The following is a 72,089-nucleotide window of genomic DNA, read 5'->3' as shown; positions in this document are numbered from 1 at the left end:
TGTCTATTGGCCATCTGTATGTCCTCTTTGGAGAAGTGTCTCTTCAGGTCCTTTGCCCATTGTTTAATTGGATTGTTGTTTTTTTGGTGCTGAGTTTTTAAGTACTTTATAAATTTTGGATATTAACCCCTTATCAGATGTATCAGTGAATATGTTCTTCCATTCTGTGGGTTGTCCTTTTATTTTACTGATGATTTCCTTTGCTGTGCAAAAACTTTTTAGTTTGATGAAGTCCCATTTGTTTACCTTTTCTTTTGTTTCCCTTGCCTGGGGAGATATATCTGTAATATATTGATATAAACAATGTCCAAGATTTTATTGCCTATGCTTTTTTCTAGGATTTTTTTTTGGCTTCAGGTCTAACATTTAGGTCTTTGACCCATTTTTAATTTATTCTTGTGTGTGGTGTAAGAAGATGGTCTAGTTTCATTTTTCTGCATGTATCTGCCCAATACCCCCAACACCATTTATTGAATAAACTATCTTTAACCCATTGTATATACTTGTACTTGCTGCTCCTATCAAATATTAATTGACTATAAAGGTTTGGGTTTATTTCTGGGCTCTCTATTCTGTTCCATTGATCTATGTGTCTGTTTTTATGATAGTACCATGATGTTTTGATTACTATGGCCTTATAGTATGTTTTGACATTAGGTAGCGTGATTCCTCCAACTTTGTTCTTTTTCCTCAGGATTGCTATTGCTGTGTGGGGCCTTTTGTGGCTCCATACAAATTTCTGAATTATTTGTTCTAGTTTTGTTAAATATGTCACTGGAATATTCATATTAATTGTGTTGAATCTACATATTGCTTTGAGTAGTATGGACATTTTGATGATGTTAATACTTCCAATACATTAACATGGTATGTGCTTCCACTTGTGTCTTCTTCAATTTCTTTTTTCAGTGTCTTATAATTTTCCAGATATAGGCCTTTTACATCCTTGCTTAGGTTTATTCCTAGGTATTTTATTATTTTTGGAACAATTGTGAATAGGATTTTTTTTTATTTTTCCCTTTTTGTTAGTTCATTATTGGCATATAAAAATGCAACTGATTTCTGAATATTAATTTTGTATCCTGCTACTTTGGGGATTTTATTTATCAGTTCTAGCAGTTTCTTGGTGGAATCTTTGGGGTTCTCTATCTGTTGTATCATGTTATCTCCAAATAAAGACAATTTTACTGCTTCCTTTCCTATTTGGATGCCTTTTATTTCTTCTTCTTGTCTCATTGCTGTGGCTAGGACTTCCAGTACAATGCTGAATAACAGAAATGAAAGAGGACATCCCAGAGATGAAAGGAGATGAAAGCATTCCCCTTAAGATCCCTGTCTTTTTCCCATTCTTAAGGGGAACACTTGTAGTTTTTGCCCATTGAGTATGATGCTGACAGTGGGATTATCATATAAAGGCCTTATTATGTTTAGGTATGTTACCTCTGCTCCCATTTAGCTCCGAGTTTTTATTGTAAGTGGGTGCTGGATTTTATCAAAAGCTTTTTCTGCATCTATTGATATGATCATGTGGTTTTCATCCTTTATTTTGTTTACACAGTGAATCACATCTATTGATTTATGAATGTTGTACCAACCTTGCATTCCTGGAATAAGTCCCACTCGATAATGGTGTATAATGTTTTTGATGGATTTCTGTATTTGGTTTGCTAACATTTTGTTGAAGATTTTAGTATCAACATTCATCAGTGATATTGACCTATAATTTCCTTTCTTTGTAGTGTCTTTATCTCGTTTTGGAATTAGGATAATGCTGGCCTCGTAAAATGAGTTGGGGGGCCTTCCCTCCTCTGAATTTTATGAAATAGTTCAAGAAGGAGAGGTGTTAGCTCTTAGAATGTTTGGTAAAATTCTCCTGTGAAGCCACCTGGTCCAAGGCTTTGTTGGGAGTTTTTTTTTTTTTTTTTTTTTTTTACTGCTTCAGTTTCACTAGGTGCAATCTGTCTATTCAGATTCTCTGATTCTTCCTGATTTATTTTGGGAAAGTTGTATATTTCTAGGAATTTATCTATTTCATTTGGGTTGTGCAGTTCATTGGCGTATAATTGTTCATGATATTTTCTTACAATCTTTCTTATTTCTTGGTGTCAGTTGTTATTTCTCCTCGTTCATTTCTGATTTTATTCACTTGGGTCCTTTGTCTTTTTCTTGATGGGTCAGGTTAAAGGTTTGTCAATCTCATTTATTTTTTCAAAAGAACCAGATCTTGGATTCATTGATCTTTTATATCACCTTTTTTAGATTCTATTTCATTTATTTCTGATCTGATCTTGATTATTTTCTTTGTTCTACTCACTTTGGGCTTTGTTTGTTGTTCTTTTTCAAGTTCTTTTAAATGTAAAGTTAGATTTTTTATTTGAGCTTTGTCTTGTTTGTTTGTTTACTTGAGATAGTCCTGTAATGCTATGATTTTCCGTCTTAGGATTGCTTTCCCAGTGTTCCCACAGATTTTGGATTGTTGTGTCCTCATTTTCATTTCTTTCAAGGTATCTTTTGATTTGTTCCTTGATCTCATTGTTGACCCATTCATCATTTAATAACATGTTATTTAGGTTCCAAGTCTTTGCATGTTTTTCAGTGTTCTTGTGATTGATTTCTAGTTTCATAGCATTGTGGTCAGAGAAGATGCTTGATATGATTTTAACCTTCTTAAATTTTTTGAGACCTGTTTTGTGACCTAGCATGTGATTTATCTTAGAAAACATTCCATGTGCACTTGAAAAGTATGTATACACTGCTGCTTTGGGGTGAAATGCTCTGAAGAAATCAATTAAATCCATTTGATCTAGTGTGTGGTTTAAAGCTGCTCTCTCCTTGTTGATTTTCTGCCTGGAAGATGTATTCATTGAAGTCAAATGGGGTGTTAAAATCCCCCACTGTGACTGTATTTCTGTGGATCTCCTTTTGTGTCCATCAAGATTTGCTTTCCATATTTATGAGCTCCTATGTTGGGTGTGTAAATGTTTACTAGCGTCATATTCTCTTGTTGGATTGTTCCCTTTATTGTTATGTAGTATCCTTTGTCTCTTACTATAGCCTTGGATTTAAAGTCTATTTTGTTGGATATAAGTACTGCAACCTGAGCTTTTCCCCCTCATTTGCACAAAATACCATTTTCCAACCCTTTATTTTTAGTCTGTGTGTATCTTTTAATCTGAGATGGGTCCCTTGGAGGCAGCATATATATATATGGGTCTTGTTTTCTTATCCATTCCACTACCCTGTACCTTTTGGTTGGAGCATTTAAGCCCTTTACATTTAAGGTGATTATTGATAGATATGTATGAAGTGCCATTTATTGCTAAGACTGTTTTCCTCTTCCTTCTCCTTCCCTCTCCTCCTCCTCTTTCTTCTTTCTCCTTCTTCTAGCAAGCCCTCTAACAGCTGTTGCAGTACTGTTTTGGTGTTAACACACTTGTTTAGCTTTTTCTTGTCTGGGAAGCTCCTTATGTTTTCTTTGATTTTAAATGACAGACTTGCTAGGTAAAGTAGCCTTGGTTATAGGTCCTTGCTTTTCATCATCTTGAATATTTCATGCCATTCCCTTCTGGCCTGAAATGTTTCTGATGAGTAATCAGATGATAGTCTAATTGGTACCCCCTTGTAGGTCACTACCTGTTTGTTTCTTGGGGCTTTTAGGAGTCTCTCCTTATCTTTAAACCTTGTCACTTTAATTATGATGTGCCTTGAAGTATAGACCTCTTTGGATCCAACTTGTTTAGGACTCTGAGCTTCCTGTGCTTGTGTGAAATTTTTCATTCACCAGATTAGGGAAGTTTTTGATTATTATTTCTTCAAATATGTTCTCAATCCCTTGCTCACTCTCTTTTCCTTTTGGTATTCCCATGATGTGGATATTGTTACACTTCATGTTGTCCAAGATGTTTCTTAAGCTCTCCTCATTTTTTTAAATTCTGTTTTCTTTTTGCTGTTCTGCCTGATTTTTTTCCTACCTTGTCTTTCTACCAGTGTTTGTCCAAAACACTGATTTGATTCTCAGTCCTTCTAACCTACTGTTTATTCCTTCCAGTGTATTATTTATCTCAGATATTGCATCCTTTATTTCTGACTGATCCTTTTTTAGGGTTTTTATGTCTTTCTTCATGTTGTTGAGTATCCTTATAATCATTACTATAAACTATCTGATAAAACTGCTTACTTCTTTTTCATCTAGTTCATCTGGAAAATTGTCTTATTCTTTCTTTTGGGCTATTTCTTTGTCTTCCCATTTTGGCTCCTTCTTTGTATTTTCTGCCTTAGATGTTAAACTAGTCAGCTGCTAAACCAAGCAGTTGTTAATCTAATCAATTTGTAATTGGCAATCAGGCTTAAGCACTACAGTGTGGGGCAGAGTAATTCTTGCGAGCAAGGCTATTGCTTCCCCTCAGGCTGATGCCATTCAGAGAGGAGTGCTCTGCCTGAGAGAATGGCTCCTGCAGTATGGGAAATGACTCAGCACATGGGGCCTGACAGTTGTTCCCTCAGTTCTCTGCCCAGAGCCACCAACAAGCGTATCTAGTCCATTCTGTTCTTCCTTTGCCAGCACTCAGGGTAAATGGCTACAAATGATATTTTGTGCTTCCACCCTTAAGTAGTTCTCTGCATCTCCAGCCATCTCTCCCTTGTCCACAGAACCCCTGCTGCTTTTCACAGCTGGGTGTTATCTGGGTTCCTTTCTGGCTCTAGTGCTGTAGGCTGGGGGACCCAACTTGGGATTTAGACCACGCACTTCTCAGGGGTAACCCCATGGCCACTGAAGTATCCCTCCAGCACTTCAGCTGCCACCCACGGAAGCCCAGCCAGCCCTCTTGCATCTCCTCTGCACTCCGTACTAGTCGCATTGTGGTGAAGTGGTTTCTTCTGTCTGTCCTTGGTTATAAGGCTTCTCTCCAGCTAGTGTTCAGTTGGTTATTCAGGATGATTTCTCTACAATTTAGTTGTAATTCCAGATTGGTCCTGGGAGGTTATTGTAGCTTCTTCTTACTCCTCATCCACCTTGATTTTTTTTTTTTTAAATAACTCTTTAGGACATACATTCTTACCTTTTGGGGGAATCAGAAATTCCTCTGAGAATCTGAAGGTGGCTATGGACCCACTGCCCAGAAAAATGTACATACATGCAAACTTTTGCTTAAAATGTCAGTGGTATCATTGGGATAACATCATGAATTGTGAAGATGATCCCTGAAACCTCTTGCTTCAGAGTTTGGGGAAATTTTAAGCTGGAGACTAATGGTCTGTAAATTATTATTCACCCTTTCAGAACTTCCTGAGCTCCTGTCTCATGGCAGGCACTGTGGTGAAAGCTGGGGCTACATTATATATATATTATATATATATATATATATATATATATACACACACACACACACACACACACACATATATCATGTAGCCATATATATATATATGTATATATCATGTAGATATATATATATATATGGCACAAGAATCAGTCTTGTGGAGCTCAGTGTAACAAGAGACAAACAATCCATAATAATGATGCATAATAAGTTAAGTGGGATGCTAGGACTATAAGCACAGAAGCCTACAAGAGACCTGAATAGAAGGTAATAAATTCAACACGTATTTAATAAACATGGTGTCCCAGGCAATTAGGTATAAACTAATGCACAAACATGGTCCTTGCCTTATGGAGCTTGAAGTCTGTAATGCTTTAAACCTGAAGTTGAGGGAGGGCCCTACAAAAACATGACATCTACCTAAGGTGAATCCTGACTGAAAAGTGCAAATTTATCCAGGTGAAGGGGTTATTTCAAGCAGCATGAATGTAGGCCAGTGATGAGGGCAAGGTGAGCTGGGCAACTGCAGGTAGTTCATCAGGGTTCGCCAGACAGGTTGAATGGCAAGAGGAAGGAGTGGGAGGTTTGCTGGGGTCAGTCCCTAAAGTCCTGTGCTTCATCATGGAGTGCAGGTTTTATATTGTGTCAGATGGTGACTCAGGATTTTTTAAAAGTATGTGAGTGAGGGTATCAAACAGGAGATTACATTAGAAAGAACACTCTGCCTTCTGTGGAGAAAATAGATTGGGCAGGAGGAATGAGGGCTATTGGGTGAAATTTTGGAGGCCAAAAGGGAGAAAGCTGTTGTGTTAATCTGGATAAGAAATGATGAGGTTTTAATAGTGGCAGTGGAAATGGAGTGAACAGATTTGAAAAACAGGATGAGTCCTCTGGATAGTTCATCACAAGCACTTTCTCTCATGCCCTAGAACGACTTTCTCCTGAGGCAATACTCTCTGCTAGAGGTAGGGATGGGTTCAAGCTCATAAAATAATCCTGCTACTGATATGGCATCACCTAGAATCATGACTGTAGAATTACTGTGATTTAATAATCAGATGTTGGGAATTCTACATTCAGTTGCTTAATGATGACAATGACAAAATGATTATAGCCACTGTTAAATTTTATTGGTGCCAGTTCACTTACTTGGTGCCAGTTACCCAAGCATTCTGCATGTGTTAACCCACTTATTCTTCACACAACCTAATGGTTTAAGTTCTATTCTTATTCCTATTTAATAAATGAGGATATAGAGTCAGCAAAGAGAGAGTGAATACCTTGTCCAAGGTGACACAGCTGAGAAGATCAGGAATTTGAGCGTTGGAAGTCTGTCTCCAGGACCCATTCTCCTATCAACTCTATTTATAATAACAGAAACATGTTCCTTCTCCATAAAGTTCACTATAAGCATTAAAATGGACTTTTTCAATTGGTTCTGAACATTCTGAACACTCACTGAACAAAGTTTCTATGCCTCTCATGTTTCCAGAAATGTATTAGGAGAGGTACATGAAGCAAAATGCTAGGTGTGAATATTTTTGCAAATTCAGGTTCCAAAGAATAGAAAAGCAGAAAAAACAAACAATGGTGTTTTTAAACAATGAATGTGGTTTTCCTTTAGCCATGTGGGTATTTTGAAACTTGACAAATCCATTCAGCTTTCAAAGCATTCCACATTCCCCACCCACAAGCAAATGCCAGAAGGTGACCGTTTGTGCCAACTCAAAGCTCAGGAATGATTTTCTAAATACAGGATTAAATTTCTTAAATGTCCACACTCCAAAGATGGAATCTTCTCACAGTTCTAATTGGTCTGATGAAAACTGCTTAGCAATTTACCAAGCTATTAATTTAAAAAGACTGTTTCAGCAAGAGATGAGATAGTGAGGTACAAATGCAGAAACAGAAAATAATAGGGTATTATTACTTAGAAAAGACTGAAAATCACTGCCTTAAAAATCTTCGAAATTTTAGAGCTAGGTCATACATAAGCTCAATTTTAATAAAGGATTTCCTGGGAGAAAGAAGTTCCTGATTACATAAAGAAAGCAATTTCCCTTAATTTTCAGGAACTGACTCTTTTTGGAGAGAATAAAGAAAATAATGCTAGTATACTCACTATATGTATCCAACTTTTGCCTTGTGCCTGGCACCATGCTAGGCACTGAGACACAAAAATTAAAAGGACGTGGATGTTATACTGAAGCCTAGTGGTGGAGATGGAGGCAGAGAAGCAAAGGCATAGTGTCATAGATGCAACAAAAGAACGTACTAGGAAGTGAGAGTGAGAAAGTGAAAAGTGAGGTTAAGGGATGAACAGAAACTGTGTTGCAAGGATTTCAGATTTAATTTTGTAAATGATACAGTGCCATTAAACAGAAAGGATCATAACATTTAATTTTACAAGGATCATGCTGCTATCCATGTGAAGAATGGGCTGTAAGGGGCAGACATCAAAGGCAGGATGAGTTCCACTCTTAAAAGTAACCCCATAGGAGGTTCTGGCCCAGAGGGAGGCATAGGTAGAAACCCTGAGCTTCCTTACACAACCAAAAGGAAGGTAACATTCGATCTAAAAACAACAACCAGAAGTGCCAGAAAATCAAACTGCATGGAACTCCAGCAACCAAGGAATTAAAGAAATAGTAAACCAGACCAACCAGACCAGTAGGAGGGAGATGGGAGGATGGAGAGAACCCACAGCAAGGCAGTGGACTGTGTGGGTGGGGCTGGCTAAAAGGACCTACGGTGAGGTGGGGGCTAGCCAAGAGAACTGTCCGCAAGGCAGTGGACCTCGAGGCTGGCTCTGCACAAACAGGAAACTGAGACTCGGAGCTGACTGTGGACTACGAGGGTGGGGGGGTTGCCACGGTGGGAGAGACTCCCAGTCTCACAAGAGAGTTTGTTGGAAAGTGGGGCTAGAGCTGAGCAGGCAAGCTGCATTGTTCCCTCTGTGGCCCTTCCCTTCCAAGCAGTGCCACAGCGCAGTGCAGTAAGAGGGTTGCCCTGTCCTGGTGAATACCTAAGGCCCTGCCTGCTTACAACTTATTAGCTGTACCGATACAAAGAAATACAGCCCAAATGAAAGAACCGAGCAAAACTCCAGAGAGCTAAGTGATGAGGAGACAGCCAACCTATCTGATGGAGAGTTTAAAGCCCTGGTAATCAAAATGTTCACAGAACTGATTGAGGTTGGTCAAAAAATGAAAAAACAAAGGAAAGATATCCAAAGTGAAATAAAGCAAAATATTCGGGGAACCAACAGGGACAGGAAGAAAACCAGGACTCTAACCAACAATTTGGAAGAAAAGGAAGAAATAAACATCTAACCAGAAGAGAGTAAGAAACAAGAATTCAAAAAAATGAAGCTTAGGAACCCCTGGGACAACTAAATGTTTCCATATCTGAATTATAGGGGTGTCAGAAGGAGAAGAACAAGAGCAAGAAACTGAAAACTTATTTGATCAAATAATGAAGAAGAACTTCCCCAATCTGGTGAAGGAAATAGACTTCCAGGAAGTCCAGGAAGTCCAGGAAGCCGAGTCCCAAAGAAGTTGGACCCAAAGAGGAACACACCAAGGCACATCATCGTTAAGCTACCCAGGATTAAAGGTTAAAAATCTCAAAAGCAGCAAGAGGAAAGGAGAGAGTTGCCTACAAAGGAGTGCCTATAAAACTATCAGCTGATTTCTCAACAGAGACCTTACAGGCAAGAAAGGGCTGGAAAGAAGTATTCCAAGTCATGAAAGGCAAGGACTTACATCCAAGATTGCTCTATCTAGCAAAGCTATCATTTAGAATGGAAGGGCAGATAAAGAGCTTCCCAGGTAAGATCAAGTTAAAGAAGTTCATAATCACCCAGCCCTTATTATGTGAAATATTAAAAGGACTTATCTAAGAAATTGAAGATCAAAAACTATGAACAGTAAAATGACAACAAACTCACAACTATGAACAAATGAACCTAAAAAAAGAAAAACAACAAATACAAAAACTAAACAAATGACTAGAACAGGAACAGAATCAGAGAAATGGACATCACATGGAGGGTTTTCAGTGGGGATGGGGAGGGGAAGAATAGCGGGGGAAAGGTACAGGGAATAAGAAGCATAATTGATAGGCATAAAATAGATGATGAGAGGTTAAGTATGGTATAGGAAACAGAGAAGTCAAAGAATCTATATGTACAACCCATGAACGTGAACTAAGGGGATGGAATCTGGAGGGTTGGGGGTGCAGGGCAGAGGGGGGATAAAAAGAGGAAAATTGGGAAAATTGTAATAGCATAATCAATAAAATATACTTTTAAAAAATCATTCCATAGTACTGATTTCTTTTTTGATTTCCAAGACATTCCTCTTATTGCTCAACACACAATTTAGAAATTAGTTCATCTTTTAAAAGTGCTAGTTTCCAACTATTTTAGGTTTCCTTAGATATGTTACTCATTTCTAATTTAATTCCATGTGATCAGAGGCTGTGTTCCAGAGACTATACTTCACATAACTTGGTTTATTGAGACTTGTTTTATGGCTCAGAATATGATCTTAGACCATGTTCCTTGTGCTCTTGAAAAGAATGTGTAATCTATTATAGTTAGGTACTGCTGTTCTACAAATATCACATCAAGTTGATTGACAGTCTTGTTCAAGTACTTTATATCCCTATTTTGTGTTTTCTTGTTCTACACTGATGGAGTGATATTCAAATTTCTAAATATTAATTGTAGATTTGTCTATTTCTCCTTACAGTTCTATCAGTTTTTGCTGCATGTATTATTGAAAATGATGTTAGGTAAATAAACACTTAGGACTGTTATGGCTTCTTGCTGAACATCAGCAAGATGGTTGGCATTATAAAATTATCTTTATCCATGGTAATAGTCTTTGCTCTGAAATCTACTTTGTCTGATATTAACAAGATAGCCAGTTTGGCTTTCTTTTGATTAGTGTTAGAATGGTGTACCTTTTCCCATCCTTTTACTTTTAATGTTTGTTCTGTATTTTTATGAGTTTCTTGTTCATAGAATATAACTGGATATATTTTTAATCCAATCTGATAAACTGAGTTTTCATTGGGATGTTTAGAATATTTAAACACCTTTAAAATATAACTGTTTAAGCAAAAATATGAATAAAGTGTGGAGCTAATAACATGTAGAAGAAAAATGTGAAGTCACAAGGCATAGGGATAAGAAGGGAGAAATGTTACCTTAAGTATATCATAAGGTTCTTACACTATGTTTCTTATATAAGACAAATGGTATATCACTTGCTATAACCCTAAAGCAATCACTAAAATAACAGAGTTACAGCTAATGAGCCAGCATTCATATTTATGAATTTTTTTCCTGGTGTAAAAAATGTCAAATTTTATTTGTTTTCCAGATTTCTGGAAGGAATAACTTTGGTTTAGGTTATATTAATATCATTATAGGAATTTTAAATAAGTATTTACCCAACAATTATCTTGTACTTGAAATAATTAATATATAGATTTAAAAATCAAAATGCAATCCTGGAAATTAAGCAGAAAGACTTTTTGTAAAAAAAAAAAAAAAAAAAAGAAAACCTTTCCTTCTACCTTCTAAGTTCTTCTGGCTGGACTAATAACCAAATTAGATTAGGGTTTCTGAGACAGATTAGGGTTCCATAAAAAACAAGAGACAGATTAGGGTTCTATAAAAAACAAGATCCCAGAATATAGGCAGTTGAGGCTTATATGCTATCTTGAGCTAAGGAGAAAGTGGGTAGGGTGGTGGCTTGGGACTTCAAACAAAGAGCAGGAAAACAATTCACATGAAGATGGGAAAGCAAATGTTTGTAAATGTCTGCTGGGCCATCTTTAACTATGGGATACAGACATGGATCAAAAGGGCCTTGCTAGGTTCCTCCTGGCTTACCACACTCAGTTAATATGAAACTGAGGTTTCATTACGATGATATTTCCCTCACTGGTGCAGGTTCTCTTAATTTTGGGGGGCAGTTAGGAGGATGGTCTAAGGTTCTTTATGAGTCTTTTGTTTTTTAAAAATATTCAGCCTAAAATAATCAAGATCCCAAAAGGCCTGTTTTGGGGTGGCAAACTCTGTTTCCCATTACCAGCATTAAATACAATTTTACACGTATTTTCCTAAAAAAAAAAATAAAAAGGTTAGATTCAATATGACTGTCATGAACGCGAAACCAGTCTTTCATTATCACAGCACTGTTTTTCTAAACAAGTAACTATAAGAGACAAAATTTCAAAGATATTTTATTTAAAATTCTCCTTCTAGGAGAAAATATATGTAGCAATGTTTGCACATGCTTTAATAACTTATTTCACTATACAACTTGCATTCTGTATAACAACACAATAAACCAGCAAAAAAGAAAAAAAATACATCCATACTTAAATAATCTATCATTAAAAAAAAAAAAACACTGAGTACAGGGTACAAAGAGGTGGTATGTGTATATCTTTTCATGCCTGAGCTACAGAGCGTCAGTCACCTAGTTCCATGTGGGTGAAAATCAAGATGTCTACATCTTTCTTATTAGAGATGTGAAAGGCTATTAGGACTTTTTAGAACAGAACATATTCTTGGGTAACTTTGAGTCAGGGCAGAGGGGCTCTATCACTTTTATCCCTTATAAGTATTTTTCCCTTTTGAGTTACTTCCACAGTCTTAGACTAAAAAACCCCATTATGTTCACATATACTACTACTATGTCAACACTGTTCTAGCACACAATTATGTTAATCAGTTATTTTATAGCCAGCAAAATGGTCCAAGCATATTAAGAAAACTTTGGCAGTTCTGCCAAAGTAACACCTAGTAAATAATATGTCAGTAAAGTTTCTCCTGCTATTCCTCATATGTTGCAGGCAAAGACACACAGCAACAACTATAAAAATATGTGCAGAAATATAAAAAGGTATTATTCTCTATTCCTGAAAAAAGATAATTAGTATATTCTCTATTTAATAATCTCATAGTTACAATGATTGCCAAGTGAAGGTAAGACTCTACGAGAAGAAAATGACAGTGACTGACTAGTGAAATCCAAACTTCTTCCAAGTAACTGTATTTTTCCAAGAGAACAAAAGACACAAGAGGTACACTTTTCCATTTGTCTAAAAAATAATGAAAATTAAGTTATATAGTTGTCAAGAACTACTAAAACAAATCCAATTTCCTATATATTTTTTTGACAGAGCTTAACAAACAAAAGCTATCCCAACTGAGGTTCATCACAATCTGGACTAAACACACTGACATTTCTACACAGACTGAATCTGAATGACTAAGTCTACAAAGTAGGCTCTAATTACTAATTTTAACTAAACGTCTGCCTGAACAGTATTTTCTTTCTAAAACTTACCCTAGATTCGAGTTAACTTCCTGTATATGGAACTGAAATGAGTTAGATGTTATAGTTTCCAGCTGATTGCAACCAATTACAGTTACTTCATATTCCGAGAAACACCAAAAACGGAAAGTCAACTAGTATTATGTCTGTGGAAGCTAACAAAAATTTCACTTTGATATGTGTAAACCATGAAGCCTAAGTTTCAAAAAACAGTAGTTGTGGTCAAGATTCTATCCTATTATTACATTTTTTTAAAGATAGCAATATTTATTATAATTGTAAACATAAGTCTGTATCCCAAGTGAGCACAAGTAGGAAAAGATCCATTCATTGTTAACAATGCACCTGACATCCCTTGCAGACTTCTTGTGACAACTGTAGTGTAACTAAGTGTAACTGCCACTGCTGAACAGAACTCTAGGGAACGATCCCAGGGATTGATGTGTGCCATCCCACTGAGCTACTTTAGCAGCAATCATGATTGTGACAAATATATTTAGTAAGTTACACATTTAAAAAGTCATCAAAACATCTCGTTCTTGTACACTAGTATAGAAAGGTCTTCCAAAGACGAAGGAGTGTAGGCCTGGTTTAATTTTCTCAGCCAGAGCCATTATTATGTTAAGATCGCCCTCTGCTGTTAAATCAAGGTCTATCTTCAGGTTCCGAAGAGATTTAAACGGCTTTTTCCCTTTTTGCCTACAAATAAAAAATATGTACATGTAATATAGAAAATGTCCAAAGGGAAGAAAACAAAACAAAATAATGCACAAAGGTTTGTCTTCCATATAGTTTTACTTACGTATCATCTTCTATATATTTTACTAGTGTCAAGGCTTTTCTGTGAAGGACAAGTAGAAACTGTGCAAGGAAAGTACTCCTGAGAGATAAACCAGGTTTCAAATGAAAAACCTACAGAAAAATGAAATATTTAAAAAGATATTTTGCTCTCATTCTACTTATACCGCATGTTTTAATCACAGCATTAACAGCACCTGGCAGGTAACACACATTAGAGGAGTTCCCCTCAATCATTTCTATTGGTGTCTCCTAACGGGCTGGAGTATGACAGAAGTATTAAGCCTGGAAAGAGACTGACAGTTCTATTTTATATTTAAAAGTTGGCATTTTGCATTCTTCCTAAGAATATATGCATATCTATTTAATTAAAAATCACAATTACAAGTTACTTCCAGTTGTGTTACTCAACTTTTTTGCCCACATCTTCAAATGAAATTCCCAGAAGCAGAGCCATGCTTAGCTAATGATTTTGAGATATCCATATCCCTCTAGTGCTCTTGTTCTGGAAGGGAGCGGGATGATGTGGGGAGAGGGTGCAGGCCTAGCGGTAGAAGGGTTTTATTTCAGATTGAGAAGCACAGAATTACATGACTACCTACTATTCTTAAACTTTGAAATATTACAGGCCACACAGCCCTGGATGTTGACTATGTGCTAACCACTGTGTCAATAAAAAGTCTCTGTGTACTTTATTCACTTATCATGTTATACATACAAGATTTTTGAAAGGGGCAAATTTCTGTTTGTGAAAAACTTTGGACACCTAAAAGCTGCTGAGCTGGACAGAGCCCAAATCCAGGCTGGAGTCCCTTGTTCACCAAAACACATACCACAGGCTGTGTTCACATATTTTAATGTCCTTACTCACTATAAATATTATTTAGAAGCCATCCCTCAAAAAAAAATTCTAGTTAACCTAAGGAACTCATTATTCAGAGCCACATGTATGACAATGTTTCCTGATCTCAGCCTCAGAATACTAAGGCAAAGCTCTATTAGATTAAGAAATAGGTCCCATATAATCTATAATTTTCTTCAAATGTATAATTAAGCAGATTTTTTTTCAAAAGGAGGCAATTAAGATGCTATCACAGAGGTATAAGATTTAAAGTCATTTTGACTCAATTAAGGCAATAAAAAACATTTATGTGCTCCCTTCATCCCCCCAAAAGAAAACACTGTAAGTTACAGGTTACTGCTCAGAATTAAAACATTTATTATTTGAACTGGGGAATGATACATATTTAATGGTTAATATTTAGATGATTACTCATTAATAATTCAAAAGAAAAATCATTTAGATACTTTTAAGAAAGAGCAGAAACACTACAAAAAGGTGATGACTCAGTTCTATGATGTTATATACATAGAGTACAACCATTGCAGGATATATTTAAAAAACAAACACACACATCATGTCATTCATGCCAACAATCTCAGGTTTAACATTTACCTGATCCAGGAAGGCTTTTACTAGTGTGTCCCTGTGTAAGACATCTTGAAAAATATTCCTATGAAGAAAATAGTCCAAATGTTGAAATGGCTGCACAATGCTACTTTCCATAATTCTATACTCTAGTCAATAAATTAACTTTTTTGAAATGGGATAGTATATACAATCATTTTTTATAAATATAAGATGTATTTGAAGATATAAATATATATTTTAACAAGATCTTTATTACTATAGTTTATCAGACCACTGTGTAATCATTTTTCTCTTAAAGATATAAGCAGTCCCAAGATTGATATGTAATATCTATAACCTACTTTAGTACCCTTAGCTTACAAAAAGATATCAAGAGCCAATTCCTGACATCTCAAAAATAAAACAGCAATAAAAATAGACAGGCTACTACCACCAAAAGCCAAAACAAAATAAAAGGATAAATTTATGTACTGTAACTTCTAGAGAACATTTTAGGATGAAAAAAGATAAAAGGACAAATGCTAAGAATCACTTAAATATAAATGAGGAACACAGCTAGAAGGCTATATGGATATTGCAACCACTGGGTTCTTCATCAGCAAAGCCCATCATCTGGCAAGTAACATGAACCAGCTAGTAATCTAGGAAAGTATTACCTACAGTGACAACAAAAGAAAGAAATCAAGATGTAATGCACACCTGAGAGAATGTGGATCTAACACACCACCTAGGATACAGTAGATGCTTATAAAAAAGAATGCTCTTTTCCCTTGCCCCAGGTCCCTTTGAGCTTTTTTCTTCTTCCTTTCCTCTCCTTGCATTCTACTTCCCTAAAGAATTTCCTGCCCTGGCTGGCATAGCTCAGTGGATTGAGCGCGGGCTGGGAACCAAAGTGTCCCAGGTTCGATTCCCAGCCAGGGTACATTCCTGGGTTGCAGACCATAACCCCCAGCAACCGCACATTGACGTTTCTCTCTCTCTCTCTCTCCCTCCCTTCCTTCTCTCTCTAAAAATAAATAAATAAAATTAAAAAAAAAAAAGAATTTCCTGAGATGCTAGGTTATACTCAAGTCAAAGGGGAAATGTAACATTTAATACGATAAGCAATTTTTAACTGAAAGTAGTGGCTGAGAGGAGTGGCAGGAAAAAACTGTATGTGCAGAGGTAAATAGGAAAGTGACTAAAATTTCCTAGTTCTATGAGAAAGGTATATCAAACAACACAAGGAAACCCAAAGGGGGATGGTGGAAACCAGCATTTCATGATTACTAGGTGTCCAATTAATATGGACACTGACAGCACCATTCTCTGGCTTTGGAGAGAGAATAAGGTTATTTATTTAAGTCCACTGTTGTGAACATACCTGTTTCTCTCAATGAATATCTTGGGCACAGTGAATCAGATGAAGCAAGTTTAAAAATATTTCCAGGGACTGATTTTTCATTTGTTATTGCCAGTGACCGAAATTATTTTTTAAAATTAAAAAAATATCTTAAAAGTACATATTTTTAAAATAAACTAAAAAGTAAAATATCTCTAAAGTATGTAAAATTTAACAATATACAATCTAGTGTCTAAAATATATTTGGACAGTTTTATAATCCAAAAATTTACTTAGTGCTAGAAAAACATTTTATTATAACATTATTTTGTTATGATTAGCAAAATAAGAACAGCTGGCTGATCATAGTTTGTCAAATCAGTGAAGCAAACATAACTGGTTAAAATGAGTAAGAAATGTTAAAGTATACATATATATTTTCCAAAAAATGCTAGATGATTGTAATCCCATTCTAAAGTTCAACAAATTTCCCCAAAATAGCTCTGAAGCAACTAATAAAAAAGAAAACAAATACTAAATACTTCAGGAAAGAAAATATTTGAAGGAACGGATTAATTCTGGGAATTTCTACATATGTACCAAAATTAACAATACTGTATGTGAAAACTTTGTGACTTGGAATTCTAATTCTGAGCACTTCACATTCTAAACCAATTTCCCTAAAGCTTTCTAAGGAATCAACAAGAACACTGGAGAGGCAGGGAAAGAAGGGTCCTAATGATATCATCCTTCTGCACCTGAACATGAAGCTAGGGATGCCTTGGTCTTGGCTTTCCTTTTCTACATTTTTGGTCAATGCCCTCTGCGTGACTACTGGGGCTCCGCACATCTGTTGCCTCGGCTCACAACTTTTCTCAGAAGCACAGGACAGGGCTGCTGGCTCCAACTGTGCTGCTCGCTTGTATGCGCAAACCTGTATTATTCTAGTTAACATTTATTGAGCACCTTCTATGTACCAGACACTTTAAATTAATTAGAGAGAGTCATCATAGCATACTACAAATGTTTCCCTGATTTCAGAACATCATTTAACTGTTTTCTTAGGGTTTTATAATTCAGATTTATCATTTTTTCCCTAATTGGGTCCACATTGAATATTTTATCATCATTACTTTTATTTTTTTAATTTACTAATCAGACTTTATGGTAAGGAACAAATACCACAGTATAAAATGCAAAGTAAAAGAATGATGTGTTAATATTTTTGACAGTTTTGTTGTACTTTATAGTCATCAAGACTTTTCTTTCTATCAAGAAAGAAAAGACTCAGAATTACTCTTTGGTTTACTCAATACACTTTTAAAAAAATTTTATTTATTGAGTGTCAGAGAGAAAGATATCGATTTGCTGTTTCACTTGTTTATGCAATCATTTGGCTGATTCTTTTATGTTCCTTGACTGGAGATTGAACCTTAAATCTTGGTGTATCATGACGATGCTCTAATCAACTGAGCTACCAGGCTAGGGCCTGAATACGCTTTTGACTGACTCATACACATCAGACTACAAGCAATGTCAGAGTTGGGCTATCTGGCCACTATTGATTGACCTTAGTACCTAGTACTGTGCCTAGGAGCTGAATATATATTTGGTATATAAATATTTAAATATTTATTTTTAAGAACTAATTTATCTTATGGGAAACACAATTATAGTAAGAAAAGACATTCAAGAAAAAAAATGCTTGATTAACCAAATTATTTCTTCAAACATAATTCTCCTAGAATGTTTCTTTCTTTTTAAACGCAGACCCATTTGTTTTGTTCTTACTCATAAAAGATACAATTTCATAATATTGCTTAATGACAATATCAAAAGGCAGGGCATTACTTACAAATCAGGAGTGAAGTTTTCGTCTGTGTAGATGAAAGAATCCTGAGCCATGTCTTCTTCTGAAGTGGCTCTCCAGAAGGCTGTCAGCTCTGACCTCATGTATCTACGCTGATTATAAATATGTTCATGACAGGGTGGCATCTGCTTGACGGTGTTCACATCTACATCTATGTGTGTGCTGGGATAGGGGGCATACATAACTTGCCGAAAAGGTAGCACAAAACTTCCAGTGGAATCCTGTGATAATGAAAGGAAAACTGTCTTACATGCCAAAAGATATAAAGACTTCTTTTTTATCCTCACCTGAGGACATTTTTTCATTGCTTTTATAGAGAAAGGCCAGGAGAGAGAGAAACATTGATGTAGAAGAGAAATATCAATTAGTTGCCTCTCACATGCACCTGGACTGAGGGCTGAACTTAGGCATGTGCCCTGATTGGGTTTTAAACCCACGACCTTTTGGTTATGGGACAATCTTCCAACCAACCGAACCATGCTGCCCAGGGCAAGAATTATTTTTTAAATTAAAAAAGAAAAACTGCCTTTGATATAGCAAATCCATCTCTAGGAATATATACTAGGATATTAATCATGATTGTGTGTAAAAGTTTGATGACAGAAACCTAAGCATCCAACAAAGCAGTTAAAATTAAGCTGCTCATGTTTATGTGTTAATTTTTAAAGATATTCACAATATATTGTGAACAAAGCAGTTTAGAACATGCAGAATATAATAAAAAAAAGTTTTCCGGTGGGGAGAGATGCGGAAAAAAAAAAACACGCAGAAGAAAAAAAGACCAAAAAGATACATGCCAAATATTAACAGTGGTTATTCAATGGATTGTGAGATTACAAGTAACTTTTTCTTCCTCTATTCATATGTTCTTTTAAATTTCAATATATGTATTTTTATAGTAAGAAAAAATTCACTTCTTTCTAGGTGTAGTCAGCTGGGTTGCCATGGAACACGGATATACTGTGTATACAGCACTGTTATTAGACTGAAGAGAACAGAAGACAAAGGCTGTTTTAATTTTTCACTCTTACAATGCTGTGATGATCATCTTTATAAGTAAATATTCAGCATATATAATTGCTTCCTTAGGATGAATTTCCAGAGGTAGAAATTGCAATTTAAATCTTTAAATATTTGTAAGGCTCTTGATACATAATATCAAAGCATTTCTGAAAGGCTACAGAATTTACAATTGCATGTAAAATTCTTAACATATTATCATTCATAGTTTGAAATTTTCCTCTATGCATCTAGTATAAAACCTTTCAACGATAAAATCATGTAATTAAATGAGAGGTTGCTGAAGAAATAAAAGTACTAAGTACCTTATGCCTTTGCTAGGAAGAAGTTCTAATTTTCAGATTTGTATAATTTAAATTAGAAATGGTTTCCGGCCCTGGCTGGTGTGCCTCAGTGGATTGAGCATCATCCGGCAGACTGAGAAGTTGCTGGTTCAATACCCAAGCACATGCCTGGGTTGTGGGCCAGGTCCCCAGCTGGGGGCATGTGAAAGAACCGATCAATATTCCTCTTGTACATCGATGTTTCCTTCCCTGTCTTTCTCCCTCCTTCCTCCTCTAAAAATGAATAAATAAAATATTTTAAAAAAAGAAATGATTTCCCTTAACGAGTTTTGGTATATAAATATTAATATTCTGAGCTCACAGAATGCACATTATTGAAAATGCAAAAGCTTCCCTGGCTGGTGTAGCTCAGTGGATTGAGCATGGGCCTGTGAATCAAAGAGTTGAGGGTTTGATTCCCAGTCAGGGTATATGCCTTGGTTGCAGGACAGGACCCCAGTTGGGGGCGCATGAGAGGCAACGACACACTGATGTGTCTCTCTTTCCCTTGCTCCCTCCCTTCCCCTCTGTTTAAAAATAAATAAAATCTTTAAAAAAAAATTAAAAAGAAAAAAATGCAAAAGCTGAATATAATTTTCATTTGCAATACTTTTTAACATTTTTCTTTCCTTTTGTTATGTCTGTATCCTCAAGAAAGCATCCACTATAACAGAATCACATAAGCAGTGGGAAATCTACATCTTCATGTGTTTGATTATAATCAAAACAATAACAGATGCAATAAAGTGCATAACTGTCTTTCCCATAATTATTAAAATAATGACTAATTTACATTTATCTGTTTTGTTCCTTCAAAAGTAAACTTAAGCAAACAAAAAAAAAATGTAAAATAATTTTTCTAATACATACGCACAGGATTGATCAAATCTTATACACTTTTTTTAGTTAGAAGGCAGCTTAAAATGTTTTCAATAGATGCATATCGCACAAAAACATATAATGGTAACACAAAAATTCAAATCTGTTCAGTAAAATAAAAATGTTCCTATTTTAGGTATGCAAACAAATTCAAGCACATAGTAAAAGAAAATCATAAGGCCAGATAGGCAGCTACAGGAATCCAAAGAGAAACACAAAGAAAGATATTCTGTGGTATTTCACTGATACTAACTATAAATCCTTAAGGCATATACTCTGTGCTCAGATCTGTGTAAAGGAAGTCAGCCCCTTGGCATATAAGCATGAGAAGAATTTAACACTAATGTTCAAAATACACTTACAAAAAGTCTCAAAAATTAGTTTCACCTGTGACAAACGTACACCATACCTTTAGCAGGCCTTGGACAAAGAGCCCTGACTCATATTTAAATGATGATTCTGCTTCACATAATCTGGAGCATTTTCTCTCTGCTGGAGTCAGAAAAAGGCATAATGTTTTTACTATCTGTAAGAGAAAAGATTTTAGCATTAAAATATAATGTAAAAAATATTATTGGTTTGTTTTATGAAAGAAATTACAATAGAAATTTTAATTGTTTTTGCCAATAAAATACATCCTAAGAAATAAGTATTCCTTAGTCACCCAGAATAGTCCATGGGCTGTAACAGTTGTGGGTAAGAGAGGAATTATATGGTCAAGTAAGTTTGGGAAATGTTGGTAAGCTTACAGTATAGTGTATCTCAAAACTTTTAACATTTGAATACACACTGTGACTCTCCAGGTGACTGATCTAAAGTTACTTCGACCAAGGGGTCCTTATTTCAGCAGGAAGTAATGACCTAGTAGAGTTTAGTTACTGACTTGTAGCTTCACCTAGCAGCAAGTGCTTCTCAAACAAACAATTCAGGACAAGAAAATTAAATGCAGTAAAATTAGACAGAATTATGGCTTTTAATAGTTCCATATGTGAAATCCCATTACAATGAGTATCAAGAATTGTCCAAATCCTTTAAGAGAAGATGAATTAATTCCATCATATTCTATGTAAAATAAGTGAGCCACTATTTGGGGCTCAGAAACCTATGATTCTAATAGAATTTGATCTATAGATCTATTAAGGAAACAAAAAAACCATTGAAAGGGCACAGAATTTGCCACCACCAAATATGCCTTTTTGACAGGATTATTTTAGGCTGATTATTTTTAAGAAACAGTAGATATGGGAGAAACCCTGAAAGTGACCCTTTTGTAAGACACATTTACATTTATAAGGAAAATCTCTATCAAGAGAAGGACAACATAATCTCTAGAAAGCTTATCAATGGAGAGGCAAGGCCTGCCTAACCTTCCCTGATCCTGTAATGCCCTATCAAAATCTCCTTTGGTCATTAGCTGAAGATGGTGTTTTAGGTAAAAGCATGGGTTATTTTTGGAGGTGCTCAGTTTTGGTGCATAACTCCCACGTATACAGCAGGTATACATGTTATTAAACTTGTTTTCCCCTGTTAATGAATCTGCCTAATTACAAAGGGGTCTCAGCCAAAAAGCTAGAAGGAGAGGGAACATTAATTATCCTCCTCTACACCATGTAACTGTGTTGGAATTCAGACTACATTTAGAGGTTTTGGTTTATAATCTAGAACAGGGGCAACCTTTTTCTCAAATAAGGTCAAAGTGATAGGGGACTCAAGAGTTGGGAAATTTTAATTTAACGTAAAAAATTATAAGCATAGCAAGTAATGTATATGTTAAAGAAACTACATAAAAAACTACAGATAGTTTGTTTAAAAAACTACAGATAGGTAAGGCCCATCCTGGCTCCTGCAAAGAAAAGAGCTGACCTCCAGAGCACCACTAAAGATTACGGCCTGGGGACAAGTGGAGGCATCTGAGCCATAGGGTTTCAGGGAGGGACAAATGACCACCCATCCCTGGGAACAGCTAACTGCCTAGGGCAGGAATGTTGCAGTTTCTTCTACCTAATCTTCTCTGAATTTCAAAACCCTTCACTGCACCTTGTTTATTTCCTGTTATTAAAAGTTTGACCTGGAAAGAGAAGACAAGATGGTCTGTTAGGGTATGAATCGATCATCTTCTCAGATCCCTAGCCATCTGAATAAAGCGCTCATAAAGATTCAATCGCTGTCATTGCTTATTGGGTTTGGTAGTGACAGGCAGCCTGAATGCCAGTGTCTTTTCTGGTTTCAAAAGGGAAGCTATTAAGCTAAAGACAACGTGGGATGAGAAAACTGTTTTAAAAACACAGTCCCTACCACAGAGTCTCTTTCCCTCAAGAAGTAACTAAAAAGTCTCTCTGTGAAACTGGAAGACTTTGGGGGATGCAGATGGAAAGCTACTTTCTTGGAGTAACAGAAATAACATCACTAATCACTAGATGCAGCATAATAACACAAGTAAACATCATACACAAATGGTTGTATTAGAAATATAATTTTGGTAAATTAAGGCTCATGTAAATATATAGGGTAGCTTATTATAGAAAAAAAGGAAAATATTTGTCAAACAAATAATCATTCCTAACATATCTCCTATGTAAAATGTAAAAAAATAGGTTTGCTTAAATTGATAGATATGTATACTTTTCTAATTAATGATCAGTGAGGAAAAGTGCCCCAAATCCCTGAAGTTTGTTGCCTACTACCTTAAAAGTTTAACTGCTCATTAATTCTTTACTAACTCACATAACATGAAGGAAGTGGTCACAAATGTCACTGAATAATATACAACCTCCACTGACTACTTACTGTAAATAGGTCCCACACAGGGGCAGATTTACAGGGGAAAAAAAGAAAATGAAATCGAGGTGATCAGATAAAATTTCATTGGAATTTGTATGAAAAGTACATAGTCATCTTCATATTTATTCAAGGTAACATCAATAAATAAAAGAATTTTAAAAATATCTAATTTTAAAATATTCTCAAAAACATTTATAAAATACTGAGACCACTATTTATGAATTATCAAAATGTAACTGATAAATGACTTCCTATTCAGTTTATTCTGAACTCTTTTGCTTAGGGTGTCATAGTAACTTTGTTAGATTATACTGCTTCCTTACACTGTTTGGTCATTTTGACTGCGACCTGACTTTTAAATTACAATCCATGACATGTTAGCAGTATTCAAAACTCAGATTATTTGCTGGGTTACAAAATAAATTACCTTATTTACTTTCTCTGCACTGCTACCTACTACGACAGAACAGCCACAGGTTTGCAGGTGTGAGCTAATGGCACTGTGAATTGAAGAAAAAAAATTAAAACAATTTCACAAACTTAAAAAAAAAGACAAGTGAGCTTCAGACAATTTAGAATAACTTTACATGAAGAGCATCAAAGCTACACAAGTGTAGTGTCACCTTTATTTCTACATGCCTTTCACAGATATTCTCTCATTTGAACCTTAAAACTACCCATTTAGTAAAAATATCACCATTTTTAGAGGAAGAAACTGCAGTGTTGAGAGATATTAAGCGATTTACATAAAGACAAAGAAGATTAAAAATAATGCTAAGAATGGTTCCCGCTGGACAGAATCAGGATTAATGAGCTTCTGATTCAAGCCATTTAAGGCTTCTAGGCTAGCCACACCCTTGCCTCTCCAGTTCTATCACACACCTAAAGGGGAATGACTGTGGGGCATAATAGCATGTGCCTTATTCTCTCACTTCTTGTTTTAAAAAATAAAATTTCAAGGTAATCTGCAATTGTAAAGAAACACTAAAGCAGAGTATGAGACTCTAAATGTAGAGACAGCATTTAGACTGGGGACTAACGTGTAGACACTCAATAAATACTGGCTATTATTATTTTCCTTAGAAGAAATACAAATAGGAAATGTTAGCTATTAGCTATTGTTATGTGCTTACATGTGCCAGACACTGTTTTAAATGCTTAATCTGATTTACCTCATTCAACGCTTAGAACAATCCCATAAAGGAGGTACTATTTTTATTCCCATTTTACAGATGAGGAAATGGAGGTACACAAAGCTCAAGTAGCTTCTTGCCCAGGGTTACAGAGCAGTAACCCAGCAAATCTGGTTTTAGGGCCCACACCTTTAAGCGTTAAAATCTACTGTATGATGGAGAGGATCAGGACAAATAGAAATAATTTTCTTTTCTAGTCCCAAATAGTGCAAGTGCATCCACAATGCAACTTATTTCGAAAGGATTCTTAGTTTCAGCATTACTGAGAAGTAAAACAAGAAATGAGAACCAAACAAGAGACCAAGATCTCTTATCTGGGTGCTGTGGAAACTCAGCTTCTTTAAATATTAAAAAAAAAAGAATAACCTCAAATATATCACAGGCTTGTAATAAATGAAAAAATAACACAAAGCTAAGCAATGGTTCAAATGTGCAATGTTGTCCCTAGAATAAGGTGGACTAGCCATTCTGTTATTGACTTCCTTTCATGGTGTTCCTGTCACAGGTGAGCATAAGATTTGTATCTTCTTTCAGCTTTTATGAAAAGAAACAAAATTCTTACTTGAGAAGAAAGCCTTCATGACAACTATCACCGATATCATCATCATTGAGAACTGTATCAGCAATCTAAAATGCACCAAAAAAATTATTCTGGCATAACATAATATTGAAAAACATTTTTAATACACAAGGTTTCTGAAACCTAAGTTCAATGTAACACATTGCCCTCATTTCTAAGCATCAAGAATCCCCATAAAACAATCTCTGAGCACTAGCATAAACTTTTAGGAGAACAAATGCAAAAGCTCGTCAGGCAAGTTAAGCAACAACTTTTACAAGAACAACTTCCTCTTCTGAGTTGTCAGAATCAGGAGGCAGATCTTAATGACAAAAACGTCAGAAAACAACAAGAGCAGTTTCTTAAAAACTTCTCCATGCATGCATAGTGTGTGACTCAAAATGTCCTCAACAAATGATTAGGGAAACTATGTTAGTGAATATGAATAAACTTCCATTTGTATACTGTTTTGTTACCAAAAGTATTGAATTAAAACACTGATTACTTCCATAAGGTCTGAAATTCTCCCAATTTTAAGAAACACAAAAGAGGCCAAGTAAATTTTAATGTTATCATAATTATCACTGACCAAAAAGCCTCTATAATTGTGTTTTTGTTAAAGTGCCTAATACTTCATACAAATAGTATATATGACAAAAAATGCATACAATTAAATGGGAATACTAGTAATATACATAAGGGTAAATTAACTAAAAAAATTGATAGAGCATACCACTGCCCCTATTTAATGAAATAAAAACTTACATCTATTTCTTCAGGAACACTGTGTGATTTCATAGATGAAAGCAGCTCCATTACAGGAATTACTTCTCCAGTAAGCATTGGAATAATACTCTGACCCTGCACAAAAAAGTAAAGTGAGGTGAAGAAAATAACGGAGGTTGGACAATAAAAAATTCAATAATGAAAGCAAAGAATAATGCCCTTTGACAGGAATATTGATAATTTTCCAATTATCTAAACAAGTCTACTACTCTAAAATATTTCTAAAGGATTTACATGCTGTTGGAAACCCATTTTTATTCTTCTGGAAATAATTTTCTTTAGTCAGAAACATTGGTTTATCATTTACTGTTCAATGCAATAATTAAATCATCATGCCAAATGAAAGGATCTCCTTTTGAAATGTCTTAAATGTCTTATAAGATAGATCTTATTAATTAAAGGTCATCAATGTGTTTTATATTTAAAAATCAGGAAAGTGAAGAATAAGACTCTGAAATCCTCAACAATTAATACAGTAGTAAAGTGTGAATCAATATTGAACCTCCACATTCATAATAAGCTTTAATGTACCCAAATGCAAATCAAAATCACCGCTTATGTATATTTTAATAATCAATAAAACATAAGTTTCTCTTAAGAGTTCTTTTAAGATAATACTTCTCTATCTTTTTATAAATCCTCACCCGAGAATATGTTCATTAATTTTAGAGGAGAGGGGAAGGGGAGATGGAAAGAGGGAGAGGGAAAGAGAGAGTAAAAGAGAAAGAGACAAGGAAACAATGATGAAAAAGAGAAACACTGATGGGAGAGAGAAATCGACTGGTTGACTCTCAAACATGCCCTACTGAGGACAGAACCTGCGACCTAGGTAAGTGCCTTAACTGGGCATTGAACCTGCACCATTTTGGAACAGGACGATGCTCCAACCGAGCCATACCAGCCAAGGCTTTAAAATAATTTTTAAATGCTTGTTTACAATTACAATCAATAATACTGAGAATCAACAAGAATGATGACTGAAGCTATTGCATTTGCTTCCTTATATAGCAATTTTATCAGCTGACACCTATAAGCATCCAGAGCAAGCACTGACTGAAGTTCTGTCATCCCCAAAAAGTATTCACTGTTCAAAATAAAGTCACTGAAAGCACATCATGTGAGATTTGCAAGGACTCAATTATCAGGCAACTCCTTTCCGGAAAGGATAGTTGTGAGAAAATATCTTCCCTTAGGTTTAGGCATATACAGTAGTTCATAAACATATCTGATATTTATCATCAAAAACAAATGAATATCCTTATTGAAACTTAACAAAAAAATCCCTTAAGTTTCCTTTTCTCCTTAAACTTCTCTAACTTATACTTTTGAGGACAATGTCTCCCCTCTAAGAACCTAGCTTGTCCCAAGTATACTTTCCTTATGACTTGGAAGGGGTAGGACATCTTCCAGAGCCCTTAGAAGGAAGATAGAATTCATTAACAGTGGTAACTTTGTAAGGACAGGCTTCTGGTTTGAAAAAAACACCAGTAAAAGCAGAATTTTGTTGGGTTCTAAATTTCCTTATCTTGCAATAACTCTAATTAGTTCATAAGCAGAGATTGGCAAAAGTCAACCCATTCTTTGAGACCCTGCTTAATGACCAACAAGCAAAGGCTGGGCTTCCCTGGGTTAAGGAAAATATTTTCTTATAAGTCTCAGACCTTTCCCCAAAATTACTTTCTCTGTCCTGGAAAGTTATTTACAGAAGTAGAGACATTAAAAATATTATGAAGGAGGTCATGTTACAGGGTTTGTATTTTCCTTCGTTAATATCCCTGTATTTCACAAAAGTTTAGGAAAGTTTTTGTTTAAAATAGCATTCTGTCTCGGGCATGATGAAGAGAACCAGAGAAAAGGCAATCTAGCCTTGACGTTTATACTGCAGTTTCAACAGGAACAAAGAAGGTGCGGGGGTGGGGGGTGAAGGTGTGCAATAGGAATAAAAGCAAATAACCCTTCCTCCATTGGAGAGTCCCCTTCAGAAGAACTTTGCTTTATGCTGAAATGGTTTGTACTTCATTTCCACAGGGGAAGCCCAATCTTTGCAATCATGCTTTTGAAACTCTGGTGCCTGCTCCCTAAGGGTATTCAAAGTCATGAGATAAACACAGCACAGTTTCCTAGAAACTTGATGTTACAAGAAGCCTAATCAGTACTAAGGTGAGAAGTATCAGTGGAAGATTACAATGAAAACAAATAGATATATCATAGAATAAAATGTAGATTGCATGCATTTTAAAGATAAAATTTCAAAGATATACTATGCTTAGAGCTGTGCCTACAACTATAAATACCTTCGGAGTACTCACTTTCCTCCTGTTACAACTGCTTTTGTGCAAATGTTTAAGAAACTGCTTTAAAGAAAATCTTACATACAATTTTTAATTCTGACTATAAACATTACTCAAAACTTACTCTGTGCATACAGAAAAAAGGTAGCAAAATATTAATCTGTAGGTGCAATTACAATTAGATTTTACATTTAACTATTTAGGTCTAAGATAAGATATGCAAGTTTTTATCCAGTTTATTCTGTAATTCTCCATAAAGGCTCTGCTGACTTTTAGGCTCACTCTGTCAAAGTCATATGGCTTCAAGGCCTTAACAAAAGTGGCCCTGAGCCTCATACAGACATATGCTGGTAGTGTTTGACAGCATGCAATAGCCACCTTACCTGATCTTCCATTCTCTCTGTGCCTTCTAATACTATCTTCTGAACATTCTCTTGCCTTTCCTGAGCAAGGGAAAATTCATTAAAATAATTAAAATAATTAATATTTGATGCATATTTTTACAATGAAGTTAAATAGCAGACATGTTCATGTGTAATTTAGTTCATGGGAAAAATACTTTCTACTTTAGGGAAGAAAAAAAAGGGGATGAGAAAATTAACCAAACAAATCCATGCTCTCCTAGACAATATAAAATAAAACCACCACTCCTCTTTTTGTAGTTGAAAACTTAATTTAGCAGAAAATAGTCAATGAAATATATATACAGTTTCACAAAAATAATGATTTCCATTCTTCAAATTCACTAAGACCATGTTGAACCTGGAGAATATGGAGCTTCTTGATTTTAAATGATTTTCATATGCATGTGAAAATTAATGAAGCTAGCCTGCAAACACGGTAAGAAACTACTCCTTTAAAAGATATTTTTTTCTTACTAGCTAATAAAAGCCTCATAAAATTAACAATTGTTTAATGGATTTCTATGTTAGTACGAAACTGCAAAGCAGAAAGGAGAAATAAATTTATTCTTTAGTTCTGACAAAAGTATGTGGAAATGTAAGTATCAATATATGTTAAACTATAGGCTTTAGGGAATAACAACAATTTCTTCTGCAGAAGGAATGAAATCAATAGAAATATTTATGATATGAAAATGAAATGAAAGGAGCACTTCCTAAAAACCATTTGGTCCAATCTCCTTATTTCACCAATGTGGGAACTTGGCAAAGTTAAAGGGATCAAAAGCTTCCGGCTGATTGCTTATGAAACTCTTCTGAAATGCTTGCACCCACACACAGTAGTGAGCGAAACAGTTATGCAATGCTCCCCACCCCCACAAAAAAACTTTTAGAGTCAAAGGATCTCAAGACAAATATGGACTTTAAAACTGCCATTCCCTATTTACTCTAAGTTTTAGTGTTTTATTTGTAATGTAGAGCTATCACCTCCTACCTTCTAGGATCATTATGAATATTACAGACATCAGACTAGATTTATCTGTATCTAATAGCGTGGATGGAAACAAGAGCTACTGTCTGAAGTTAACTGTGTATTATTTCTAAAAAATTTTATATACATAAGTCAGAAGATAAACTTTCAATGGCTAAGTTAACCTGATTAATAAGCTCAAAACCACTCACCTTATGCATCCATATCCTTCCTTTCCGGATAATGTGTGTTAATCTATCAACACACACTCTGTGAAGTGGGAGGTAGAAGCTAAGTTCTGTCTGTGGAAGTATAATTGATAGTCCATATGTGCTCCTATCCCCATTCCAGTTTCCATCAAAGATTAATGAAACAATAATTACTCCCTTTTCAGACAAGACAAAAAATTTGACGTCTATAGCCCCACTCTCTGCATTTCGAAGGATTTCTCCATTTAGGGTGTGGTTGGCAAGAAAAGTTATTTCTCCATCGCTGAGAAGTACCTGTTCTGTCTTCGGAGCCCAAATGTGTCTTACTCTAGGACCAAGAATGTTGTCCCAGTAAGCAAAGGTAGCTGCTAATAAAGGTGATTCACCACTTAAAGCAATCTCTGTCTTGGCAACAGCTGGAGATGGTGGAGGACAGAGAGTCGACATCACTATGTCCCAACTGTCATATTATCCAAATGCTCCAGGGATATCTAAACAAGGACATATAAAATCAATGATTAGGTTCAACAATTTTAAACCCATCCATCAAAAACCCAAATAATTTTGGCACCTGCAATTTTCTGCTCTTCAGTCAAAAAAGACTTGGAAGCATGTCTCCAACCAGGATAGAGACATTCAACTAGCATTGACGGGTACACAGTAAGTATTTACTGATAAAATTTTATGATACATAGTTACTTATCACCGTGTATCTAAGTATACCCAGAAATATACTTAGAAATCCCAAGTAACAATGAACTAAAAAGAGCTTATTAACATTCAGAGGAAATAATTATAAACTAAGCTCATAGAATAGATCCTCACTGTTCCCAAATATCCAATCTACATGCAATTCTAATATAATTGGGTATTTGGTTCCTAAACCATATCAATTAAATGAGGAAGGGGAGGAGTCAGTTAGAGACACTGATGCTTACTGGGGGTTGAACTGTGAGTCCCCACCAAAATCTGTTCAAGTCCTAATCCCCAGTATCTGCAAATGTGGCCTTATTTGAAAATAGGCATAATCAAGTTAAAATGGGATCATATGGATTAGGGAGAGTACTAATCCAATGTCTGGTGTCCTTATAAAGAGAGAAAGATTTGAAGATACAGACATAAGAGGGTATAGGCCATGTAAAGTTGGAGATAGAAATTAAAGTGATGCAGATACAAAGCAAGGAGTGCCAAGGACTGCTGGTAGCCACAAGAAGCCAAGAGGAGGCAAGCAAGGATTCTTCCCTCCTGCCTTCAGAGGAGCAGGTCCCTGTTGACACCTTATTTCAGACTCCTAGTTTCCAGAACTGTGAGAGAATAAATTTTTGTGTACTTTGTTATGGCATTCCTAGAAAAATAGCAAAACACCTGGCAGTAGGAACACTGTAAAAGCTACTGAAAGGGGGGAAAAAAAGCCAAAACTCAACAGTGGACCAGGAAGAAAAAATGATCACACATCCTGTCATTCTCAATTAATTCTCTAGGTATCTGGGTACTAAAGTTCACTACAGGTGTCTAAAATGACACTGCAGCACAAAGATAAAACATTTAATATGCATTCAAGACAGCTGTATAGCATTTTATCACTACAAGGAGTTCTAAATGGCTGAAATAAAAAAGCTTCAGTTACGTAGAACATGTAGAGAACACCACAACTGGATGGGCCCTTTTCAAGCCGTTCAATCTACTGAGAAAACAGACACAGAAAGAAGAATGAACTGCCCAAGGTCACAGGGTCAGGCTAGAACCCAGGTCTCTTATATATCTTAAACTACTCAAATATATCACTCTGAGGGTGCATATTCAGTTTAATGTTAGTGTAAAATGAATCATTTTTAACATTAAAATTGAGTATTTTAATTCAAAGACAGAAAATTTTAAAAAATGACAATTTCATTTAAGCAAGTTTAAATTGTAAAAGATAACAGTTATTAGCTGAAATATGATATACCTATCTTTGCCTATATGATTGCTTCAGGAGAACACATTTGACCTATAACTAAATTCATGTCAAAGTAACCATTTTACTTAAATGATTTTATCTACATCTTGTCAAGAGAGTTCAGAGACTGATGAAAAGCAGCCACTTCTATTTTTAGAGTATTAGGAGCACACTTTTATCATGATTTCAAGAATAAGTATTACAGTTTGGTAAACTGTTTAAGTAGATGCAAAAATGGTTTAACACCAAGACTGTTCTTATGTGTGTACCTTTTATTTTAGAAATTCATTTAGGAAATGTTTATTTTTTAATGTGTTATATTACACTGTAAGTGGATATAAGCTATATTATAGCTTGTTTAAAGTATTCACTGTTTTGGACACAATTTAGGCAGTTACAATGACAGAATACAAGAACGTAATTTGAATTGAAACTGTAATGATGGTATTGTTATCATTAACAACAGCAAACTGGAGGCCATGGATATGAATTAAGTAAACACACAGGCATAAAACAGTATAGTAATATATTTTTGTTTTGCTCATTTTTTTGATAAAAAGGGTGGATAATCAATCATAAAAGCAATGTAGCAACTCAAGCATTTCATCATTGCATTGAAAATAAAAACATTTCCTAAAATTGAATTGAGTCCTAAGGCAAAATCTGGTTGGGTTATACGAAAACTTTTTAACTGATAGTGAAATCAAACTATGATAGACTTACTAATTACATTCAGTCTCACTGCTAGTATCATTAGAAAGAAACCAAAGGACAAGGATCATGTTGATTGCTTAGCTTTAAATCCTGCCAAAAGAAATAACCTGAGAAATGAAATGTCACAGAGAAGTATAACTAGGAATTGTAAAGATGATCTAATACTTTTTAAAATCATCATTCTTGTGAAGAAAACCCAAATATACAAACGTGGCTGAAAAAAAAAAAAAACAGTTCAAAACCAGTAGTCTTTTTAAAAAAAATCTATGTATCTATTTATATACAAGGTTGGCTTCCCCAGAGAGTTATTAAACATTAGCCTTAAGCATCTTTTGAGGGAAGCCAGGATCCAAACTGGGTGATTCTGTAGACAAAGTATAGCACTGATGAAATGTACCCAACACACTTTCTGGAAATAGCCCAACAAATGCAGATTATATTAACTATCATTTATTAAAACTGGCAGAGCAGATCTGAATATTTGCTTTTTCTTAATCCTTTACTAAAAATCAACCACCCCTTCTCTGACTGGTATTTAGAAAGTGGGTTGATCCACTGCAATTGTAGATCAGTATTCAACCATAGTAGTAAGACTCACACTTCTTGTGATCATCCTTTCTGTGTATTGCCTCCCAGCCTTAAGGTGGTCCTAAATCAGCCCACTTTAGGAAACAGGGACCTGTCAGACAAACTTTATCCACAGTGAACTGCTTGTAACACCAAAAAGTTTGCGACACTTTCTAAATTTTCATTAGGCAAAACTCAGAGATATTCAAGATATCACTATCAGGCCATCTCTCTCACAGCTTCAAATTCCTCAGATAATGAGCCCAAGGGCAGGCTTGAAAGATAGGAGACTTATGGGTTTTCTACTTCTTCCTCTGAAAGGAAACTTTTGGACTGATAACAGAGTCAAATAAAGAGACTATTTTATCCAGTTTGGAGTATTATGGAAAAAAACATCTTTAGCTCCTATGTAATTGTTTTCCGGAAAAAGTTAGTGCCAGCTTACTACACAATCTGCAATGCAGTCTATAATCTTTCTCATTTTTTCATAATGGATAAAGAACACAGTTATCATAAGGCAAATCCAACTGATTTTCTTCCCTCAAGAGTAGCAGGGTTTGGCTGAGGTGCTGGCAACAGTATCTACATCACATAACACCATCATATTTCAAGTATTTGGACTCCATATGACTAATCTCCGTTATATTACATTCTTGCTTCTGTGATGTTCCCATTATGTTAACTTTTCCTAAGTCTGTGAAAGATCTTTTCAAACAGTACTTTCCAGTTCCTTTTGTACAAATCAAAAGCAACGCCAAAAGTACTGTGTCCCCTTGCTGTGCATCACAGGTCAGGAATGGGAACTATTAGAATTGGAACTTGTCCACTGGCCAAAACCAGACTAGTACTTTGCTAGAGCCTAACAATCTTCATTGTTTCTGATACGGCCATCTCTCTTGGGCAACTGCCTCATCTGCTTCTCTGTCTCCTAACCACAGAAGCCTAGAAAAGTTCACCATAGCCACTCAGACCCCGTGTGGCTGGACATAGCAGACCCATAATATAATCAGTGCACTTCTTTCTGAAACTGATACTGATACCATCAGTCAAGCGATGCCCAAGTCACAGTGGTCACTTCCTTTAAGTAAGTATGTGTAACCACAGAACTGTGAAACAATTAGGTCATGTCCCACAGAACGGAGCACAACCCAGCCTAGAACTGCCGCCCAAATTTTCAGTTCTGTGGGCATATCTTGTCCTTACCGCCCTCCCAAACCACCTTATCTCCTCTATGCCCCCAACTTGGTCCGCAGCAGCTGTGCGCCGCTCGCCCTCTGGCCTTCGCCCGCGCCAGGTCTCTCCGAGCCCAAGATCCCTTCCTGTGGAACCTGCGCGCATAACCGCGCGTCCGATGGGTCCCTCCGGGTCTCAGGCCAGGTCCCCAGGGATCAGCCAGCTCGGGTAATGCGATAAGGAAAGCGGCAAAAGGGCTCGATCCCGATCCCCTGATCTTAGCACTGCGGCTCCTGGAAGACCGAGACCCGGATGCACGCAACTCCACTGCCAGACAGGGAAGCCCGACGACGCCCGGTTTCGGTTATGATGACGGGAAAAGAGAGGACGAGGCGAACCCGGGGCAGAGCCCCCGCCGCCACCCCCGTGCGGTCTTGGGACCCCGACCTCAAAAAGCCGCCGCCAGCCCGCCGGCTTCTCACTCACCCACTCGCCACCGCCTGCGCCTCCGCTGCCGCAGGCGCGGGGACCGCAACCGCAGCCCCGCCCCCACCCCGCCTCCGGTCCCGCCCCCAAGCCCGACCCTACGCGGGAGTCGATCCAGGAGATGCTTTACTGAGTCCGGCTTTGGGTTTTTCTTGTTAAATTTTATCTAATCTTTCCTTTTTCACCTGTGGCAAACACTGTGAAAGCAAGGGGAGGAGGGAAAATGCGGAAAAGTCGCAAAACACAATCGAAACTCGTACCTCTAGCCCTCTCTAAACCCCGCCTCCTACGGGAAGGAACAGGACAGCAGAGATAACTGACGCGTCAAGCGCCATCTTTTACGTGGGCGGAACAAGTAGTTGCGTGAGGCACCTTCATTTTTCTCGTGGGACACCGTAGTAACGTCTTAGCATTTTCGATTTGCTGTGACGTGGACGAATGAGGATTGAGTAAGGGCGGGGGGCGGGTGCTGACCTGCTCTGTCCTTTTGCACAAAGACGCGCCCTGTGAAAATGTTGGCCTAAGGTATTAACCGAGATAGACAATGCTATTCCTTCTGGGGAAAGGCTGCTGGGACCTGATAAAACGAAGCAGAGCTGGTGGTTGTGGATTGTTTTGTTTGAGCTTGGCACGTATTGGCGTTCAACAAACATTTGATAAATGAATGTATTTTTTTCCCTAATGGCACAATTAAGTATACTGTAATTTAACCCCAAATCCAGTTAGGTAATTTCTTTTTCGCACAAGACATAGTCATCACAATTTTGTCTGCTTTACATGTAAAACGTTCTCTCAAGCATTATTTTCACATCTTTAAAAATCATCTTTGCTAGTTGCACGAAGTGAATTTTTTTAACCTTTGAAAAGGTACTTGACCATTTTATTTGATGTGCTGTAATATTTTTTCAAACCTCGAATTAAACCAGCCTTTATTCTGCAACTGTGTGTATTCAGGTTATTCACTACAGATGGGTAGCACTCAACATTTTTTATCTTTAAAAATCACGCAGCACATTTTTATCATTCACAAAGGAAGAACGGGATGAATAAAAATAGAAATGACTCCCTCAGGCATAGATATAGATCCCTTACCCACTGATGTATGCTTATAACATCAAATAGCTACTGATCATCTGGTTCCTACAGTGTGTTTGATGCTGTGCTCCTCAGTTTACAGGAAGAATTATGCCTTATCCCCAACATATTTATGATATAGATAGCGTCATCCCTGTTTTACGTAGGCTATAACTCGCATTCAGAGAGATTAAATTATTTATCTAAAGGTGCCTAGCTGGCTGATTCAGGCCAGTTTAGTGCAGCACCAGAGCCCACAGAGTCCTGGGGACACCAGTCTGTCCTGAGTTGCTTTCTCAGATGACACCTAGTGGGGGGATACATTAACATCCCCACTTTAGGGTAAGACTGGGACTGGATGAAGTGCCTTGGAGTCAACTGGTACACCACCAAGAAGAGTTTTTCTACTTCAAAATTTTGCCTAGAGGCAAAACAATTTTCTTTGTTCTCCAACAGGTTTCTGGTTTCCTGCAATATCAATCCAGAACAACTATGTCTCCTAAGAGAAAAATAACGAAACACCTAGGCCTAAATTCTCCATGACCATAAGAAATAAAATATAGTCATACCTCAGTACTTGTCAGCTTCAGAACTCGTCAAACCCTGTGCTTTTGCATTTTGATGCAAAAAAAAAAATGTTTCAACACTCAGACCTTGCTCGAGACTTGTCGCACTTGCTAGAACTTGTATGAGTTACTATGCTGCCCACATGACAAAATGCTTCATCATTTGGCACTCATCAAGAGTTTTGGAACAAATTAACAATGAGTACCGAGGTACCACTGTATAAAGAAAGTGGCTCTGTATGCATGATGCTTTGTAGCTAATGAACATGAATATTTTCCCCACATCTAATCAAACAATTGTTTAGATATTGTGTAGCAGTAGTTTGTATGTCTTTCGATGGATCAGATAAAAAAATTGTGAGGGAAAAAATAATTATGACTTAATATTGTGGTCCATAGCACATGTAAGTTCAAATGTGTAAAGGGGAGGATAATTCCTAGCACTCATCCCCTTTTCAGGAAGCCAAAGAGAAAATGATATAAGTATGCAGTAATGTGATCCATATTAGCAGTACTAAAGGATGACTTGAGGGGTTTAACACTTTTTCCCTCCAAACTCTGTTAATCAGCCCAAATAAACCACCCCAAATGACTGTACCATCTAAGTTAAAATAGGTTTTGCTATTGAAATATATCTTCAGGCAAGAGCCCCAGTGCACCATTTCCAAGGAGAGTGATACCCTTAACTCTCTTACTTCGAAATTTTCAAGCTATCTACCTTTCCACTTATAATTAATTAGTAACCATATACAAATGCTCCACAACTAGTGAGCAGTGAAACAGATGGTTAAAAGCCTGGGCTCTGGAATCAGAGCTGGTGTAAGTATTGTCTCTGCCTATGGAGCAGTACTTCTCCATGCCTCAGTTTCCTTAGCTGCAAAATGCAAGCAGAGTAATTTTTCATGGGATTGCTGTGAGGATCACCTGAAGTCAAGCAAGTTAAGGATTTAGAACAATGCATCAAGAAATGGTAGCTTTAATCTCATTTTTTAGTAACTATGCAGGAATAACAGAAGCAATAACAAATAACTTATAAACCTCTTAAACTGTGCACTTATTTATAATTCTGATAAGTATAATATCAGAACTTAGGGAACCTTCTTGCTACATCACAAGTGTCAGTTATTATGATGAAGCCTTTTCCCGATCCTCTGTTTATTAATGTATTTCAGAAATGTATTGTGTGCTGCTTCAGAGCTGGAGCTGAGGACTTGTTGATTACCTCCCATTTCCCAAGATTACAGCAAATTATATTTAACTGGACTGGCTTATGAATGATCCAATGTTAGACATGGATGAGAAGTATTGCTGTATAAACCACAGTGAGTTTAATTTCTTTTGAGTAATGAGATTTTATGTGGTTGCCTTCATCATTGCAAATTTATCAATATAAACTTTATGATGCATTACCTTTTGGTTGGATTATAGTACATTGAGTTGGAATCTTGGTTCCTGGATATATAAAGTTAGTTCGGTGAGCTAGTTTTATGGAAATAGTTTAGAAAGCTCTAGTGGGTCTATATTTAGAGCTAATAGTCTATAGTTCTAATGATGCACGAGGTAGGCAAAAACTCTGAAAGAGAACATCACTGGAGATTCATGATTATATAAAATCATGTGTTCCTTCCAAGTTGGTGCTCTGCAAAAAAAAAAAAAAAAAAAAGCAACAATTGTGAGTGATTTAAGTCCCAAAATAAAGAGTCCTCCGGGGGAGGAAATTCCTAGCTCTCTGCAGCATCATGAAACGCACAGCAAAAAGAGGGCAAGAAGTAGGAAGACAAATCAGCCATTTTTAAAAATCTTAGGATCATTAGTTAATTTTTTAAAGAGGAAGGCAGCTTTTGAAGATGTATCTTAACAAATTTGGTCATAACATGACAGAATTTATATGCAGTCAACCATGCACATTGATGGTTTTGGTGCCTGAGTCATGCTGAGTCATGGCAGATGAGTGGTCATGCTCTCAATGTCAATGACTCCTTCTCAGAGCCATATACTTCCCAGACTGACCTCAGAATACCTCCTTGAGCTTATCTGCCTGTGGTGTGGTTACTGTTCTCCTTCAACTCTGAGTATTTTTTTCATTTATACTTATACTTTATTCTACTTACTAGTATGCTGCTTTGTAAGTAGTTCTTTAGTTTAGTATTACTAGTTCTTTAGGTCTTTAGTCAACTAAAGTACTACTGTGTGACTTCTGTCCTCTCAACTCTGTCACAGGCTATTTGAGATCCAGGACAGTTTGCTTACAATTTCACCCTCTGACTCCTTTGTTTTAAGCACATAGCAGATGATTGGCAAATGCCAGGTGGCTTTTTGAAACTTACTCCAACTACTAAGAATTATTATCCTTAAGGCCAGGCTCCCATGATCCAAGTGCTTCTTTTGAAAATAGCTTTTGTCTATATTTAAGAGTTTGGGTCACTTTTTTAAGGATCAGGGTCACTCTGACTCAAAGTGGGTGAAGCACTGTGGAACTCATCTCTCCTTTGTTGTGTGTATAATCTATCCCATCTCCCTTCTCCACACTCTTTCTTTAATTCATCAAAGAAATATAAAACCACAACTAATGTTTCTGGGCCATTCTCAGGTCACTTAGTTTTAAAATGCTTTGACATCTGAGGACTTTTGACATCAACTGTTTTTCTTCTTCCAAATTATCTTGACAGACTTGGCCCACTTTCCTCCCTGTGAATGTAAGGACTGACTGGCCTGTAAAATTCCACAAATAACCTTTGTGAGATTTTCACTGGAGTTGCATTGAATTTATAAATCCATTTAATGTCTTTCTACAAACAACTTCTCTTACTTATGTTAATTAGGTTTTATAATTTTCTCAGAAAAAAATTCACACCTTTTGTAATATTTTCCTAAGTTATATTTAAATTGTGCTGCTACTGAAAATTGTGTCATCTAAAAATGACATTTTAAATTATTTGTTGCTAGTTGAGTCACACCAGTTTTGTATTTGCATCTTGTACTTGGCAATCTTGATAACTGTTCCTATTGCTTGTACATAATGAAAACAACAGCAATGAGAACAACAAAAATACTCCCAAAGAAACAAAGATGTAATCCCTAAACTAAAGAATACCAATTATTTCACTCTCATATTCCTCAACTTTCAGAAGATGCAAATTTTCAGTAGTATCTAGGGTCCTCAACATGACTCTGAAGGCTCTCCACAACCTGATGGCAGATGACTTTTCAAGGCTTCATTCTTACTGCCCTTCCCCCTTGTACCCTGCAGACCCGGTAGTGTTTACTGCTCTGTAACCACTCACATAGCTCTCTCAGCCTGGAGTGCTCTTACTGTCCCTCTGTGTGAGGAAGTCTTCCGCTACATGTTGCCTCATCCAAGAAGTCTTCCTAGATTTCCCCTGGTTGAAGCAATGTATCATTCTATTGCACACCCTTAATCTCCATTATTAACATAAAAAACAAACTCTTTGTATTTATAATCTACATTTTGCAAAAAAATAATGGTCACATAATATAGAAGCTATTAGAGATGGTTGTAGGATTTAAACGCATCAGTTTTAGGCTTGAATCAACCTAGGTTTGAATCCAGCTCAACCATTATGTAACCTTGGGGGAGTTACTTAACATCTTTGAATCTCAGTTTTGTCCTTTTGAAAATGGGTTTGCTTTGAGGATTAAAGGGGATGATCAAGGTAAAATGTTTACCCTGATACTTGCCATATGGTAATTTCTTGTTAAGGTTGGCTACTACTGTCAGATGGTAGATGCTCATTTTATGTTTGTTGAATAAGTCTATTCCTAATTTACAGATGAAGATATTAAGAGGGCAAAGAAAAGAGACTTGCTCAAGTTCATATCTTTAGCTTGGGGCAGATCTGTAACTAACAACTTTGTGTGCTAGTAACCAGGTGAGAGCTTTTTCTGCTTTATCCACATAAGGTGCATGTAAGTCTTAATCTCCTCACTCAACTGCTTCCTGAGGACAGGGGCCTTGTCTGATTCACCCTTGTCTGTCCTTCACCTCTAAGCATAATGCCTTGCTTATGTTAGATCTTAATAAATGTTGAATGCGATTTAACTTAAGTTCCCATCAGAAACAAGAATTAAGTAAATTTGTTTAGTCAGTGCATAGATTTGACTGCAGAATTTTACTAAGCTCTAAGTATGGCACATTATCTCAAGTGACATTAATGAGGAAAAGTTTAATTTGAATGTTATTATATTTTTAGGTGACACAAACAACAGACCACTTAAGCATCAAGATTGCCAGATAGGTAAAAGTAAACATTTTATATACTACCAATAGAAAAGAACTCTAAATTTAGACACATTATTTGTAACCTGTTATTGTTCCCATGGCATTAACCATCAGTTTAAACCTTGATTATGAAACATAAGATAGTATTGCCTTTGTAGAAGTAGTGGAATTTGACAAGTTTTTATCATGAAAGTTAATTGGGACTCTTTGTGAAAGAAAGCAACTGAGTCTCAAGCAGTAAGGCTGTTTTAAAAAATGTAAAAAGGGATAAATTGTCATATCATTGTTTTTGAACTGAAAATACTCAGAAAGCTATTCATCTTTTTAGTGGCTTGCTTGGGAAATTACAGAATATCTTTTATGCCATAATTAAGATTTTGTAACTTTTCATATAAATTATGAACAAAAATATACATAAATAATTTAGTATAGAATAATAAACAGATGAATAGATGAGAGGTAAGTTATTACTATCAAATCATGATATGAGTTCTTTCAAAATTTATCTTTCTCCTCAGAAATGGTTCATTATTTGCCTTTCTATGTTCCGTGTGTAGGGATATAAAAGAGAAATAGCGCTTGAACAGGGTTGATCACAAACCCTGATGAAGACCATCACTTTTACCAAATAGTGCTTTAAGAAAAGAATGAGAACACTGCATGGGAAATGACAGAAAGATCTGATCCTACAGCACTTTTTTTTTTTACTAATGAATTACACATTACAAGTCAGATGTGCACATTTCTTTTCTGAACACTGGGGAAAAAGACAAGAAAAATGTGGTCCCTTTGATGAATAGCAAATACCTAATACCTTTCTAGTTTTGCTACACCAAGATCCAATTATCTCCCGCATTTCTTAACAGTTTTTACAAACTGCTTATGTATTCAAGTAGAAATAAAAGGAAGAAATCCAAATTAAGAAAAAAAACACATAAAGTTGCATTCCAGATGCTTTTAAATGCCTAAATAATGTCATTGGGGGGGGGGACACCATTAAAAAGTGCAGTTGAAATTCTTACTTGGTCTAGGGCAACTTGTATGCTGTCTAGCTTAGGCTGCCTGGTACTTGTTAAAATTAATTATCACACAGCACCTTTTGCTTTCTAAGTAGAACTCAAAGAAAATATGCTTGGAGTGGAGAAATGCAAATTAGGTTATGAGGTAATTTTATACTCTAGGGACATTTTTTTCATTTCATATTACTTCATGTTAGAAAAGGTTCATTATTATTTATAAAGCAGAACAAGCCCCTAAGCCACTCCATTTCCAGCTTCATTGTCACTTTCTGCTTTCCAAAAACCACTAAATTCCCAAATGAGTAGGCTAATTCTTTCCTTACATAGCCAGACTTGCTGGGGGTATTACTAACTTAAGTGACAGCACTTTATACATCTTTTGCTGCACGTAACGCTGGTGGAAAAAGAGTTAGGTTTGATCTTATCAGTACAGTAGTCAATGTTTCTTTGAACACCTTGGTTCTACAATAATGGGGGCAACTGAAAGATTTCAATGTTGCTTAGAAGACACTTGTTCTACTTATCATTTTCCATGTCTAACATGATATTGAAAATGTTATTTTTCAAGTGAACTTGGTCAGCTAGATGATTAAATAATACATCTAATATACAGGGTCTGGCAAAAGTAAGGCTTGTGTGAGTGTGGTTGGTAGGGTAATAATATGGGTGTAATAATTCATAGTTTTAATTTGAACATTTCACCTAAAATGTCATATGGTGTGCTTGAATGCGATATTGTTATGTTACAGAATAATATGTTTATGATTTTGTAATAAAGAAGGGACTTTATTTGTGCTGGAGCCTATATGTTGTAAAATTGTATTTTACAGTTAATCTATTAGTTATTAATCTAACTAATTGTTTTAAATGTAAAAGTTATAAAGGTTTGTTTAGAATGAAACTAACAACGACAATGAGAAAACGTTATTCACTTCCCTTCCCCCCTCCCTAACCTAACTTCAAACTAATGTAAGGCAGAATGATTCTTTTTGGAGTGACGACTTTAGCTCTCATGAGATGACTTTGCCTCATCTGCAGGGCTCCGAGGCTAGCAGTGGAACCAGTGGGTTGAAGATAAGAGACTTTCTCTCCCAGCATAAGAACTTTTGGCAGCAGTTACAGCTGCATTAAGATGACAGTGGCAGTGAGTTCCTATGGGTAAGTGGTCAGGATGGGCTAGAAGTGCCAAAGAGGCCATTCAGGTACTAGAGGGGCAGTTCCAATCCTGAGAGCTGTGACAAATGATTTTTCACGGATGTGCTCCCTTTTCATCACTGGGGCCATATGAGTATTTACAACATGAAACTTCTTTGTAATGTAGGACAGGAACAAAAACTGCGGAGAAATTGTCTATGAAATCTGTCAGAGACATGCATCCTGAGATGGTTAAAATTTTAAACTAGAAAGGAATAAAATAAAGAAGAGAGACTTTTTTAAATTGTGAGTTTCAATCCAGCTCTTATTCCCATGTACTATTTTTGTTTTAAGGAAGAACTAAGATGACAGGAAAAACCAATTTTTCAAGGTTATCCACTTTTTGATAATTGAATGGAAATGATTAGAAATAATGTAGAAATAATGAAGCATGTCCTTCCTGTATCCCACTCACCCCTTTAGAAAATCAATATAATCAGAGCAATTGTAAAAAAAAATCTTTTTCTACAGGAAATGTTCTGTAGAAGAACTTTTTGTGAAAAAAATTTATTGTACATGATACCTAAAACTCATCTTATGTTTTATTTCCTATGAAGCTTTTCTGGATTAGTTCAATGGAAATTTTCCTCTCTGATCTAGAGCATTTTTCCTTGGTATTTATTTAGTACTATTCTGCACTATTGAAATTTCTCTTTGTATCTACATGTGTTCTGTCAGAAGATATCATATTCATACTAGGTCATGAGGGAGGGAGGTGTAAAATCAAAGGTGGGAACTTTAATATAACTTATAAACCACGAGATCTCTTCCTACCTCACCCCCATGAGCCAATGCAAAATACCATATCTAACGAATAGATGCCAAAAATATTCACTGTAGCTTGTTTAAAAGCACTACTTATAGTACTGATCACAGGGCTTTCTAAATAGCAGGTAATTGATAAATATATCTTGAGTTTAACTTTATGAATCAGTAACACATTCACATGTTAAAAAATCAAAATTATATTAAACTGAATACAGTGGCAAGTCTAGCTCCCATTGTAGTTCTCATGGACTCTTTACCTCTTCCCTTTGTAGGAAACCACTTTCTTCCATTTAATTTTTGTATCTTTCTAGTACCTCTTTATATAAATGCAGCCACATATAAATATGTACTCAAATCACCTTCCTTTCTTAGATAAAAAATCTAATACTCTGCAGCCAATTGCTGCAGAGTATATAAAAAACAATATATATATATATTTTTACTCAACTATCTGTCTTCCTTTTATGTCGATACATAAAGGGCTTCTTTATTCTTTTTAAGGGTTGCAGAGTATTCCATTCTGTAGGTGAACCACAGTGATAAAACTAGTCTTTAAATGGACATGTGAGTTGCTTCCAGGTTGTTGCTATTGCAAACAATTCTGTAAATGTGCAAAGTATACCCTTAAGATAAATCCCCAGAAGTAAGATTGCCAGGATAAGTGCATTTATAATTTTCAAAGATCTTTCCAAATTTCTTCCATAAGTGTGGTATCATTTTCACTACCCTGATAGTGCATGAAGAGTCCAGATTTCCCCACAAATTTGTCAGCCAAGTGGTTAATCAAACTTTTGGATATTTGTAAATATGATAGGCAAGAAATACTAACTTAGTTTGGTATTCTTTTTGCATTGCTTTTTTATCATGACTACAATTGAAATCTTTTCATATATTTAATGATCATTTGTATTTTTCTAGTCATATTTTGCCCATTTTTTTCTATTGGATTATTTGTCTTTTTAAAAATTTTCAACAATGTATTACATATTATGGAGATCAGCCCTTTGTCTGTAGAATGAGTGAATAATTTCCCAGTATTTTGACTTTTGATTTTGCCAAAGTTCTTTTTTTTTGGTATTATTTTTATGCAGTTGAATTGGTTGATCTTTTCTTGTTTTATGATATCTGAAGTATGAATCATAGCTGGAAAGGTCTGTCCTACTCCAAGGTTATAAAAATTTCCCTATTTCTTGTAGACCTTTTATAAGTTATTTTAAGCCCTTGATCCATTTGCAGTTATCCTGGTATATAGTGTGAAAGTGGGGAATCCAACTTTACGTATTTTTTCCTGGAAAGTCACCCAGTAGAAATCCATAAACATGGATTAATTGTAGATGGTTGTGACCATATTAATTTCCAAACCAGTAGTTGATTTGGCTAATTCAGAGAAACAACTGATCAAATAAGCAAAATGAGAAATAAACCAACAAAACCAAATCAACATATTCTTTGTGTTTATTGTTAATCTCTATTTGATCTGTGTGAAATGATTTAAAAGGAGTTCTGTTAAACCTCAATAATAACTACTGAGATGCCAGGCACAGTGCTAGGTGCTTCACTTGTGTTACTTCTAACCCACCCAGTTCCATGTTAAGTAGGTTTTATTAACTTCATTTTAACTATGAGAAGCTGAGCCTCAGAGGAATGATATTATTTGCTTTGAACTCATCATTAGAAAGTGTCAGAGCAGAGTTTTGAATCCAGGTATGCCAGAAAACAGTGAGTTACGTTGTTTGAGGTATATGCAAGGGAAATAAGGATGCCTGATAGAACAATGATATATGTATAGTTAGATACAGGCAAAACCACAACAGCCTTGCTTTGCTTACCAATGCTACTGCATTTGTACAGTCTAACTGTACAGTTACCATTTACATGGTAAAATAAAAAATGGCCTAAGACAGAGGGCACTATAGTTGCTTCCAAAACTTAATTTACTTATGTAGAAAAGCAGAACATTTAATCTTGTTACATATCTTTTGGGCTTTCTGCGCAATATTATGTCAGATTACTTGATGATGATGCCTTCATTAAAATTGAAGTTCTAATCTATACAAAAGTGAAATAAATTTTTCATCATCAGGAATGGGTGATCCATGTTACATATTGACTGACTTGAGGGTGAATATAAAAAGGAAAATAATGTTAATACTGACCAAGGAACTTGCTGTGTTGTGCTTGAAGTGGAAAGGAGTGCAAAATAAATTACATGTAAAATTCTCATTACATATAGTGTAGTTTTCAGGGTTTAAATTCAAAGAATGGTATTTATTGGAATTTTCTTAATGAGTTTCTTAACATAAAAAAGGACTCAAATTCTCAGCTTTGTGTCTTGTTTCAATGTTTTGTTTCTTTCTTTGATGGTTGAATTGTTCATATATTTTCATAATGCATAAAGCTATGTTTTAGCATAAGCCTTAAATAGAACTGCATATTTTCAAAATTATGTTAATCCTCAAATTCTATGGAGCTCACCTCCCCACCCCAGTTAGGCTGTGGTAGACCAGGAATGAAGGCATCTGTGGCAGTGAACACACAGACAGGAGGTGACCCCACACTTGGGAGGATAGCTGAGGTCTTAGCCAGGCTTAATGGGAGGGGCAGCCAGTGAGCAACCTGACCAAGTAGCCAAGGGAACAAAAGTAGGACCTTGAGTGAAATATAGACGCTGCCCCTTAAGAAGGAGGTGGGTTATTTTAAATGTTTTAGGAACTTAAATCTAAGAACAGCATGCTTTTGTGATTTTTGTCTGTTGGTGTGGAGACAGTCATTCTGCTACTTAAAATTTACCTTAAAATGCCTTTAAAATTTACATTAATAACATCATTTACAAGTTGCCTCTTCCATATCGACATTATGTTTTTGAGATATATTAAGATAATACTACATATTGTTTGAGGTAGATAGAAGGAGAATTATGAGTAGAAAATTATGCGTGATCCAGATACACACCAATTGTGGGAGAAGGAGGGGAATGAGATGCAGAGGTTGACAGTGTAGCTTTAAATTTGGATGGGTGGCTGTATTATTCTCTTTACTTTTCTGTATCTTATGTATCTTGTAATTTTTATTTTTAATTGTGGTAAAACACATAATAAAATATATCATTTAAACCATTTTCTTAAAGATTTTATTTATTTATCTTTAGAGAAAAGGAAAGGGAGGGAGAAAGAGAGGGAGAGAAACATTGATGTGTGATATGCATGGATCTGTTGCCTCTCGCCATGCCCCCAACTGGGGACCTGGCCCACAACCCAGGCATGTGCCCTGACGGGGAATTGAACTGGTAATGTTTTGGTTCACAGGCCACACTGAATCCACTGAGCCACACCAGTCAGGGCCCATCTTAACCATTTTCAAGGGTTCAGTTCAGTAGTGTTAAGTATAATCATATTGTTGTACAACCAATCTCCAGAATTTTGTATCCTGCAAAATTGAAACTCTAAAACTATTAAATAAGTCCTCATTTCCCCTTCTTTCCAGCCCCTGGCAACCTCTATTCTACTTTCTGTTCTTTGAATTTGATTATCCAACATAACTCATATAAGTAAAATTATACAGTATTTGTATTTTTATGACCAGCTTATCTTTTAAAATAAATATTTTTTATTAATTTATTTTTAGAGAGAGGGGGAAGGAGGAAGAGAGGGAGAGAAACATCAGTGTGTGGTTGCCTCTCATGGGGCCTGCTCTGGGGACTTGGCCTGCAATCCAGGCATGTGCCCTGAGTGGGAATCAAACCCACGATGCTTTGGTTTGCAGCCCGCACTCAATCCACTGAGCTACACCAGCCAGGGTGTGATTGGCTTATTTTACTTAGCATTATATCCTGTGGGTTCATGCATGTTGTAACATGCATCATAATTTCTTTCTTTTTCTAAGGCTGAATAATTTTCCTTTGTATGAGTAAACCACATTTTACTTATCCATTTATGCTTCAAAGGACACTTGGGGTTGCTTCTATGTTTTGGTGATTGTGAATAATGCTGCAGTGAACATTGGTATACAACTATCTCTTATAGACCTTACTTTCAGGTCTCTTGGGTATATACCCAGGAATGGAATTACTGGATCATATGGTAATTCTATTTTCATTTTTTTTGAGGAACTGTCATACTGTTTTCCACTGGAGCTGCATCATTGTACATTCCCACCAATAGTGCACAAGGTTTCCAATTTCTCTGTCTCCTTTGCCAGCACTTGCTATCTTCTGTTTCTTGCTTGTTTGTTTTTGGGATAGTAGCCATCTTGCTGGGCTGAGGTGATATTTCATTGTTGTGGTTTTGATTTGCATTTCCAAAAGGTTCTGTGTCATGGACTAGAGTAAGGGTGATGAGCAGGACTCAGACTGTGTTGAAGAAGGGTGGAAGAGACATAGGCCCAGTTATGCAGGTACAAAGGAGACAGAAAGGCTGAACCCTTCCATGTACCCAGCAGCTGCAGAGGTTGCTGTGAGTGATGAGGACTAGAGTGAACTGAGTGAGCAAAGAAAGGGGGCAGAAACTAGTAGTTTTGCCTCATATAAGTGAGAGAGAATGGTGCAGATGCAGGAAAGGCAAAGGAGGCATCATAACTTCAGTATAAGTTCCATTTTCAGTAATATTGAGTTCAAGTACATTACTATTGCAATTTCCTAATTGCCAATATCAGTTAGGTTCCTTTAACAAGTCAGAAACCAGTTATCATCTATTTTAGACTGTTTGGAGCCATCAGATTTGTGTGGTGATTAATTTAATGAAATAATTTGGAGATAAAATTGTTCAAGGGAGTACATACACCTTCTCTGTTAGAGGGCTGTGTGCAGGGGGCAGCTAGGGCAATTACTTGTCCCTGGCATGTTTTGTTCCCTTGTGTTCCTCTGGGGAGATACACTACCACTTGCCACCTAGAGACAAAACAAATGCCCAGAATTTACCAAAAAAAAAAAAAAAGAATATTTCTCAATCAGGGAGGAACTGTGGGCTTCTTGATGAGCTAGTAGTGCCTTTAAAGGTATATTTAAGAGTTGTATTTGTTTTCTAGGGCTGTTCTAAAAAATTATTACAAACTGGATGGCTAAAAATAACAGAAGTCGTTTTTCTCACCATTCAGGAGGCCAGAAGCACATCAGGGTTTTGGCAGAGCTGTACTTGCCCTGGGCGCTCTAGGGAACAGTCCTTTCTTGCCTCTTCCAGCTTCTGGTGGTGGTAGGCATTTCTTGGCTTCCGTAGCCATGATCACATTACTCTAATCTCTGCCACTCAACTCTCACATTTTATCTCTTATAAGGACATTTGTCATTGAATTTAGGCTCCATCTGCATAATCCAGGATAATCTCATTTCACCATCTTTAAATTAATCACATTTTCAAAGACTCTTAAAAAAAGTGACATTCATAGTTTCTAGTAATTTGGACATGGATATACCTTTGCGGGGGTTTGGAGTGATGGTGGTAAGCATTATTCAACAGGAGTACAGACCCTTCTTGGGGTTTACCAGCCCTTATCCACCTACATGAGTCTACTTACTCTGGGACGGGAAGAGATATGGAGGCTCTTACATCCTTGTGCCCATCTTTAACAGATACCACCCAAATTCAGTGGTGAAGCAAGCAAATTTGGCACCCAAGACAATTTTATGCTTCCCACATGTTGGTGGGTACCAGAATTTCAAACAGATGTTTTTAGTGCTCCCATTTTGACTGGTTCCCAGGGACATAAGTTCTCACCTACTCTATTTCCTTTTTATCGCCCCTGCTCAAAACCTCATTCATTGAATCATCCTTGTTATGGGTTGGGATAGGAAGAGGGTAGTATTAATACTTATTGAACTTCTTCTGGCCCTCAGTAACCTGGGTAACCTGAGTAACCTGAGACAGAGGAATCCAGCATCATGGCCCTAAACTATCCTGTTGGAACCTGCTTCCTGAAGGAAGTAATTTCCAGTTGTGAATGTCTTCCAAACAGTGCAGTTCCAGGACCAGTTATGTGTATTAGAACAGCAAGTCTACAATTTTACAGAAACTATTTCACATCAATAGAAACATCATTATACAATGTGAGATCAATGTGTCTGATTTTCACACTCCCTGTTATTCTTTGAGAATGACCAAAAATTGTCATTTATATAGAAATGTGTTCTATTCTGATAATGCCAGGAAATAAGCAATGCCTTGGGAGAACATCAAGATTAATGTTCTTAGAGTCAACATTTACCCCCTAGTCAATGTAATATTAAAGCCAGTAGTACAGTTTACCTGAAGGCAGAATAAATCCTCCTGTTTTGTCAACAAATAATATTTTATAAGAAGTCCTATATCTGTTGCATTTATTTTGTAAAATTCCTTTTAAATTGAAAACTATAGCACAAATACAGAAGAATGCACAATTCATATGTACACAGCACACTGAATTATTACAAAATAAACACACCTGTGTAATCACTATCTAAGTCAAGAAAAAGAACATTGTCAGACTACCCCTCCCCAGGAGGGTCCTTGGAGTCTCTTCTCTATCATTCACCACTCCCGTCTCAGCAAAAGTAGCCACAGACTTGAGTGCTACCAGGATTAGTTTTGCCTGCTTTGGAATTTTATGTTGCATTATTCTGTAATCCATTTTTAATCAAAGTATTTGGAAACCATTCCTTTCATGACATCCCATCTCAAAAGTAGAGTAATTGTTTCTTTGTAGGTAACTCTCTGTTAGGAAAAGGAATAGCTAACCTCATCATTATCATAAATAGCTATCCTAAATCATTATCATAAAAATTTATTTGTAATTTACATGAGAAGTCAGCATGAAGAGTAACCTCATGAACTTGTGATCTAACCATATGAACACAAATGGAATTATTAAAAATAAAGATAAATGAGCATCAAAATATTCAATTTATGAATTATCTGCTTATCCTTGCTCTAGTCTTTCTTGATATTAAGGTGACTCTAACCATTGGGACTAGTAGCGCTCTCTTGATTATCTTTATTTTTATTTTTTCTACCAGCTTGGTTTCTTATTCAAACACATTTTTCCTAACAAACTGTTCTAGTATTTAATAGTTATAAAAAGAAATGACTTCAAAGCCAATAGTATGTAGACAGGCTTATATTTGGTGACATACTTCTAAAATTATTACTGACCCTAATTCCCATGAACACATGTGAGCATTATATTTACTCAATTATAAGGAGAAATGAAGAGTGAGATGCAATTAAAAAGGAAAAAGAAAGATGACATTTAATGTCATTTAACGTCTAGTTTCAGAAATCTTGAAATGTGGGTGGAAACATTCATGTTAGGATTCAGATATCATATTAGTGCCATTTGAGGATATTAGCAGATGATGATATTGACTAGAGCTTGACTGATATTGATAGAATTTCCTCTAAAAATGAAGTAAAAAAAATATCAAAAGTCACTCTAGAAATTTATACTGCTGTCCATCCATGGTTGCTGGAGGTAAGAACAAGCTACCATTAGGGGGTACAGGGACATTTGTGCATCATGTCATCTCAAGAGTTCAGTAAAAACTTCACTTGCCCTTAAACATTTGTCCCTTTCTCCCCTTCCTTCCTACTACCTTAATATCCCCACCATTAAGTCATGCTTTGAGTACTTTTCCTCTAAATTGTCCCAGAGAGGAAACTGACTCCTGGGTTTCCCCTCTGGCTTTCACTTAGTTCATTTGCCTGGCCTAATTGTATGTGTTAGCTAATTGTCACTATTAGAAGCACAGATCTTGACTTGGTGGGAATGAAGTGCAGGGAAGATAACTCTTAACTTCCCAACTGCAATCTTAGTTTACAGAGAATAGAAAACTCCCTCCAAGGCCTGTGAGTGCTTGATTAACACAAAGGAAATTTCCCAAGAGTGGAGAAGAGGAAGCACAGTGGCTGGCTGAGGAAGCTATTTCTTCACCTTGTATGTCTAAGTCTCAGTACTACCTCTTTTGTGTGAGCTTTAAGGAATGGTCAGTAAAAATCACTTATTTTGAGCTGCTTCACTTTGACTTTCTAATACATGGATGTGTTTTACACAGTGTCATCTGCCACATAAATATCGGATCTATTACTTTCTTAAAAATCAACGTTAATTTTTGAAATGTAATTTATTTTAAAGATGGATTTTATATCACTTCTATGAAAACAAAACCACTATTACTTTCTATAAATAAAAGGTAAATATTAAATAAGTACATACTTTTAAAACCATCTCCCACTTTGGGAAATGCCTTAGAAGAGGGAATTGGGATTTGGAATCAAAGGATCAGAGTTCTCATCTCAGCTCTGCAACTTAAAGTTCTCTGGTTTGGAAAAAATTACTTAATTTCTCTGAATCCCGGTTTTTTTTAACAGTAACAACAAAAAGGGAAGTGATAATAATGCCCACTGCAAAGGGTTACTATAGGGGTTAGAAATGACATGTAGAGCTCTGGCCTGGTGGCTCGGTTGGAGCATCATCCTGTGCAGAAAGGCTGCAGGTTCTATTTCCAGTCAGGGCACACCCCTGGGTTGTTGGGGGTTTGATCCTGTTGGGGTGAGTACAGGAGGCAGCCAATTGATTTTTCTCCCTCACTGATTTTTTTCTCTCTCCTTCTCTGTCTCTTTTTCTCTCTCTCTCTCAAATAAATAATGAAATATCCTAGAGTGAGGATTAAAAAAAATAGAGAAATGACACTTATGATACCTGGCACATTTTAAATGTAGGGACTCACTTAGAATTTGATAACTATTTTTATTTATTTATTCATTTATTTATTATTTTTTAAAAATATTTTATTTATTTAAGTTTTGAGAGAGGGGAAGGGAAGGAGAAAGAGAAGGAGAGAAACATTAGTGTGTAGTTGGCTCTCATTCGCCCCTCACTGGGGGCCTGGCCCACAACCCAGGCATGTGCCCTGACTGGGAATCAACCAGTGACCCTTTGGTTTACAGGCTGACACTCAATCCACTGAGCCACACCAGCCAGGACTTGATAACTATTTTTATAATTATGTCCTTAGTGTATCAACTTGTTGTTCATCTTTGCTTTCCTTTGAAGCTTTTTCTTCTTTTCTCCAAGTGACATTGGATGAATGAAGCTAAAAAAGGAAATGTGCTGTGGAGGATGCCGGCCTGCATTATCCATCTTGGCTGTGGATGCACGTCGAAACACGAGAAAAAACATACACAGAGACAGCTAGGTCCTGTGGGGAAATAGGAACAGAAGGGCCACTCTCTCTAGTGGGGAGAGCTCCATGGACACTCTCTCTAGTAGAGAGTGCACTTGGCCACCCCCTCTCCTGGAGGGCGCTCCGTATCCATTCCCAAGCAGATTTTTATTGAGAAAACAGATTTAGTTTGTGGATTCACAGTCTGGCAGAAAAGATCAAAAGAAGTAGGTGTCTTACAAAGGTGCAGACAGAACTCCTGCTGTGATTCTGGGCAGAGATTGGGGTTTTATCTAACAGGGCTCAAAGGGCAGTTTTGGTTTCCTGTCTGTGCCTTCAAATGCTAATCTAATAACATCCTCCAGCAAACAAATCTCACAGGATCTTGCATGTTCTATGTCCCAGGCCTGATTACCCCGGGGGTCCGCCGTTTCTGGTCTGGGCCACCCCTGAAGGCCTGAATTAACAGAGAAGACAAAGGCGGCCAGGAGACTTGGATTTCTCACAACTAAAAGCAAGGACCCAGGCTTTGACAAAGCTGAGGGGGCAGGGGTTGATGTCGATCACCTCTTCATTTCCACAGCCCCGTGAGTCTCTTCCCTTAGGGCATTCTCATGTGATCCCATCTGCCTTAGATTCATTCTCTTTCTTAGAGAATTGTTACCCATCATTGACTGCCAATCATGCAAGGGAAATAAGTTTTGTCTCCTTAGTGGCTCCTGGTCTGGAGGTCTTTCACTCAGCCTAAGTCACGGGGGGTTACAGCTTCCTGAGACCAGGCAGGGTGGTCCCCAACAATGGGTGATTCCTTTTACTTTTAAGCCTGAAGTTAAGCAAGTATGACATATAGTTCAGCTCAAGTGCCAATGCCCATCTATCAGTAGTGGTACCTGGATCTCTTCATCGAGAAGGCATGTAATAATGATGTTTCATTCTGTCTTCCCCAAGTGTGGGAGGGAAAAAGCCTGTACTGCATATTTGACAACATGTAGTAGCTCCTGCCTCCCCTTTACCAATCAATCCCTCTTAGCTTGCCAGAATCTATGTTTTGCAGGGTACCTCCAGTTCAGCATGGACTTATTCCTTAAAAGAGCCCTTTACATTCAGTTCAAGTAAATTATATTCATGAAGTCTATTTTCCATCCTAGAACAGTCTCTGAAAACGAAACCCTCTCACGCTTTTCTAATTCTATCACTTCTTTCTCAGTCCCCTCAAAGAACTCACCTTCCAGTCCAACTAATTCTTCTTATTGAGAGAGAGAGAGCTCCCTTTGTAATTAGGGCTAATCACCGATCACTTTCTTTGCTCTGTAATATGTCACAAAGGTTTAGCAGATACGTGCTCAAGGAGGCTGGGGTGAAAGTACAATGTGTGAGGCCTGTGATTTGCTAGTGCTGAAGTCTTCATAGCAGCTTGCGGAATGCTCATTTACTAGGCTCTGCAAACAGTTTTGGCAATGGAAAGTGCTACCAATGGTGATAAAGTGAAAAATCATGGGGCACAAAAGTTTGTTTATGACACTTCACCCCTTTCCAGTTCACACTCTGGAATGAACCAGTAAACAAATCATTAAAACAAGAGCATAATTATTCTATGATTAACTCTGTCCTAAGCAGGAAAGAATACTGTAGAAAAAAACTTGGCAAAGAATACTTGGGAAAATTTAACTTTTAAATGACTTTTTAATGCCAACAGAGTCTAAAAGCTGATGTTGACATTTTTAATATTTGTCCATTATCATTTAATATGATAGGTTAAGTGTTGCTTGAGGGAGCTGGTAATTGCTTATTTTCAAGAAGAGAGGAAGATGCTCATTATTTCTCTTATTATTTCTCTTTAAAATTTATATTGTTCTTATCATCCACAGACTGCTCCTTGGTAATTTTTATTACTAAAAAACCCATTACCTGATTGGTTTCTCTTGAAATAGAGAGTATTGTGAAGTGACTCAGGATATAGATATAGTGCCGGTGGGATCAATTCAAATGAAACATAGCCCAGAGAAAGGTGCTTTGTGGAGCATTACAATGTGACAAAGATCAGTTTAGAAATAATCACTTATTTTACTACTACATTTTGCAATCTTGTTTACCCAGATATTTGCGACCATCACATTCTGAACTAACATAAATGATTAGACAGAGGAAGACCAACTGGAAAACATTATGATTTAAAAGGAATAGATGTTCACCAATGAGCACTTCATCATTTCAAAGGGCTTTCAAGTTAACTCAGCATTGTATGAAAGCTTTTCCAATTCCCCTTTGTACTTTAGTTTCCATTTTCTTTTTTTAAAGATTTTATTTATTTATTTTTTTTAGAGAGGGAAGGGAGGGAGATAGAGAGAGAGCAATATCAATGTGCGGTTGCTGGGGGTCATGGCCTGCAACCCAGGTGTGTACCCAGACTGGGAATCAAACCAGCGACAAGTTGGTTCGCAGCCCGTGCTCAGTCCACTGAGCTATGCCAGCCAGGGCTAGTTTCTATTTTCTTATTCCCCTCCTTATTAGAATTTTCTGCACATCTATACAATAGGATGTGAACAATAGGATTGAAAATGACTAATACAAACAAGCAAACACCTTTGACTAAAGGCCAGAGATAATTGGATGTGTCAGAATGTGCTGTTATTTCTTACTGAGTTGGGTGGCTGAGCTGTACAGTTTTGTAGTGTTATTTGGAAATCTGAATTTAATGTTTATATAAGAACTTTCTAATATGATAAAACATTTTTAAGTATCTCTTAAGTACTAGAATTTTCTTCTTTGACTTCAACTTTCATCCCAAACCTCCCTAACTCAAAACCTTTCAAAGGCTGCCTTACTTACTTCCGAGGAACCCGCAAACCTCTGCCTGGCTTCAAAGACTTAATTTCTTTGCATCTCTCCCATCTCCTTCTCCCACCCTTGTTCTCTGTAGTCTCCCCCAAACTGCATCTATGCTCCCTCTGTCCCTTTTCTTACCTTCCCTCACCATTTTCATTTTATCAATGCATTTCTCAGACTTGACTTTCTTTTTACTCTCTCTGCCTCTTCAAGTTCAGTAGGACTTATTAAAGGTCTCTTTCTTCTAGGCAATCCAGATTACTCCATTCTCTACTGAGCTCCCATTCCTCTAAATTACAGTTGTTAAAGCTATATTATCTAATGGAAATAAAACACAAGCCACTCATGTATTTTTACATTTTCTAAAAACATGTAAAAATAAATTTTAATACTATACTTTATTTATTCTAATATTTCTAAAACATTTTTATTTTACATATGATCAATTTAAAATTATTAATGAAATATTTTCATTTTTAAAAAATCTTAGAAACCTGGTTTACATTTTATAATTTCAGCACATCCCAGTTTGGACTAGCCACATTTCAAGTGCACAATGTGGCTAATAAATACTGTGTTGAATATAGGTTTATAGTGTGTATCACATTCTCGCTCTCTCAAATATGTATTTTCTTATTTCATATCTTTTTTCACCTAGACCAAATTAGAAGCAACTTCCCCTGTCTTCACATTGTATTCATGACTGTGCAGTAAGCTATTAGTAATTGCCTGTTGATGAATTGGTAATACTTTTCTTATAGGTGACCTCTGTTTAAGTTAGCATGATATTACTTAAGCATACTTATTCCCACCACAGTATCCTCATGCTCGAAATTTTCCTCCTCTTATCTATACTTACATTATGATTCAATTGTCATATTATATGTATTTTGTTATATTTGAACATTTGGGAGTATGTTGGGTGGGATTATAAGAAATAGATGTGCACTATTTGCAGTTCTATTGCACTAGAGAGCAGCATTTTCACAGAATACTCATAATTCAGACAACTCAGGCAAAATAAAATTTACAGTTGAAATCAATGGAATAACCGTCTTTATTGCTCTTTTTGACTTTCTTACCAGGGACTGACCAAAGACAGTCTTCTGGTCATAAGACCCAACTCTGAAGTAGAGGCTCTCCAACTTGATTCCATAATGACAAAGACACAGTTTTACAAGCTGAAACCAAATCACTAGGATAGAAAGAGCTTGTAAAATTTCAGCAAGGGAAGGTTGTTGGACAGGGATAGAAATCCTAGAGAGTCCAAGGTCAGGTGGAGAGCCTGAAGTACAAGGATATTATGAGGTGGGTTTCAGATTCTGTCACATGTGCCTAAAGGGGAGGAAGCAGGAGGAGGGTACAAACCTTGCTTATTCCACAGTTTTATCAATGATGCACTGATGTGTACTATTTCTAGCCCTCTCATCAATTTAATTTAAGACAAAGGTCTCAAGTCAGAATGCTGGAATTATAGTTGTAGACCTGTGCCATAAACAACAAATCAAAGTCCATGATTTTTCTCGTCACATAAAATTGTCACATTAAAATTACAAATGTTATCTCCATACAGTCTAATGTTTAACACATCTTACAGTCTTTATTAAGAATCTCTCAATTGGCCTCTAATTGGCCCATTTATTTAATTTTAAAGTCTTGTTTTTGTTTCTTATTGGTAATGTTAATCTTAGTTCTCTGTTAACTTTCTCCTCATATGATAGTAAGTATATCTGTTACTGAATAGAACTGCCTAACTTGGCTTAAATTTACATTTGAAAGTTTCCACATTTTAAACATTTGGTACCTTCACATGTTAATGCCACATTAACATGTAACATTTTGACAACAGGGGCCTTTTTACTATTAAATGTATTGGGGTGACATTGGTCAATAACATTATATAAATTTTAAGTGCGCAATTCTATATCATCTATATATTTCTTTGTGTGCTCGCCATTCAGTCTAGTCTCCCTTTGTAACCATATATTTGACCCCCTCTACCTATTCATCTTCCTCCCACCCCTTTTTCCCTCTGGTAACCACCCTTCTGTTGTCTGTGTCTATGAGTTTCTTTGTTTGTTGGTTCATTGTTTTCTGTTTTATATCCCACGTATGAGTAAGTCATATGGTTCTTGTCCTTTTCCATCTGACTTATTTCACTGGTGGGAATGTAAATTGAAACAACAGGGTCTTAATATCACAGCTAGTTCAACGAAAGCAAAGGTACTAGTTAGGGCCCACATTGCTTCAAATGAAGGGCTCATGGAATTTACTGTAACTGAAGTTGTGAAAATTCTGTCCAACTTTTGCTTCTTACATATTTCTCTCTGGACCTGTGGGTGCTGCTCATGCCCTGGCCAACTCTGTAATCCTGAGCACAGGCCTGGACCTGTATGTGCTGACATCTGAGGGAACCAGGAGGTTCCCCTGACTCAACATGCACTTGCCACTAGCTAGCTGATAACTGGAATTCTGAAACAAAGATATTTCTCTTTTGCCTACATAGTTTGCTAATGGAAAGGAAGATGTCCACAGGGGAAGATTTTGCTTCTTAGTAATTTATGCTGGTGTTTGGCAAAGTATAGTCTGCAGAATGGGCCAGTTTGCGATGCTTAATACTTCCTATGTTACATTTCCTTTTATTTTATTTCTTGAAATATAATTTTAAGTGTTTTAAAGCCAATAATAAAAAATTAAGACTTGTGTTTTTATATCTGTGATTTTTTAAATTTAATTTTCTAATAATTTGCTTTTGTTGCATTTTGCAAAAATACTAGTTTTCAATGAGTCCTTGGTCATAGGTCATTTGAGAGACGCTAATTTTATTGCTTAGTGTATAGAGTAGGAAAGAGATTCTTCATCCACACTCTCCCCACAGAAATTTTCATAGGGGATAAGAAGCAGGACACACAGAGCCCTGGATACCAGGAGAAATATAGCAGGGCAATAATCATTTTCATGAAAAATAAAGTTGCCCTCATTTGCCCGAAGCTGGTCCCTGCATCCATTAAGCCACTTACCGTTTCACAAGCCTTTCTGGAATGTAAAATGTATTTTGTGTTCTAGTCATTGTCCTTGGTGCTGAAAGGGATATGAATAATCCCTATTTTCAGGGAAGAAAGTATGTGGTTTGGTGAATACATAGTATTATCTCTGCCAGAGGACTGTAAAATGTAGTCTATGTTAATCTTTTAAGCAGTTTTATTTCCTCTGAGGTAGTAGGAAATAAAACCAGTGAAGAGGCACAGATTAAGCAAGTACAAGCTTATTTCAGTAGATTCTATGAGAGATCTATAATGGGTGATCTGCTCTTAATTTGCCATTCTAAAGAGTGAATAGTGATAGAGGCCATTTGATTTTGTGTTAAAAATTCTATTGTAAGTATCTAAATAATAGGTATATATTAGCCACTTGCTATGGGGACTCAAAAATCTGCTATGGTTGTTTGACAGTCCAGAAATTTTGAAATCAAGTTCTCTTCTGGCCTACCTCATACTGTCTTTGATAGAGAAAGATACTTTTATACAAAAGACAAACAGTGCTGTTAAAGAAATCAGGAAGTTTAACTCTCTAAAATCTGACTAAAACATGTAAATTAATCCCCAAACATGAACTCATTAATTTTGCAATATCCTTTGGGAGATGAGTCATCACACTTGAAATATTAAAAATATAGTACTGTATATGAGAAAATACTAGTATGAAAGGTGGAAAGGTGTAGGATCCCAGGATGGCATGGAGAACACTGAGGTCATGAGGGCTTTATGATGCCTGGTGGCAATGCAGGAACAAGCTAGGTTTTATCCTAAACCTGAACCAATGTAACTTATGAAGATTTTCCAGATGATTTCCCATATTATCTTCCCCCATGTCCTCAAAGTTCTGTCCTTTCTCATTAACATTACATTACATCTCCTATAAGGTCTTCAAGAAAGTTTGCCTAGGGGAGGAGGGTAGGATTTTTGTCTCTATGTATTATTTCACGATATATAGTGCTATCAGTATACTTATTAGGATTTGAATATCTTGAACTATTCTGCTTTTCCAGGTGCCTCCTATTTTAAGATTAACATTGAAACTGAGATCCCAAGAACCAAAAGATATGAAGAAGGGGAAGGCCAGGACCAGAGTGTTTTGCCTTATATTATGATGCCCTTCAATTGAGTATAAATATTAAATTTCTATAAGGCTTTTTAAATATTAATATTCTCAGACATATATTCTCATTGATATGCCCTCATTTTTATCTTTCATTATTCTAGTGAGTTGTTACTTATTTTTTGGACCAAAAATCTGAATTCTATTGAATTCTTCTGAAAGGTTCTTTCTTGAGCCTATTTGCTTCTAGTCATTAAGTCCAGTAGGTTGGCCTCTCCTAAGGCCATCATCTCTTTTACAAATCTTGACTGCTAATGGATTATTTGAGAAGACACCAGGTAAGTTGGTATTTCACTATGATCCATCAGTGAACTTTTTTCCCATTAATACCCTTGTCCAGAGCCCCATGATCCTGATATTTCAATGGTACTTCCAGCATGTGTTATACTTCAATCAATTAATCAAAGTTAGTCTGTGGTCACTGTATATATGAAGACACCTGAAGGGGGTTTACATTCCAGTTATAATAATAATAGGTCTCATGTCAATTCACTTTCCTAGTGTGGTGGTTGGTATCTAACTGTGAAGAGCTGAAACACACAGTTTAGTCTTGTTCAATACAAAGCATCTAAAACTCAGTGAAATTAGATTTAAATAATCACTTAGCTATTTAACAATAGTATCTATAAAAACTTGGTGAAGGTATAACCACCAAATGGTCTCTAAATCCAAATGTAAATGAAACCTCTTCACTGGGTTAAGAAGGTTGGCCACTTAAAATTTGTTTCTTTTATTAGGATTGTGTGTTGAGTTATTACTCTTTTGAATAATTATGTTTTAAAGTAATTATACTTCTGGGGTGTATACCGAGGAATATCTCAACAAAAAAAGTTATATGTATAAAATTTTTCATTGAACCATTATTCAAAATAGCAACAATTTTAAGTGATCCAATATCCAATAAGAGATAAATGATTAAGTAATTGATGACATACCAAAATGATATATTATAATGTAATTATTAAAAATGAAAATTAATGACTATATAGCAACTTGAAATAAAGCCTATGATATATGTGAAATTAAATACCAGAATATAAAGATGTAGCTTTTTCCACCAGTAAAACAAAAATTTGCTAGGTAAAGGAGGAACCAAAGGAAGCAATCAGAGGACAATGAGGGAAAGCATAAAATCTCTTGTTTCTGTGAAGCTTGATATATGTGCACATGGAATACAGTACAGGCTGGAAAAGTTGTAGTGTGATCCACTCAGCAGCTTTAATGCTCTAGCATTGTCGTAGATCCCATGAAGAAATAAAAGAAGACATGGTTTCAAAACTGCTCTTCCATGGCTGCTTGTCTTTACAAGGTTGTGATATCACTGGGAGCTCTTGATAAACTTGGGAGCATTTCAGCTATTACTATATTCAGGTGATATCTGGAATTAACAACAAGGTGCAATTTTTCTTTTAAAATAGTTACTCTTTCTAGAATGCACATGTTATACATATATTTACCAGATATTTGAATTTTAAGTCTTTTTAGGACTGACTGCTTTCTGTCCTTGAATTGAATTTTGACTAAAATAGTCCTAATCTATCTTCTCTAAGAGCAAAACAGAGGATAAGAATGCATCAAGGACTCATTATTTTGCCACTAAACAAGTTGTAAAAATAATATTTATTGAACTCCTGGGAACATGTGTTAAGAACAAAACAAATTACCCAAAATATTTTTTGGTTTTGCAAGAAGCATAAGGTAACTTTGGAAGTGGACTAGTAATGTTGTGTCACAGAATCAAAATACAAGAGAGGACTTGAGAAATCATATTTTCCATTTTCTGCTTTCATGAAGAACTTCAGCTAACCTATCCTAGTAAAATAGGACCTGGGTTTTTAATGACATCTAGGAAGGCATATCATAATCACACTGAGCAATGGTTTTCTGAATGGACAATAAATATGTCATCCTAAGAGTGTAATTGCATTTGAAAAAAATATTGCTTAGCTATTGAAAAAACTCAAAGATTAAAAATGCCTTTGTTAGGCACTAGCTTTCAGGTGGCAGTTTGTTTCTTAGAATTTTTGTGGTCTACGTGCAGGGAAGCAAAACAGACTCAGGCTGAAAACTGGGCACACTGATAACACATGTGCTTATTACTAATAAAAATAACAAAAGTACAACCACTTCTATACAGTATTCTATAATTAACTATAGTTTTTTTATCAAATAATGTGTTAAATATCTTCAGAATAGCTATAACATCTTAGAAAACCTAGTAATATCACTCATTTGTTTATTAATATTTATTGAGGCTTTGTTATGTATAAAGTATTATCTTAGGTATTTTAAAGCTTATACATGCACTAAAAAAAGAGCCCTGTCATCAAAAAACTTGATATTGAGGAGGAGATGCAAATAACACAGCCCAAGCAAATGTATAATAGAGGACTGAAAGGAGAGGGACCCCTGCAGCTGAAGCTATTAGGACTTTGTACTTGGCCTGAAGGTCAAATGTTCTACTGATAAGTATATCTATTCTCTCAACAGTTTTTGAGTATTTATGCAGTGACCATCTGCCAGGCACTGTGTTAGTAATGAGTATATAATGATGAAGACAGATCTGATCCAGTTCTCTTAAGATTTACAGTCTGATGGGAGGATAGCATGAAAGTAATAATCAGCAAGTAATGTCAAGACAAAACTATATCACAATTGCTTGGTTGATTCTGAGAGTGAGAATTTCATTTACTGTTTCTACTGGAGGAAGGGCTAAATCAACTATTCTCACTGAAGAGTGGCAAGGATGTAGGTCTTTGTGAAATAAATTTTAATTGGAAAGTGATACCTTAAGAAAAGCTCGTAACCACTAACTTTCTGCCATGTTACAGTTTTGGGTGTTGAACTGGAGAAAAAAGAGGAGGCAGGGAAACCTTTCAAGGTTCACCTTTGCAATTACTGTGCTTTGGTCATTTTACTACTAGAATCTTCCTTTGTTTGATATTGTGGCTGTTATATAAATAAGTCTGGAAAACATTTAGTAATTGCTCTAGTATATTGTACCATACTTGATTTACTTCTTCCCATGAACAATAAGATGTGAGAGTCTGTGTCATTACGTATAGTTTCTCATTTAGACCCATTATCTATAGCAGGGGTGTCCCACCTTTTGGCATCTCTGAGCCACACTGGAAGAAGAAGAGTTGTCTTGGGCCACACATTAAATACACAAACACTAATGAAAACTAATGAGCAGAAAAAAGGGTTTTAAGTAAATTTACCATTTTGTGTTGGGCTGCATTCATAGCCCGTCCTGGGCTGCATCCTTGGACACTCCTGATCTTTATAGCATCTTGTTCTTCCTACAGAAACCCTTCATAATTCTGGATGCAGATTTATTTTTAAATTGTATTTGAAAATAGCAATCATAGCCAGGAGCATTACATTTGAATATTTAAACTCTCAGAATACCTGAGACTCTTCCCTCTCAAGATGCTTCACTTTTGTGTATATATATTATCCCCATTGTGCTGTTCTTGGCATTTGTGTACTAGTTTTTGATCCAAGTGATTTGCAGCACAAGTTTACTTCATAAAGTAATTTGAAAATATCCTCTCTGTAAACTTAAGTAGTTAACTCTGTATTATCTATATTCATACACATACGTCTATATTCATACCACATGTATGTGTGAATAAGTCAAGTCCAAAGAAAACATGCAGAAATTTAACTCTGAATCAGTGATTCTCAAACTTTGCATCAGCCCTGGAGTCTATTTTCATAGCCCAGTGTTGTGCATTAGCCCCATGAAAGTGAGCTGCTTCGATTCAAACAAGCACTGTAAGCTGAAAACTCTTGCTTCTTTAGGTCACAAGGAACTTCCAAGGAGCCTCACAGTTTCTCAGAACAAAGTTCTGAAGCCTCTACCTCATTCCAGTTAGCATGTGATCCATGGGTTCCTTAGGGCCATGGGCTTCCTCTTGATGGACTGTGAAGTGATCATTGTCATAAGAAAATAATGCAAATTTTTATAGATTTTTAAAAAATGTATTTTACTGATTACGCTATTACATTTGTCCCATTTCCCCCCTTCACTCCCCTCCACCCTGCACACCCTCTCCCACCCACATTCCCCCTCTTTAGTTCATGTCCATGTGTCATACTTATAAGTTCTTTAGCTTATACATTTCCCATACTATTCTTACCCTCCCACTGTCTATTTTCTACCAATGTTCTATGCTACTTATTCTCTGTACCTTTCCCCCCTCTCTCCTCCTCCCACTCCCCTGTTACTAACCCTCCATGTGATCTCCATTCCTGTGGTTCTGTTGATGTTCTAGTTGTTTGCTTAGTTTGTTTTAGGTGTGGTTGTTAGTAATTGTGAGTTTGCTGTCATTTTACTATACATGTTTTTTATCTTCTTTTTCTTAGATAAGTCCCTTTAGCATTTCATATAACAAGGGCTTGGTAATGATGAACTCCTTTAACTTGACCTTATCTGAGAAGCACTTTCTCTGCTCTTCCATTCTAAATGAAAGCTTTGCCGGATAGAGCAATCTTGGATGTAGTTCCTTGCCTTTCATGACTTTGAATACTTCTTTCCAGTCCTTTTTGGTCTGTAAGGTCTCTTTTGAGAAATCAGCTGACAGTCTGATGGGAACTCCTTTGTAGGTAACTCTCTCCTTTTGTCTTGCTGCTGTTAAGATTCTCCTCTAATCTTTAACCTTGTGTAATGTAATTATGATGTGCCTTGGTGTGTTCCTCCTGCGGTCCAACTTTTTGGGGACTCTCTGAGCTTTCTAGACTTCCTGGAAGTCTATTTCCTTTGCGAGAATGGGTAAGTTCTTTATTATTTTTTTTCAAATAACTTTTCCACTTGTTTCTCTTCCTCTCCTCTTTCTGGTATCCATATAATTTGGATGTTGGAACGTTTAAAGATGCCCTGGAGGTTCCTAAGCCTCTCCTCATTTGTTTTTTTGAATCCTTGTTTCTTCATTCTTTTCTTTTCTTTTTTTTTAAATAATTTTTTAAAAGATTTTATTTATTTATTTTTTAGAGAGGGAAGGGAGGGAGAAAGAGAGAGAGAGAGAGAAACATCAATGTGCAGTTGCTGGGGGTCATGGCCTGCAACCCAGGCATGTACCCTGACTGGCAATTGAACCTGCGACACTTTGGTTCACAGCCCGAGCTCAATCCACTGAGCTACGCCAGCCAGAGCTTCATTCTTTTCTGATTGGATGTTTCTTTCTTCTTTCTGGTCCACTCCATTGAGTTTAGTCCCAGTTTTCTTCCCATCACTATTGGTTCCCTGTACATTTTCCTTTATTTCCCTTAGTGTAGCCTTCATTTTTTCATCTAATTTGCTACCAAATTCAACCAATTCTGTGAGTATCCTGATTACCAGCGTTTTGAACTGTGCGTCTGATAGGTTGGCTATCTCTTCATCGCTTAGTTGTATTTTTTCTGGGGCTTTGATCTGTTCTTTCGTTTGGGCCATTTTTTTTTTTTTTGTCTTGACATGCTGGTTATGTAGGAGGGGTGGAGCCTTAGGTGTTCAGCAGGGTAGAGCAACCCAGTCTCTGGATTGTGATACTGTTTGTGGGGGACAGTCTGAGAGGGAACAATTTGTGTTTGTTCCACTTTCTGTGGGATTTCAGTTACTTCCCCTGCTTCCCACAAGCAAACTGGGCCCTTCTGGTGCTGATTCCCATGTGGGTGGGTTTGTGTACATTCTAGGACCCTGCGGGTTTCTCCAGTGAACTCTCCTGTGAGGCCGGGAGTTTCTCCTGGAACCTCAACCCCTACAGGTGTTTTCAATTGGTGTTTTGAGTCTTCATTTCCCTGTGCTGTGACCCTGGGTTATGTGGTATGTCTCACTCCCTAGTTTTGCCTGGTTTATGTGTGCATGAATGTGGAACTGCCTGGTGGGCCAGCTGCCTTGTGCACCACACCCCTCCACAATCTGCCGCCTTGCTGGGTATGCCTGCTGCTGCCTGTGTGCCCTGAGTCCACCAGCTGCTGCCTTGTGTGCCTGGGCTCCGCCAGCCACCACTTTTTCCTTTTTTTTGCTGACCCCTCTCTGCCCGGCTGCCTGACTCTGCCCCTCCTGTGGGTCTGGATGAATGTGTCTACTTTAACTCCTTGGTTGTCAGACTTCCATACAGTTCAATTTTCTGTCAGTACTAGTGGCTTTTTTGTTTCTAAATTGGTGTTGTCCTTATTTTGGTTGTGTGAGGAGGCACAGTGTGTCTACCTATGCCTCCATCTTGGTCGGAAGTCAATTTTTGTAGATTTTAATCTTCCCTCAATGTCACTAAAAGCCACTTAAATTGTGATCTGTTTGTGTTATAGGATACAAAATTTTGGTACTACGTACCATCTTCTATATGTTTGCCTTTCTTTTTCTTTTTTTTAAATGTCATTAAACAAACCAAACAAACACTGAGTTCTTTCCCTATTGAAAAGTGGGAGCCCACATTATAGGTGGATCTTAGGTCTACTAGTTTACTTAAACGAACCACAAGGACAAAAATTTGAAATTTTTTCTCATAAAAATACATTTAGTTTCTTCCCTGTTTAGTCTTGGCAACAAGTAAACAAATGAGCATGTTTTCATTCCAGCACATTTTATTTCCTCTGGCCACCTTTTGATGGAGGTACAAAAAGCCAAAATGTGGATAGCTGGAGGGAAAATTAGAAATAGCGGCAAAGGGCCCCATTAATGGAAGTAACAATCTGTGAAAAGGCTTTAAGGTGCTGAGAACACAGGTATTGTGTAGCATTTTACTGCTTTTTATGTACAAATTCAAAAGCAGAAGATGTCACTATCCCTGAACATTTCTAGTCTGTGCAGTTCTACTCTTTTTATATCCTAAACCTCTTGGACTCCATATATAGCATCAGCGTTACCCTCATTTGGGGAGCTATTTGAAATATAGCCCAGGAGGACAGTGGTTATCTCATTCTCTGCTATCTATGTTACATTACTTTCAAATTCTTATTCCATTTCACCACTGATCTGAAAAGTGGGGCTTCTTTGTGCCTAGTGACATAAGCCTTCTAGAACACTGCTGCTCAAAGCGTGGCTCAGGGACCTGCAAGTGTCCATGTCATCTGGGATTTTGAATCTTAATCCCAGGAAATGTTGAATCTTAAGCTCCACCTCAGACCCACTGAATCAGAATCTTCATTTTTGATCAGGTTCCCAGGTGATTTGTATGCACATCAATGTTTGACATGCACTGGTACAGAACGCAGTTCCCACTTTTCACCCTAGTGACTACCTATAGTCTTGAACCTGTCCTTGGGGTACATACTTCTCTGATAGTGACTATCAGTCCCCCTGCTTTTCTAACCTTTATCAGTATTGCCTGCTCCTAAACTAGCATTCACTATTTTGGATTTACTATTTTGATACCTTGATATCATCTCAGATGGCCCAAAGCTGGTGCCTCCCCTAGTTTGTCTTCAGTCATCAGCTTTGATGATCTTTGGGAATTCTTGATATTACTGGAGTCTCCTCCAATACCTGTAGCTCTGTGTCTACCCAGTCCATTGCTCCTGAGTATATTAACCAACCCATGCTCTGACTTAAGAAATATCTCTAAGTCAGTTATTAATCTGAAGAATTCCTTTAAAATGACTGTGGAATTCTCTAATGATTGATTATCACCTAAAAAGAACTAAACAAAGTTTTAGAGTTTGTACTTTTGATGTGTTTGTCAGGGATCTATTGGGAATGCAAGTGAAATAGATTTGTATACAGAACTTGGTTTTAAGGATATTAAAGTAACTTAGATGTGACTGAGATTTACATAAAGAATAAAGCAACGTAAAGATAAAGTATCTATTGGATAAAAGATACCATAAACAAGAATAAAATGCATTGGTCTGGGAGAAAATGTGTGCCACACATATAAAAGACATAATACCATGAATAAATAAAGAGCTCATATAAATAAAAATGAAAAAGGCATCCAAAGAGCAGAAACCAGAGGATATGAACAGGAAATTCACAGAAGCAAAGCCAATGACCCATAAAACAAGAGAATAAATGTTCAACCTCATCAGTGATTGAGCAAATGAAAATTAAAACAACAATGTGATATTATCTTTCACCTCTCAGATTGGTATTAATTACAAGTATTGGCAGAAACAGTGAAATAGACACTCTTATACTGTTGATGTATATGTAAACTGTTATAGCTTTTTGGTATGTTATAAAACTATAACTGCACTTAACAAAAGAAAAATATTATGATCCTTTGACCTCTTTGCAGCTGCACTGCTGGGAACCCATGCTAAAGAAATATACATATTGCAAAAAGACTTACAAAGAGGTATGTATGTTAATTGAAGTACAGTTTTTAAATATGAAAAAATAGAAAAAACTAAATCCCTATTAAATGGGGAATGAGTAAATAAATGGCCCAACCTTATTTTGGAATACCCTGAAAACTTTATAAAGATTGGGTTTTATATATATATATATATATATATATATATATATATATATATAGAGAGAGAGAGAGAGAGAGAGAGAGAGAGAGAGAGAGAGGAGATATACTAGAGGTTACAAACAAATTCTTCCCTAAGTGTCTTTATATATATATTTCCCCAAGACATGTAATTTGGTTGAAAAAGCAAGTCACAGAACAAAATTGCTTGTGTTAAAAAATCATGTTTGTCTGTCTATCTATCTACCTATTTACACATATATGCACACATATAGCTAAAAATATTGTAAAAGAGCTAGGAGAGCACTTATCAAACTAAAATAGTGAGTTATTCTCATGAAGAGATGAGAATTGGATAGGGTAAGGGTGAAGGGGCACCTTTCATAATTTATTCTATTATTTTTGTACTGTTAAATCTTTACAGTGTCAATATACACTTATAATAATTGTGCAATAAGAAAAACAATAGAGAAAAGTACCCACACTAGACAGCCAGTAGTAATGGGTAATGGTTATGATACCATTAAGATAATAATAGCTGTGGGGAAGCTGCAAGATGATACAAATAGTTTCTCCTTGACCCACATTTTTCTCATCTGAAAGCTACTCAGGGTGGAGAGATGGGGAGGGTGAAATACTTTTTTCCTCTAATATTTTTTCAACTAAAAATTACATGTCAGTATAGCTGCTTCCCAAATGTTTTCCAATTTTGTATCATTTAGCATTTCCTCCAGAACTACAGGAGAATCTCAGTTGCTCTTCATCCTTGTTGGCACTTGGTATGGTCAAGTGTTTTTTTTCTTAATTTTAGCCTTTCTAATATATGTATAGTAGCATATACTTGTGGTTTTAATAATTTCCCTAATAATTAGTTATAGTCAACCTCTTTCTATATGCTTATTTGCTGTCTTCAATGGATCAGAGACCTAAAATCAAAACTTAAAACTATAAAACTTCTGGAAGAAAGTATAGAAACTAATCCCTTTGATTAGTTTGATTAGACTTAAACTAAGTAAAGATTTCTTAGGACAAAAAAGTCACATACATACACACAAAACCATGAAAGAAAAGAATTGATAAATAGGATTTCATAGAATTACAAACTATTCCTTGAAAGATACTACCAAGAAAATGAAACGATAGACCCCCTAGACTGAGGAAAATATTAACAAAATGCATATCAAATAAAGGCTTTTTATCCAGGATGTATAAAGAGCTTTTACAGCTTAAGAAAATGAAAACAATCCAGTAGAAAATGATTTAGAGATTTGAGCAGGCACTTGATAATGACTGAAACAAAAGATGAACTGTCCTCTGGGCATTGAATCAATAGCTGGTGATTAGAGTCCCATCCAGATATAGTTATTTGTGCTATAATAAGTGTCATTTTATGATTCTTATCTGGAATTTGTAATATAAAAATTATTTTCCAGATAATGGTTCATTTCCACTATAAGTAAATAATTAACCAAATTCATAAACATTAATTTATATTTAAACCTATCCTACACAAAGTGTGAGCTAGCTTTGTCATTCATTCCTTGACAAGGATTTAGCAAACATTCTGTGGACAGAGATGATAAAGTAAAGCTCTGGGCTCTTCATTGTGCTTAGCTTTTTTACTTTCCCATTTTAATAAGGTAGGAGATTAACAATATAAACCCATCGCTTGGAACAGGGGATGGTATAGTCTAAAACAAAATGATATCACCATTCACTGGGCAAGGACCTATATGGAATCAAGGAACATGTTGTAGGGGAACCTTTGGCTGGTGATATTTTTTAACCAACACAGAATCCACAGAGTGGCATCAACTGGGTATGGCTACTCTGTTCTCCCAGCTTGCTCCTGACTCTTGGGATTCACATACCCTGTGGCCATCCTTCCAACAGCAGAATTATCCTTGAGATCTTCTCTCTTATGTTCTCTCCCCACAACCCCCAGCTCCTTTTTCTACTCTTTGCCCTCTCCTCTACATTTGGTCTTCACTTGAGTCCAGTTGAGTCTGATGCTGGAGAGGGCTGGAACCCGGGACGTGTGAGTGGAGGAGGGGAGGTGCTCTTTCTATGAGTCAGCCTCAAGGTGAAGGCCACCTACCCCTTTTTTTTTCAGATTTCCAGAAAGAGTGTAGATGGAGACTCTCATGTAGTCTCATGGTTTGGAATGATAATTTAGTTAGGAATGCCAAGCTGTTGGGATTTTGTCTGACCTTTTCATGTTATGGATTTGATTATAATAATTCTCTTGCTTATTTTTATTGTTTTGATCAATAATTTTCTCCATTATATAAGGAATTTGTTATGCCCTGTTCACAAATTTAAATGTGCCATGCTCAACAGATATCTGTTCACTCCTATTGTTGTCAGTTTTTAAACATTTAAGCAGGTTCACATTTCTTTAAAGATTTTTAGTTTCTTTTTTCTTTTCTTTTTGAGCTTCACAGTTATATATTCTATTGCTATTATCATCTTGACTTATAATCATTCTCAGTGATTGTGGTAGGTAGAATAATTACCCTCTAAAGATCTCCATGTCTAAACCTTGAACCCTTTTATATGGCAAAAGGGACTTTGCATATATGATTAAAGTTAAGGTGCTTTAGATGAAAAAGTAGCCAATATTATTGAGGTGGGTGCAGTCTGATCATATGAGTTCTTCAAAGTGGAGAACTTTTCTCAGCTGCAGACAAAGAGTAAATAAGGCCATGAAATAAAAATCAGAAAGATGTGATGTGAGACACCAATCTACTATTATTGCTGGCTTTGAAGATGGAGGGAAGGACATTATGAAGCAAGGAATGTAAACAGCCTCTAGGAACTGGAAAAGACAAGGAATGGATTCCCCCTAGAGTCTCAAAAAAGAAATGCAGTCCTTGAATGCAGCCTTGGTGGACTTCTGGTTTACAGAATAGTAAGATAATGCATGTGTACTGTTTTAAGCCACTCAACTGTGGTAATTTGTTACAGTTGCAATAGAAAATTAATACTAAAGAATCAAAGAAACACAATTACATTAAAGGTGTGTAATATTTAGACACATTTTTTTCTTTTTTCCTTGTTGTTCAAGTACAGTTGTCTCCATTTTCCCCCCACTACTCCCACTCTGCCCCATCCATCCCTACCTCCCACCCTTTATCCCACCTGCTTTGGCTTTGCTCACAAGTCCTTTATACATGTTCCTTGACTACCCTTCCTGTTTTTCCTGTTATCCTCTCCCTCTTCCCCTCCCCTCTAGTTACTGTCAGTTTTCTCTCTCCCTCCCTCTCTCTCTCTCTCTCTCTCTCTCTCTCTCTTTTCATTTTTACATGGCTGGTGGGAATACGAATGGTATAGCTATTCTATAAAACCACTTAGCAGTTTCTTAAAAAAACTATTTTTGAAGAAATGACACCTTTTTAAAAATATATTTTATTGAATATGCTATTACAGTTGTCCCATTTTCCCCCACCCCTTTACTCTCCTCTGCCCTGCACCACCCCTCCCACCATCATCGCCCCACCTTAGTTCATGTCCATGGGTTGTACATATAAGTTCTTTGGCTTCTATGTTTCTTATACTATTCTTCACCTCCCCCTGTCTATTTTGTATTTATCATTTATGTTTCTTATTCTCTGTACCTTTTCCCTCATTCTCCCATCTCCCCTTCCCTACTGATAACCCTCCATGTGATCTCCATTTCTGTGATTCTGTTCCTGTTCTAGTTGTTTGCTTAGTTTGTTTTTGTTTTTGGGACAAATGTTGTAGAATAATAATAAAAAATGATTTAAAAAAACTGAGTTTAATATTTCTGATTTAATTCACAGGGAACTCCAGAACTGTGATTTGAAACATGAAGAAAAGCAACAAAATAAATGCATAGCATACCTGGGAAACTATATTTGATTATGTAAGAATGTATTACATTCATATTATCTGAGATGAAGGATTTGACAAGTTAATTTGTCTTTTACCTTACCTAAGTGTTTCTGCCACTCAAACACTCCCCACCTAATCCATGTTTGTCTCTGATTTCAGCAGCGGTACATCCCACAGACCTTCACAGAGTTCAGGTGCATTTGCCTTTTGTTTTGAGGTTATGGGGTCAGATACATAGAGAAGCTTTCTCAGTGGCCTGAATGGCATGGGCCCTGGAAGCAGATATTATAGTTGTGTGTGTGCTGGGTTGGCACCGAGCATTGGATCCCAGGTGACAGAGGCCTCTGTGTATTCTTTGATAAGTGTGTTTGTGCAAGTCTGGGATATGCCAGGCCCTCTAAGGCACAGGGCACAGAGAAGTGGCTCTTCTTGCCTGGACCTCAGGACACTATCTAAACATCTAACACATCATCAA

At 36.4% G+C, this 72,089-nt stretch overlaps 1 protein-coding gene across 4 annotated transcripts; it reads right to left on the bottom strand.

Annotated features, from left to right (window-relative positions):
• Positions 1–11,979: 11,979 nt before the first annotated feature.
• Positions 11,980–34,467, bottom strand: C9orf72 (C9orf72-SMCR8 complex subunit). Of its 4 annotated transcripts, none has more exons than XM_028513016.2 (11): positions 34,392–34,467; positions 29,516–30,003; positions 28,316–28,375; positions 25,621–25,716; positions 24,859–24,923; positions 23,531–23,603; positions 20,732–20,848; positions 18,086–18,321; positions 14,934–14,991; positions 13,482–13,591; positions 12,403–13,378 (listed from the first exon to the last, which is right to left on the bottom strand). In XM_028513016.2, the coding sequence occupies exons 2-11, from the start codon at positions 29,957–29,959 to the stop codon at positions 13,192–13,194; spliced, it is 1,446 nt and encodes a 481-aa protein (XP_028368817.1). In that variant the 5' UTR covers positions 29,960–30,003; positions 34,392–34,467; the 3' UTR covers positions 12,403–13,191. The 4 variants fall into 4 exon arrangements, with proteins under 4 accessions (XP_028368825.1, XP_035877418.1, XP_028368817.1 ...); XM_036021524.1 differs by lacking the exon at positions 34,392–34,467 and adding an exon at positions 34,353–34,370; XM_028513024.2 differs by lacking the exon at positions 34,392–34,467 and having other exon boundaries at positions 11,980–13,378; positions 29,516–31,322.
• Between the last annotated feature and the right edge of the window lie 37,622 nt (positions 34,468–72,089).

Source organism: Phyllostomus discolor, chromosome 3 (genome assembly GCF_004126475.2).
Source record: "Phyllostomus discolor isolate MPI-MPIP mPhyDis1 chromosome 3, mPhyDis1.pri.v3, whole genome shotgun sequence".
Classification (NCBI taxonomy): domain Eukaryota; kingdom Metazoa; phylum Chordata; class Mammalia; order Chiroptera; family Phyllostomidae; genus Phyllostomus; species Phyllostomus discolor.
The sequence above is the reverse complement of the archived record's forward strand: the minus strand, read 5'-3'. Positions and strand labels throughout refer to the sequence as shown.

Excerpts from the sequence above, each read along its gene's own strand:
- C9orf72 (XM_028513016.2), bottom strand. The coding sequence starts at position 29,959 with ATGTCGACTCTCTGTCCTCCACCATCTCCAGCTGTTGCCAAGACAGAG. Across the intron at positions 14,992-18,085 it reads GAAAACTTCACTCCTGATTT|GAATATTTTTCAAGATGTCT; the intron begins GTAAGTAATGCC and ends TTTTCTTCATAG. Across the intron at positions 13,379-13,481 it reads AAATATATAGAAGATGATAC|GCAAAAAGGGAAAAAGCCGT; the intron begins GTAAGTAAAACT and ends TTTTATTTGTAG.